Here is a 72,089-nt window from a genome sequence, read left to right on the forward strand (position 1 = left end):
AATACTATTTCCACTGCTTTTTGAAAACCATCACAAAATTGTATGAATGGATACTGGAAATTCAAATGGTTCTGAATACAACTATCAACATAACCTAGAATTTTCTGGGAAGAGAATATCATATGGAATTGCCTAGGACACAGTGGTCTGTGGATGTGTTTGGGGGAGATTTTTTTATTGTTAATTGGTGTAGAAGGGCCCAGTTCAAAGCAGGTAGAACCATTCCTTATCCAGGCAGTCCTAAATTTTATAAGAAAGCTAGATGAGTCCAGCCTGCTGGGTAACAGGAAGCATCTTCACGGCTCCTGGCCCAGTTCTTCAGATACAAAGTGAGTCCTTTTGTCAAACAGGGTGCTGCCTTCAACTCATGCTTTGGCTTCCTGAAACAATGGACTCCAATCTGGAATTGTAAGCCAATTGAACCCTTCCCTCCCTTAAGTTGATTTTTGGTCAGAGTATTTTATCAGAGCAACTAAAGGAAACTAGAACACAAACTATCATGATCAGTCAAGGAAAAAAAGCAAGCAAAGAGACAAAGATATCAGCAGGGAAGGCTCTTGTTGCATGAATCCTAAATGGTCTTATAATAAAAACCTGGAGCCTGATATCGGGGTGAAAGCTGAAAGATCGGAGGAGCAGAGCAAGCCACAACACCACCTCTTCCCTCATCAACTCCTCAGCCTGAAGAAGAGACCACGTTCCTGTCTCCTCCCGCCTTATATTCCTCTCCCTGCCCAGCCATATCACTTCCTGTCTCAACCTTCCTAGTGCTGGGATTTAAAGGTGCATGATCCCAAGTGGTGGAATTAAAGGTGTGTGTCACCACTGCCTGTTTCTCTTTTAGACTAGATTAATCTCTAGTAGCCCAGTGTCGCCTTGAACTCACAGAAATCCAGACAGATCTCTACCTCTACCTCCCGAGTACTAGGATTAAAGCTGTGTGCCACCACTACCTGACCTCTGTGGCTAACTCTGTGGCTGGCTCTGTCCTCTGATCTTCAGACAAGTTTTATCTCTTAGATTACAAATATATCACCATAGGCTCTTATAATAATTGACAAAGATTCTTGATAAAGTCTAGTGTGGCTTGTAATAGCTAAAGTCATGATTTTAAAAGGACCATACTTTTGATGGGAAAAAAATCTCAGGCTATAAAAAGAACAGACTGTATATGACTTGCCTACAGTGTGAGATCGAGTCCTGTTTCTCCAGTTCCAAGAGAGGGAGCAAAAAACAACAGTGGATGTCCCACAGCTACAAAAACAGAAGGTGAGAGAGTAAGAAGGCAAGAGGGAAATTACACAGTTATATTAAAACCTCAAAATATAAAAAGTATTTTAAAACAATAGAAATGTGTGCACATAGCATAAATTCTAAGAATAAAGGAGCCTCAAAGAACAGTGAAAGGATCTACTGCATATAAAATTACTACACTAATAAATCAGTTCATTTCAAGGGTATTGATTCATACCAACATACCACCTTGACTCATCCTCAGCTGCAAAACAAGTTCAAGGTCAGCCACAGCCACATGATACCCTGTCTCCAAAGCCTAATGGGAAAGGACAAAACAGAAAGAAGACTCTGATGTCTATAATCTTACCCACTAGGAGGCAGAGACAGGAGGATTGCAAGTTCAAGGCTGAGTATGGGCTACATGATGTATTTATGGACTGAATACTGAAACTTACATCTCAATAAAAACGCAAAATGAAAACAGGGGAGATGGAGAATAATTGGGAGGCTAGCCTGGAGAATTCAGGAACATGTCATTATCTCCTTCTTCTCTACAAGGATGTTAATTCTTTCTACACACAGTCATGTTACACCAGATATCCTTCTCAGCTGCTTTCAATGTCCACTTCCTTTAAAGTCATTTTTGATTTTTCATTGTTGGACCAGCTCTTGTGATGTAGTCTAGGAATGTCTGGTGTTCACTATGCAGGATTTCTATGCTATTAAGATTCAAGAATATCATGCACAAAAATACCTACACAAAACATGTTTTCGAAAATTTTTGAGTCAGATGACCACATCACAAGACCACTTTGGAAGGTCACGTCAACCCTGGGATTAGCTCTGACTATTGATCTTTGTATTAATAATAGTCAATGTTTGAAATCAAAATACTAAAAGAAAATACTCTGTATTTGTTTGTAAAGTCACTCAATTTGGAGTTAAGTAGCTATTAATTAAATCCATCATTAAAAGGCATTGATATATTTCCTCTTCAAATAGATTCCAAGTTGCAAAGTATTTTCTTTCTACAGCCCACATGGGTTGTGTCCCAGAACTTTGGGTAAGGGCTGTGAGGGAATGAAGAAAGGACAGACACACAGACACAGCAAAACTGGGATTGGTGAAGTTCTCTAAAATGTACCAGTGCAACCTGGAACCTTGGAGTTTACCACAAACAGCACAGTGGAAGGGGTTGGCTAGTCTTTGTAGTATGTGTCTTCTACAGAGATGAGGGGCCTCATACTGTAAATGTCTGGTTGGGGGAAGCTGCAGTTGTTATGATTTGCACACATGGATCAATTGCTAAACACTCCTAGAAAATACATACTCTGAGAAAATCTTTTCCATCCCTCTTGAGCCCGAGCTATGTGTGTAATGGCTTTGTCAATTGCTTCATGGCTAAAAGGTCTTGGAAATCCTTGACAGGGCCATGCCCATGTCAAAATATACATTTACTTAGACTTCAGTCATTCAGAGCTTCCTTCCTACATTTTCTGTGGGTTTACAAAATGGGACGGCAGATTACTTAGCTTGTCAAAGCCGAATTCATATAAGTTGGTGTAGCAAATATCTGAAGGACTACATGTCCACAATGAGAGAAATACCAGAGAAATGCCCTAGTTTTTATGAAGGATGATTTGGGAGACTGTGTTTAGAAATAAATCTGTCTTAACTGCCCCTTTAAAATTTCAATCTAACTTACAATGCCTTGTGGAAAATTTAGAGCCAAGAAGTGTGATAATTTGAACGGCCCAATTCTAGCTCACACAATAAATATTTCTTTCATAAATCCAGTAGTGTCTTGACTTGTAACTGCTTAGCTATAATAGGGGTTACTTGCTGTGTCTGAAGTAACAGAGAGAGAAAGGAAGGAAATACTGATTCTAAGGGAGTTGGAATCAATGATAGAATTATATAACCCCCAGCTGTACAGGTTGTGAATCTCAAAAGTGCTCCAGTCTGAACACAGTAAGGCAGCTTGTTTCTGGCTATGTTGATTTCCTTCACGTGTGAAGCACAGGTTTGATTCTCATTGCATTTGCTCCCTTAGCTGTGCATCCCAACTAAGTTGTGCATCCTGTGTGTCTAAAACCACTAAAAATGTTAGTTTACAAAAGCTCCCAGCATCAGCAACAGGAATTATGCCTGTTGCAAATCATTATTATCAAATCTGCAGACATTGAATGTCACTAAAGACCTTCAAATAACTCATTTCATCACATTAAAGCAAGAGAGACTATTTCCTAGGAAATTCATCCATGAAGAAAAAATTTTAGTAGCAAATAAGAGTTTTACATATTTAAATGGACTTGGAAACCTAACCTATGACATTTGAGAAAGATGAGGCTTCATATGAAAATTGCCACACTGTGTTTTGTGGGCAGGTGTGTGTGGATGTGGGTGTGTGTTGGGGTTCCACAGGAAGTAGCAGGTGAAAAAGTATGGATAAAGATTATTCTCAAAGTCAGATAAAAGCCAGGGATGGTGGCTAAGAATATGAGCAAAGAATGCTCATGTATGCCATGGCCATTGTCTTTACAATAGCTCTGAGTAGCTATACTTCTTTCTTCATGTTACAAAACACTTCAAGCACATGATAACAACAATTGTCCCCTCCTTTTTTCCCCAAAGCCCTCCATCAGGATACCAAAGAAAAGATGAAAGCATTCTGAGAAGCTATTTTGAAATTTCTGTCAGTCTTTTGTTGTAGGAAGGTTATTAAAGTTTCTTCAAGTTCCCTGAAACAACATGAGTTCTTGGTTGTGAATGACCTTGCTTCCTGGTTTTAAATACCCGACATGCTTTTAAAGCATTGGCACTACCGACCTTTAGGATGAGATAACTTTGTAATGGGCAGATATCCTGTGCCCAGGAGGGTGTTTAGCCAGCCCCCTGGTTTTCTACCTTGTTGATGCCAACAGCCCTTCCCACCTCCAAATGTAAACATTGACAGGTCTGCAAATGTTGCCAGTTGCCCCACAGGGAGTAAAGCTGTTCTGACTTGAGAACCATACTTCTAGATGGATAAGAAGCATGGAGTTAATAAGGCAAAGGAATGCAACAGCTGTTTTTGCCAGCAAATTCCCATATAAGAAAAAGATCTATGTTGTTTAAGAACAATTTGAAATCATTGTTTAACACATCTCCTTTCTACCTAAATAGATGTTTTGCCGATGTTTTGACATTAAAATGCAAGTACATCCCGATACTCATTGTAGCTATGGGGCCAATGACCTTGCTTGGCATATTTTGAAGGCATTTTATCTATTCTTTTTGTGTTGTCATCCCTCTGCCCTGGGCAGTTCACATTGACATAAGTTCTTTCCCAAAGGCAAGGTTAGATTCTCTCCTTCTCTTCAAATATTCTTATAAGTATGAAAGACAGCAAATTCATGACATCCTATCAGACTATGGTGGCACTGTACAAGAGTCATGCTGAATATTATGAGTCACATGTTTTATGTCTTGCATTTCATGAAACCAGAAGTGGTGTTGGCTCAATTTCTTTCAAGCTAATCATAAAAGGTAGATGTCCTCTAGTCAATGTACCTTGGGAAATAGCTGGAAGCTTGTAAAAATTATTTCAATTGAAATAGAAACTCAGTGAAGACAATTGAGTATGAGATTCATAAAGTTAGATGTTCAATAGAATTTTTGAAGAGATTAATAACCTTGGAGAAATAAATGCTAACTGGGCAGATTTCAGAGAAATGAGGCTTCTTTTGTTGATCTTTGAAAAATATCTGAACTCAGAGGAAAAACAGAATGTCAACATGACCCTAACAGAAATTTGACAATACAGACAGATGCTCAGGACAGAGGATTCCAGACTCCAGAAGTCAGCTGAGTTGGAAAAAAAAAAGTGAAATTCAGCAAGGAGTTGGTCTAATTGAGAATGTAATGGGAATGTACCAGTGTTTAGTGTTTTGAACCTTTCTCCTCGACAATGGCTTTCATTACATGTATATTCCAAGCACATTCAAAGCAAAAGTTGTCAGGTTAAAAAGTCAAGCTACCACCAGGCGGTGGTGGCGCACACCTTTAATCCCAGCACTCAGGAGGCAGAGCCAGGTGGATCTCTGTGAGTTTGAGGCCAGCCTGGGCTACCAAGCGAGTTCCAGGAAAGGCGCAAAGCTATACAGAGAAACCTTGTCTCGAAAAAACCACACACACACACAAAAAGTCAAGCTACTGACCTCAGCACTTATTTATCTTGTCCCTTTTACAGTGGCTTTATAGCCCTTTACCCTTGCTTTTAGTTACACTTGAGGAAAATTTGCCCATGGAGTGCATATCCTCTATGTCTCTATAAATTTTATGTGATCTTAAATGCAAAGTCCTCATAGTTTTTAGGCAATTTTTTAAAGTTAATTGGAGGCCTAAATTGTAAATTTTTATTTTATTACTGTTCAGAACTAAGACTGGGACATTCTGGGTGTTCGATAAAGAACCAGAGAGACACAACCGCTTCAGGTTTAGAGTTGAAATATTATAAACCTGAAAGAGAAAATTATTTAACTTTGTCAGTCAGGACAGATATCAAGCTTGCTTCCTGTTTCAGGAGAGCCAAGTTGAGTTGGTAGACTATTTTATTGTACTTATTTATATGTATGGCAATTGTCATACATATCTGCCAGTAATGTTCTCAATAGATTCTCAACCTACTTTCTCCTCAAAACCATTCTATGATGTTTGCATTATTATAATCCCTTCTATAGACAAGGGAGACGGTTAGGCAAAGCCATTCTCCTCAGGACCTAAAACTAACTAATAGGAAGCCAGATTCTAAATCCCATATTGACTTTGTAGTGGAGAGCAATGTGGAAGGCTTCTACTCTTGGAATTGGAAGGAGACAGTCAACTTAGATAATTCAAACCTGGTGCCAGCCAGGATCCAGAGAATGAATGAAAGAATTCTAAGTTTAAAAGAGGAGAAAAACATAGGAAATCAATTTTATTGTGAGATCCAGGTCTCTGTCTAAAGCCTGAAAGTAAAAGAGGAACTGGGGATCAGAAAGGACTGAGAACACCATCAGTGAAGTACCAGAGCCAAGGGAGAGACCAAGGGAGGTTAGGCAACATCTACATATTTTGCCATCATTGCTCGTGACTGAGGCACAGTTGGAGTGGGCTAGCTAAAGTAATGGAGGCCATAGAAAACATTCCCCTATGGATTCATCTCTCTATTTCCAGTAAAGTTAGAAACTAGCTCTGTGCAGAGAGTGGGAACAAATATAATGGGCAGTCCAGACTGACAGCTTTATAACTGGGGAACCTACTCAATTTTACCAATCTCCTTGGGAAAATATAGATAAAATATCAGAAACTTAAAAAAACGTTTTTCCCCCATGTTGCCAAAGCTCTGGAACAACGGCCCTGTAAGAAAGAGGAGGAACACACCCAGGGCAAGCAATACAACTGGCTGCCCTGAAGAGCTGTCCATTCCTCCTCCAGCTAAGACTCCAAGAAAGCCTGAGGAAGTGCTACTCACATGAGATCTACCCTGTATCTGCAGATAACCAGCAACTCAAGATACGTAGTGGTCCCCATATTCCTCACATCTTCTCAGCACATTCTTCCATAAGTGTGCGGCCTCCCATAGAGCACATTACGAAAGTGCCTATACCTGCACTATAGAGGGGTCTGGTCACTGGAAAGAGACTCACCTCAAATGCAAATTCACACAAGTGAATCAAAGACTGAGAAATCAACACTCTCCTTTGAAATGATAAAAAGACCCAAGCAGAGGATGCTAGAGAAATTATCACTTGCATGACAATAATGAAACTAAAATAAGACCAACAAGTCACAAGTAACACTAAAGACCTATAGGAAAAATTATAAGGAAGCCTAGTACCGTAGTAACCTTCTAAAGTATAACATACCCACATATACAAAGAGTTAAGTGGAGTTACCCTAAAACCAGGCAACAATGCCTCTACTAGACACCACCGTTCACAGATAAAAAGCCCAGTTCCAAGAATGGGTTATATCTTTTGCAGTTGCTGGTCAGTGGGGTGCCATACACATGACAGGCTGCTGCCATTGCTTCTGGTTACCTTCCAGAACTAGCTGATAAGACCCTATTGCTGAATACACTACACACTCACCGGGACTTACCTGGAGGTCTTATCCCTACCAGCTAAGCTTCCATTGCCCTGAAAGGAGCAGTACAGGCTTCCACAGGAATGGGGGAGGAGGGGGAGAGCGTAAGGAAGTGGAGGTGGGGGAGGGTAGTCATTAATCTTACCCAGCTGTGAACTTCTCAATCAAAATCGACTGTGTAAAATACTCAATGAACTAACGCTTTTAAAAGACAGCAAATGAGGAGAAACAGTGCCATCGGGGAAGATGTGTGGAGGGATGAGGCCTGATAGTCTGCAAATTAAGAAGGCAATGGAGGCAGCTGCATAAACGAATGCCCTGGAAGGAAACAGAGTCGCAACCTAGGGACTGTGGTGCACAGGAAAGGACAGGGGCATGGGAATAATAACAAAAAATAAAAGGATGGAGGAAATGATGATTCCTTACTTGATCACCCACTTAATAAATTTCTTGTACATCTACTACTTGTGGGGAACTTAAAAGAACAAAAGATGGACTATTCTAGGTTATTTGTTTGTTTGTTTGTTTGTTTTTGGTTTTTTGAGACAGGGTTTCTCTGTGTAGTTTTGGAGTCTGTCCTAGATCTCACTCTATAGACCAGGCTGGTCTCCACCTCACAGAGATCCTCCTGGCTCTGCCTCCCCAGTGCTGGGATTAAAGGCATACACCACCACCACCCAGCCATCTTAGACTTTTTACATTGTCTTCTAAAATCAGTGACGGGTAGAATGTGAGCTAATATACACACATATAAATTTAAAATTTATCTCTGACTCTACTTCCCTGATTCCTAGTCCCTGCCTTTACCACTGCATGAGCTTTGTTTCTGAATGTGGCCCAATTGAGATTCTCTAATCCTGTCTGCCTCCTGGGCCATGACTCAGTCAAAAGGAAGGAAAAAAAAATAACCCTTCATTTTTGAAAATTCAAGATTTTTCCTCCATGATGGCTGTTTTTCGTGTCCACTTGCTGTACATCAAAGTCACCTGAGTTGGGAGCCTCATCTGAGGAACTGTCCTGATTTCCTTTACTTACGAGTGAAGACCCTCCCCAAGTGTGGGCTGCACTCCCTATTAACAGTCCAGATGGAAAGGGCATAGCCACCCGGTGGATCAGTCAACTTCTACTTGTTCTGCCTTCCATCTAGCCAGAAATTTAATCTATCCTGTGGCTGTGGCTACAGGTTCCTTCTCTGATGTCAGAACCAGGGTCCTCATATTTCCATCACTGGCTCAGAACCAGGGATTCTCCAGGTCTTCTGTATCAGATGGGGACTGCAGCGGCAACCCAGTCACAAGGACCGAACATCTACCAGTGTGAGACACCTGTTATCACTATTTCAACACGTACGTGTGGCTTTTGTTTTCATTTTATTAGTCCTGTTCCTCTTAGAACCCTGACTATTGCATGCCCTAAGGCTTCCCTGGCATGGTGTGTTTTTCTTCCTACAGGTAGCTTCAGATAGTCCTGATTGGTCACCATCACCTGAAAGTCTGGCCAGAGGGAAGCTAGGGGATTCAAACAGTAAAGCCACTTCTGGACCTAGAACACCACAGTAAGGATGTCTGTGGAGGCATCATCTTTGCTCTCTGCATGCCCCATCTCCTGAGAGCACAGGGGTAGGGGAGGGAGGCTGGGGAACTCAAATGTCTGCTGATGCTCACACACCCTCTGGCTGCACTGTGAATATTAACACCTTGGCACACAACCTTGGAGTCTCCTACTAATACCCAGGCCAATTTTTTGGATTCCAAAAAAAGGCAAACACAGTTCCTAGAGTGTCACAAACATTAACCTGCTACTTCCAGATGCTGAAAAATGCAGAGTTTGATTGAGAAACGAAAGAGGATAGTGGTCCCCTCCTTGCTCATGAGACCCCAATGGATGCCTGAAACTAGACAGTAACAAGCCTTGTATCTGTGATATTTTTCTTAAACTATTCATACCTACCCATGATAAAGTTTAATTTACAAATTAGGAATGGTAATGGATTTAACATAACTACTAATAAAACAGAAGTTATAGTGATATACTAAATAATTATAGGAAACACAATCTTTCCTTATAATATCCTGCTGAATGAATACACCCTCTTTTGATGGTGTAAGATGATGGGGAGCCTATGAAATGGGGCAAGATGAGGCGCTCAATAGAAGCATAGTGATGTCCTGTCAAGCTATTAAGTGAAGGACTATGGTAAATATTTCCTGAAAACACAGACCATACCCTTTCATTTTTTGGTCCACTCAAGGGCATGTGACTTACTCTACTTTAGCCCAGACACTTCCATGCACGAAGTCAACCCGACAGCTGGTATAGCTTCTAAGTAACTAGTGGGGAGATAGATTCCATGGTGTACAGAGCCATGGATAATTTCAAAGTAGTTTTTTTATGGACTATCGCACTTACTATTTTCTGATCTCCACCTTGAATAACGTTCAGAGAGATTCTCCAAAGATTATTGAGTTTAGCTACGCACAGCAGAGCAGTGCAGTGGAAATAACCGTACAGTAGTAAGCTGAGTGCATAGTCAGCGGTCAGGCAGAGCGAGGGTTTTCGAGACACGAGACAGAGAATAACATAAAACACACTGAAATAAGCCGGGCGGTGGTGGCGCACACCTTTAATCCCAGCACTCAGGAGGCAGAGACAGGCGGATCTCTGTGAGTTTGAGGCCAGCCTGGGCTACCAAGCGAGTTCCAGGAGAGGTGCAAAACTACACGGAGAAACCCTGTCTCGAAACACACACACACACACACACACACACACACACACACACACACACACACACACACCAACAACAACAACAACAACAACAACAAAAAAAAAAAAAAACACTGAAACAGCTATCCTTGTCTGGAAAGACCAATAGCAGAGTGGCATCAGCCAAAGGCTAGAGAGCTGCTGTTGGGCTGGCATCCTTGCCAGAACATCTGCTGTGTGAAGCTGAAGTGGACTTTATACAAAGTTGTGGATCTGACATAGTTTCTGACTATCTCTTGTAAAGAGGCACACAAAGGAAACTCGCTTCTCCATAAACATCCCAGCTTCTGAAGCGTGTTGGTGTACTCATTGAGTTAGGGCATGGCCAGAGCCATGTTGATGGGGCTAACACTCGCAGAACTGCAGCTAATGAGCACAACTAAAAACAGAGAGAGCAAAAGCAAGCAGGAGAGGTAAGGCTGCAGATAACCCCCCAAAACACACACCAAGCCTTTTCTATTCTTGAATCCCTTGAGGGGTGTGACTTCCTCTTTGAAGCTTGTGCTGCTTAAATGCCAATTAAATGATTCATACAAGTGAGTCACTATCTTCTAGCGATAAGATCACGGGTTCAGATATAATTATGAGTTATTCAAAATAAAAATAAGCATATCTGTGCAACGACTTCTTGAAGCCATTATGACTATAGTTAGAACTATTTTAGGTTTAATTTTAATTGCAATGAGATTGCTAATTATATTTAATCACATCATTTTCTTTGATTCAAGAAAATATTATTTTAAGTGTTTTATAAATTGGCCTTTAAGTGGTGCACATTATTTTTATATCATATATCTGTTTAATAAAAAATTCGTTCTAGTGAAACGCCTCTATTAAAATTAAAAGTAGTAATGAATTTTCTCAGCAGATTCAAAGATAGATACAACGAAACTCTTTATATTTTACCCTTTATATTTGACCTTTTTTTGCCCCTAGTTAGGTGTATGTAAGTACAGTGAGATTCAAAAATGTCAACTTACCGCTTATTTGCAAGAGTAAATATTATATCCTAATACTGCAATGAATTTTCTCCCTGTCGATGGAATTTCTTCGCCCTATTGAAAAACAGAGACAAAGAAAGTGCAGTACAAATTGCAGCTCTTCTGTGTATGACGAGAAAGTAATATTGGACAGTATCCATTAAGACTGTCCTTGGTGGCACACGTTATCAACTTCAACATGCGTCTCCCAGTAAGCATTAATCTAGTTACAGTGCATGCGTGTGTGCCTATGTGTATGTAGGTAGAGGGAAACCCCCAGTCTGGGAAACGCTAATGACAGTCAAGCGATGGATTTCCTTTAATAACTTCACTCTTCAAACAAAGAAGAGTTTCGTCTCCATATTTTGGCGCTACCACCATGCTTAAATATCATGCTTAAATATAGGATGTTACGTGTCAGAGCCACATATATTTTTACCTATTTTAATGGAAATCTTATTATATTATTTTCCCCCTTCCCTTTCCTTCTCCCAGCCTCTCCCAAGTTTCTTCCCTCCAACTCTTTCTATACATCCTCTTGCTCTGAAATTCATAACTTCTTCCTCTGGATTACTATCCTTACATATATATGTATATGTATGAAAAATACATAAAGACAAACTATGTGGTCCATTTTTTGTGACTTATGTGTTTCAGGGCTGATCCATTTCACTGGACAACCAATTATGGACTCATCCCTGAGGGAGGCTAATTCACCCTCTCCCAGAAGTCATCAGTTGCCCTTGCTTTCTTGGCCAGGAGTGTGACCCCACAAGGTCTTTCTCCTTCTTTGTTAACATGTCTATTAATATTGCCATTGCTTAGGTCTTGTTTATGCAGATCTGTTTCTATGAAAGACTATTTCACAGGAGACTCTGTGGTATTCTGACTCATAATACAGCCCCTTCTTCTAGATTTCCTCAACCACAGATGTAGGAGTTGCTATGGAGATGCAGCCATTGGAGCCAGGCTCCTCAGGATCTGTTGATCTCTCCATTGTGCCTAGTTAAGGTTTTTTGTTTGTTTGGTGTGTGTGTGTGTGTGTGTGTGTGTGTGTGTGATATCCCTCTTTGCTGTAAAGAGATGCTTCTTTGAAGATGAGTGGTAGCTATACTCAAATGTGGGTATAAGGCAAAGATTGAAAATGTAATTAGGAATTATGCTGGCCTAGTGAAATGGCAGTAGTTGGATCCTCTCCCTTAGAGCCATGATTTCACCAGCCCCAGGAAGCTGGCTTAGGTTCCTAGTACCAGGCATGATTTCCCTCCTGCTGGGTGGGCCTTAAGACCAATTAACAAGCTGTCAGTTACAGTGACCACTTGAGTGCCAGCTACTGAGCCTTTGCAGCTCTCATGTCCTGCTGGTCATTGTGACTCCTAGGTGTTTCGTCTGAGTAGGACTGTTAATTGCTTCCGTCCTTCAGCAGCTTGCAGGGGTTTCCAGTACTGTGAAAGCTAGATTGCATGAAGGAGGCTTTCAGGTTAGATCCAGATCAAATGTGCAGTGTCTTCAGCACCAGGGGGCTTACCTTTGACCTCTGAGGGACAACAAGGGCAATAGTCCCAGTCTTAGTGTTGTGAGAAATCACTTGGACAACCCTAACCAACCACTCTTAAGGAAACTGGGATAGCCTGGTATTGAGGCTTTTGCAAGACTCTGTTCCTTTGGGAAGGATTGCCAACCCTAGTGGGGCTTTAAGATTATAGACAGATATTATCTGAAATTATATATCATAATTATATAGAATTATATCATTATATATAAACTTAAATTATATATACAATATACATATAGATGTATATATATATATTATGATTTAAGGTAAATATAAAAGAATAAACTTCCTTGAGGCTTTATCAAATTATTTTTGTAAGTTCTCCATCCTTTCCCTTCTGTATTAGCCTCCCACCCTCCTCCGCAACTAGACCTTCCTCCTGCTTTTATTCGTTTCCAGATTCAAAATGCCTGTATTCTACCTCTCCCCCTCTCAAGTCACCACTTATTTATTTTTTCTTGGTTTTGATGTCTACATCTGAAGATGCGGAGTAAGGAATTGCAGATGAAATGGAAAATGTGGCATTTGTCTTTCTGAGTCTGGGTTACTTCACTCAATGTAGTATTTTCTATGTCCATCCGATTATTTGCAATTTTTATTCCACTTTTTTTCTTTACAAACGAATAGTATCCCACAGTCTGTATGTACCACGTTTTCATTATCCACTCATTTGTTGAAGGACATTTAGGTTGTTTCCATTTCCCAGGTATTGTGAGTAGAGGAGGCATGAGCAGGGTCGAGCAAGTGCTGTGCAGTAGGTTATCCACTTCTCTGGGTGTGTACCAGGGAATGGAGTAGCTGGGTCACATGGCAGATTTTTTCTTGTTCAGATTCTCCATACTGACTTCCAAAGTAGCTGGACCAATTTGCATTCCTGCCAACAGTGAATGAGTGTTTCTCTTCCCTACAACCTCACCAGCATCTGCTGTTATCAGGATTTGTTGTTGTTGATGATGATCTTAGACATTCTTACTGGGGTAAGATGAAGTCTCAAAGTTGTTTTAATTGGCATTTTTCAAAATCTTAAGGTGATGAGCACTTTTTGAGGGTTTTTTTTTGTTTATGTTTTTGTTTTTGTTTTTTTTTTTTTTTTTTTTTTTTTATTTTTTTTTTTTTAGCTGAGGATCGAACCCAGGGCCTTGCGCTTGCTAGGTAAGCGCTCTACCATGGAGCTAAATCCCCAACCCCTTTGAGTTATTTCTTAGCTATTTTTATGTCATCTGTTGAAAACTTTCCATTTAGACCCCTAGCTCACTTTTTAAATGGGTCAATTGTTTCGTATACTTTTTTCTTAGTTCTTTTTAGATTCTGGATATTAATATTTTCTGAGATGTATTGCTGGTAGATTCTCTCCCATTCTGTGGGTTCTTTTTCATTCAACTGATCATTTCCTTAGCTGTATAGATGCTTTTTAGTTTTATGAGATCCTACTTGTTAAAGATTGGCTTTAATTCCTGGGCAAATGGAGTCCTATTCAGAAACAGCTTTCCTGCGCTTATGTCTGGTGGGAACTACTGACATTTTCTTCTAGCAGTTTCAGTGTTTCAGGCTTCACATATAGGTCTTTGATCAACTCGGAGCCCATTTTTATACAGGATGATAGATACAGGTCTAATTTCATTCTTCTTCACGTGGACATCATTTTCCCAGGATCACTTATCAAAGACGCTTTTCAATAAAAAATCCTTTTCCCCAGTGTGGGATTTGCCTCTTCGCTAAACATCAGCTGGTTATTGTTGTGTTTGGGTACTCACGTTTGGGTCTTCTCTTTGTTCCATTGTGTTAGTGCCATATAACTTTAACATAACCCTATAATATGTAAGTACACTTATATCTTAACTTTTAAATTAATTTTAAATGACTGTAGTTTATTTATTTTATGGAAGATATCCTCATATATCCAACACAGCTTGAGTTAGAATGTTGAGCTCATAGGGAGATTACTTGTATAATTTCCATAGCATGCTACTTTCCACTGATGTAAACTCAATTGTCCCCAAAGAAACATAAGATTCATACGTTGATCAAAAGTAGCCACTATAATAATAATTAAGAAAAAGTGCCTAAGTCTGTGAGTTACTTTCTTTGTTTATGAGACAAGACAGTCAACAAAAGGCACTTAAGGGGAAGGGTGCTCACCGTGGCTTACTGTGCTAGTGCACATTTAATAATCACTATTAACCATCACACCAATCTTGTATGATTCCACCTATGCCTTCCTTAGTCCTTCTATGTAGTTGCTGTTTGGAATAAACCTGTTGTCAGGTTCGGTATTTTTTTCTTTCTTTCTTTCTTTGGTCTTAACCTTGAAAGCACTACAGGAAGTCCAACCTCTCCAGTCAATTTCATATCCCTGTACTGAATCTCTTACATACATAAAAAAGGTCATTTTCACTGTAAATATCATGTCTGTCATTGGAACAAGGCATTGCTTAGCTACTGGCAGGTGTAGTTATTCAACTATTGGCTACCTGGGGTCATTTGTAGCCTTAAATTCTAGCAGTCTTCAAGAACTCTGATTCACTAGCTACAGATCTATGTGCGTAAGAAACCAGCCTTTGCTACCAAGAAGCCGTGTGGCCATCAGCAAATAATCCTAAACTCTTGTTTCCCCATCAACACAGAAAAACTTTAAGGGGATTATGAGAATGACACAAAATGATGTATACAAATTATATACACACAGTAAATGACTTTTAATGGTCTATCATTTCTATATAGTTCCTTCAATTCTTTTTATATTACTACCTAAAATAAAAATAAAAATTTAAAAAAACCTTACCTTTCATATAGTCTATCTCAAATTCAACATTTCTTTGAATTTTTCAAATGTTTTATTGCACTGGCTTACCCACCCTCAGAAGTGTTTCAATTGCTCCTGCAAGTAAAAGTAATAAAATGAAAACTTCTGTTTTGTTAAAGCATATACATGCATTATTTAGTTCGCTGTGTACTTGATAAAACTAACTCGTTCATTCATCCGCAAGGAGAACACAGAGGGTCGTGCTCAGCACTCAAGAAACAGTTCACAGGAAGATATTTTTAGTCCAAACAACAGTCATGTTTCAAAACAACAGTGGGCACCTGAATGGACATGGGACTAAGAGAACCCTCATCTGGGAACCTCACCAAATGCTGGAGTTTTGAAAATTCTTCCAGCCTGGATCAGGGTGAAAGCTCTCCCCCAGTAGGGGGAAGGTGATCCTCACAGGCAAAGGTCTCTGTTTCCAATGGTGTTAATATGATTTGTCTTCCAATGGTACAGTATAATTATATATCCTTCACATGCAGAATCTTAACCCTCATATGTAGTCCATTTAGTTAGAAGTAAGAAGTAAGCCTGAAAATGTATGTGAACTGAGCAGGAAGGAAAACAAGAGAATGGTCTTGTTTTATTATATTAGTATTAACATTACTTAATCTTCAGAACCACAACTCTAAACTGTCATAAGGAAAACACTGTAAATGCCTTTCTAAAGCATTGGATGTCCTTGTGCATCTTGTAGTAACATAAAAGCAGGCTCTAGCTTGGGCAGTATTCACACTGTATATATTAAGAATTATTTTAGAGAGGTGCTCTTTACCAGAAAAAGGCAGGGAAAGGTAATTTCTTGGTATGTGTTCACTTTTATCACAGCCCTACAGATAGTTTCTCAACCTTTTAAAGGCATTTTTGCAATTGGAGCAATTACCCCGTGACTTTCACCCTCATATTTAGTCTGTCTAGACATCCATGTTTTTTTTTCTTTTTTCATGCTTGCTTCTTTCAAATAATCATCTAAACAATTGCTTTATTCCTTGAAGTAAATCCAAATTTTGTTCAATAACTTCATTTGCCCACAAACTTTTAGACAAACTCCATTGAACAAATATTTCAAAGGCTATAGGATAACATGCTATGTAGTAACTATTGGTCAAGGAGGTCCTGGGCTCTGAAAACCATGGGGTACTGCCACTGCTCTCATTGGTCCCCAGTAATGAGACAGCAAAACCTAGTGCTGAAGACACCACACACATTTGTTGCTGGACATAGAAAAATCAGCTCTGGGCTGAACTACCTGGCATTTATGGTCCTGGAAGGTGCTCTACAGGCTGCTAGAAATGAAAAGACATAAATGAACTGACCCAGCACTGGACCAGGAATGCTGTAATACCAGTGTGCCAGACAAGATGTACCACTGGTGCAATAGTGACTATTTGGGGGTAACTTACTGCTTTGATAGTAGATGTGAGGCCTGTTCCGCAACAGAGAATTCATGCTGTTACTGTAAACCTGGTCAAATGTCCAGAGCTGGGGAGGTCATAGTCCTCAGGGTGGGAGAAATTGACTATTGTGATTTTGCTAAGTGGCTGTGTTGTCAAATTGCCTTCCAACTATATGTTTAGAGCTGTAGATATGGGCTTCTCCCATCTGTTCCTAGAGAAGCTTCTTATATTGGGCAGCAGCTAATGCAGACCCACAACTGGCCAATGTGTATAGAATAAGAGACTGAGGAGTGCCCAGCTCTAAAATGGGACACCTACATCACATCTCTTCTCTGTGAGCTGAAGAATCATCCAGGAATAGGGGGCAGAAACAAATTAAGAGCCAGGGGTGATATACATCGGGATCAAAACAGGGCTGTTGTCCACATGAGCCTGCAGCCACTGTCACCACATGCTTAAGATTTGTATAAGTCTAAAAGTCAGCTGAAATCGCAGCATGGGTGAAGGGGGACTCATGAAGTCCCACCCTTTGCTGATGAGCCATCTGCAGTGGATGGCTGCTTTAGAGGGTTCCCTGCTCTAGTCCTACACCCATGGGCTCTCTACCTATGCATATACAGGAAGCACAAAGTGGACTCAGTGGGTATAAAAATAAAGCACGTGATGTAGGGAGAGGACAGTAGTGGGCAGATAGGGCAGGAATTGGTGGGGAGTTAGGGTGGTTCTGATCAAAACATACTAAGTATGTGTTTAAACTTCTAGAAGCAATATAATGTTTTTTTCCTAATTCCTGGGTGGATAGATGAGGGTTTCTTCACCCTACCCCCAGCTGAGTAAATGGTAGATTATGGTAACTAGAATAGGGATATAATTTTCCTTTGTGACCAGTAATAAGTTGACTCTGCTCTAGTGAATGGTCCCATATCTGCGGGCATATAGGAAGTGCTCACTAAATGCACTGTGGTTTAAAAAATAAAAGAAAATATGATTTGGGAGGGGGCATGTTGGAGGTCTGAAGTTGTGAGGGAAGAGGGGGGTTATGATCATGATACACTGTATTCATTCGTGAAATTTTAAAACAGTAAATTTTAAATGTCTGTAAACAGAAGAACACAGATGATGTACATGGGATGAGGGAAAGGCCAAGAATAGGACCATTCAGCATGGTAAGTTCTAGAACTAGAGCATAGCTCACACAGTACCATTACAATAGATGCAGTGTTTTAAGATAAATTCTAGAATGAATGGAATAGATTTGTCTTTCTTTGAAGGATATTTTTTTCCATTCAAGAGTACTACACACGATGCGTAGAAATCCCCTTCATATTTTTATCTAGGGATAATAGAGGAAACTTCATTAACTTAGAACCAGTCTGATGCTTTTGCCCCAGAGGAAACAGGGCACACACTTTCTTTTTTAAATCTTTGTCTCAGACATTCATGTGAGACATTTCTGAATTTGTTTCCTGCAGTGGGTAAGATTATCATACAGAGGTATTTAAAATGTCTTATTTCCTAGGAACATTTTCATATCCTTTGTCTTGTAGAAAAATCTGTTCACGGTTGGGGAGTGGAGGAGGGGAGATCAGCAAGAAAACATCACAGACAGAGCAACAAAGGGAAGAAGGGAGGATACATGAGTAGTCCAGATGGAGGAGCCTCTGGGCGCTGTGAAGGGCAAGTGTGTGTTTCAGGAACATGGACCTCTGAGGATCTTCAGGAATCTGGTCTCCTAAGAGTCGGTAGACTAACCAATTTGCTAGTATAGAAAACTTAGCCTTAGTTTTATTCCTGTTCATACTTGAAAGGGCTTATCTTTTTACAGAACGTTTGCCAAGAAAGCACACATTTCAAAAATGAAATTATTTCTCAAGAGATCTCTGGGAAGATGTTCACAATCACATCACCAGTGACAGGTGGTCATTCAGACTTAAGCAACACTGCCCTCTAGTGGAATTGAAGAGGCTGCAGGTGTTCAACACCCCATAACATAATGGAAGAAATAGGTTTTTCTATCTCTGAGTTCCGCCCTAAAAGTTGTGTGAGAAAGTATGCCACAGCCATAGCTTTGTCTTCTATCATGAGCAGATCTATTTATGGTGCTATATGTTCAAGAGAATTCCAACAGGTGTTAAAAAAAAAAAAAAAAGCAACTGATCCCTGAGGTACTCAAGAGTTGGCTGACATTTCTGCCTTTAAGCACCATGTTAACCCAGGGGTCAATTGCTTTTTCACCTGAAGCCCGAAAAGTAAAGTGTTTAAAAAAAAACAGTCATGTCAGTCAATGCTCTAAAAACATTGACAGAGTCCACAAAACTCCCGTGGGGAGTATTTTCTACAAGAACAAAAGGGAAAGACAGAGCAGTGCACTGTAGTGATCCTAGAAGAGCTGAGCAGTATGGAGAGAGCTGTCATCCAATTTCCTAGTTCAGAAGTCATAACACGCAACTGAGTCTGTGACCCAGACAGCTCTGGTGTACTGTAGCACTACTTATATATAGTATATAGTACTGTAGGACTATGGCACACAATAGCATGATAAAAGAGAAACATGGTGATGGGAAATGTGGCCTTCAGAACATCTCAACTGTAGCACCCTTTTACCATCATCTTAGGGACTTCTCAAAGTCACACTTAGAAATATTTGAATCAATAACTTTCTCTTTGTTCACCTTCAGAAGTCATTGATAAAGTTAGCTCCTGTTGATTGAGTATTCCTTCTTCCGTTGCTGGCCAAGAGTCTCTGGAGGTTTGATATTCCTGATAAAATTGACCAAGAACAGTACTATCTTAGTTAGTGCTCTGTTACTGTGAAGAGACACCATGACCACAGGAACCCTTAGAAGGCAAAGCATTGTGATTGAGGCTGGCTCACAGTTTCGGGGATTTAGTTCATTATCAGCATGGAGGGAAGCACGACAGCATGCAGAGCTGAGAGTTCTACATCCACATCAGGAGGCAGCAGGAACAGAGAGAAGCCGCGGGGCCTGACTTTGGCATCTAAAAAACCTCTAAGCCCACCCCCAGTGACACACTTCCTACTCCAACAAAGCCACACCTCCTAATCCTTCTAAATAGTACAATCACTTGTGAGCCTAATGGGGACCATTTTCATTCAGACCACAGTAGGTACCTAGGCTTAAATTGTCATTATGGGAATATTTTAAATTACTAATTAAATGATTTGTGTTGTTGTTGTTGTTTTGAATTTATTTATATTTTATTGTTTTCTTGACTCAATTTTGAAAACTATCTTTCTAGGATTTTGTCCTTTTGCTTCAAAGTTGTCTAATAACACAGGATTTTTATATTTTCTTTTAATTCCTTTTCTTTCTGTTGGGTCAGTACTGGTATTTCATTTCTGGTTTGTTTGGTTTTTTTTCCTCTATTTTATTCGCTTTTGTGGGAGAGGCTTTCTCTTTCTTTCTCTCTTTCTTTCTCTCTTTCTTTCTCTCTTTCTTTCTTTCTTTTTCTTTCTTTCTTTCTTTCTTTCTTTCTTTCTTTCTTTCTTTCTTTCTTTCTTAAGCTACATTTTCTTGTTTGTTGGTTGGTTGGTTGGTTTTTTGAGACAGGGTTTCTCTGTGTAGCTTTGCGCCTTTCCTGGAACTCACTTGGTAGCCCAGGCTGGCCTCGAACTCACAGAGATCCGCCTGGCTCTGCCTCCCGAATGCTGGGATTAAAGGCGTGCGCCACCACCGCCCGGCTCTAAGCTACATTTTCTATAAGCCCAGAAGTACTGCTGTTTATTTCGCTGTTATTTTCAGGCAACATGACCATTTTATCTGGTGAAGGAAAACTATTCAAATATACGGTCACTAAGTTAATACTGGATATCATGCAAATAGGACCAAAGGAGCCACCAAAAATGCTTTGCTCTGTTATGGGAAGGTGTAAGCTGACAATGGCTGACACAAAATATTTAAAATAAAACATAAGCAAAAAATAAACTCTAACAGCTGCCATAAGCAAACATGCACATCCCATTTCCCTGTGATCTACATGTAGACTCTTTGAAGCAGTGTCTGCTACCACAAGCTGCTCACTAGTTAGAACATAAGTCCTCCACATAACCCTGGTTAAAAACAAGCAACAAGAAAAAAGATGAGGAAGAGGATGGAGGGACTGTAAGGCTTATTTTTACTCTCTTGTACCAAAGGTAAAAATGGAGAGGGTCAGGATGGTGCTGTGACTTCACCTAACCCAGCCAGTTTCCACTCCTTGGACTTCATCTCTCAAAAAACATTCTCCTCAGTGACTACATGATAGCAACAGCATCTTTTGTGTAGAGGTGATGACACCTTTGTGTCAAGTACCAAGTCCCTAGCACAGAATGACACATGGACAGCTTAGCAGTGATCACTGAGACATTCAACAGTGGCGGAAGGTTTCTATTTATATTGCTCAGTAGAAGAGCTGTTTCTGCTAAGCATATCAGATGACAGTAGTTTGATACCATGAACTAGAGGCTTCATTATTGGGCAGTATAGTCTTGGCTTTCAGAAATAGTTGCTTAATGAATTAACAACTAATGAAAGCATTCTGTAGCTAATTTCTAGACACCTTGACCTTTGTCATCATAACTTCAGTGTCTGTATTTGTTGACTTATATTTTAAAATTTCCACTCCTACCTTGTCTTCAGAAAAAAAAAAAGACAAGATTTCACAAGAAGATGTAGTCTTCCCTCTGCTTTTTCTTCAAACCCTGTGTTCAATACGTTTATTTAATGCAGATAATGTTTGAACCTGCATCATCCTACCTGCATAATACAGGATAATCATTTCAATCACTTCTCTTTCCATCAAGTGACAACGTATGAAAGACTTAGAAGGACTGACTGTGTCAAAAGATTAGTTTTTGACATGGTAAAACCAGTGACCCATTGGAATCCTGCATCCTTAAATCTTTGTGATGCTGTGAAAATCAGTTCTGTGGTTTATAAACTCGACCTCTGAGATACCAACTTGCCTTTGAAACACAGTTTTCCATTGGTATTTGTACATCAAGGCTAGTGGGTTTTTTAAATTATTATATTATATTTTATTGTTTGTTTTTAAGCATTACAGATCGGTGTCCTGAAATAAGACTTTTTTTTTCTCCTCTTGTGTGCCCTCTCGGTGTTCAAGCTCTAACTTACCCCTAGCTTTCAGAAGGATAGATACAAATTCTATGCCAGAGAGGAAAACATTGCAAAGCCCTTTCTGGAGGATACAGAAGACATAAGACATTTGTACCCCACCCTGCTGTCACATATGTTGAACCCTAAAGAGAAGGTTATAAGTGATGACAAGGGAAAGCCAAGGGACTGGTACTCCAGTCACTGTCTGAAATCCCACAAGACACTCACCCTGTAAAGTGCTTCTTTGGCAAACTCTGTATTCAGCAAATCTGAGTGGGGAGACTGTAAATCCAGGCTCATGTACAGTTCTGTTGGATAAAATTTATGTAGCTTGGATTATGCTCCCATCATCCTGAGTGCCCGAAAGACAGCAATTAATAAATGTGTCAAAAAGGATTGGTATTAGTTAGATGTACTAAAATACATTATTAAAAATAAACTATCTTTCTAATTCTGATCATGATACAGGTTAATGAGACAGATTTTCACTCCCTGATAATAGAGGAAATATTCATCAAACTTGATTGGTTTTTTTGTTTGGTTGTTTAGTTGGGTGTGTGTGTGTGTGTGTGTGTGTGTGTGTGAGTGAGAGAGAGAGAGAGAGAGAGAGAGAGAGAGCGAGCCAATGAGTTTTATTGGGGTTACTTAGAGGGAAAAAGATGAGGGGTTACTTGCAGGGACAGAAAGGACTCAAAGATGGCTGCATCACCAAGGCTCACCCCAGCGTGGTGACAGCTCATGGTAGATGGAAACATGGAACACACTGCATAATAATCTATAGCCCCCTCAATGGGTTGGAAAGTATCCTTTCTGGGTGGCTCAGGTAGTGTGAGCTTCTTCTAGGCTGTTTTTCTTGCCTGAGGGTGATTCTAAGCACTCTTTTCTGTTTGGGGTAGGAGAGAGGTAGTGAATTTTATCAATTTCATGGATTTCCTGAAGCTCTTTTGAGTGAAAATTTAAAAAACAAAATCATAACATTCTATGGCAGTGGTGCTCCACCTTCCTAATGCTGCAGCCTTTTAGTACGGCTCCTCATGTGGTGATCCTCAACCAAAAATTATTTTTGTTGCTACTTCATAACTGTAATTTTGCTGCTGTTACAAATGGCAGTGTAAACCTCTGATAAGCAGGATATCTGATATGCAGCCCCTGTGAAAGGGTAGTTCCACACCCACCCACCCCCACCGCCAAAAAAAGAAAGGGCTTGCAACTCCTAGGTTAAGAACCACTCTTCTATAGGAACAGCGAAAGTGGTGGCTACAAATAAACACAAACTCCAAGAGAAATGAGCTTTCATCGGAAAGGAGATTGCTGTGAGCATAGGCTGTGCACAGAGTGGCTGGCTGCTCAGTCTGAGTGACGACGTAGTGATATTCACATATGAAGAATGGTGGAAAACCATCCATGTATTGGATTATAACTGAGCTCACGGAGTTAACTGTAATCTAGAAAAGCTCCATATAGACAAACAAATTACTCAAGAATTCTTCCGATCATAATGAACTACATCACCTTTGCCATCTCACTCTAGATGAATGTACACAGAACTATTTCATACACTGGAGAGTGGAGACGATCAACAGGGAAGGTGAGTGGATGAATGAGCCCAGAAACACACATTTTCCTGCCTGGAAGAACACCCCAGAAGGTGGTATAAAATGACCTCTGGCAATTGGAGGAATGCTGATAAGTGAATAAGACAGACTTGCAGAGCAGGGAGCTAAAGGCAGCTGGAATGAGAGAAAAATTGTCAGTTCAAATTTTTCCAGAAATGTACATAGGAGTTTCCCAGGGTGTGTTACTAAAATTAGGGTAAATATCTGGAAGTGAACGCAAGGAGGAGAAAATGAACTAAATGAGCCTTAGAGCTAGCACAGAGTGAGAATGTTCCACCTCAGGTTACTAGAGTTGAGAAAACTTGCGGAAACCTGGGGCATTCAGGACATACTGCAGATGTGCCATGCCCTCATAGCACAGCTATAAGAAAGCTACCTGTAAACAAGTGATACATTGTAACTAACATAAGAATACTTAGAAATAAGCCTGGCGCTAAAAATTCATATTAGTCTTTGAATGACTGAGCCTCTTTCCAACCAATGCTGCAATATCTTGAAGAAGAAGAAGCACAAATTGAGTATTGACCCATATCCAACATTCAATTGAAATTATTAAAAATGTGTGACAGCAGGGAAAAAAATGTCTTGTTGACCAGGGAAAAGTTGTTAGCAGAAAGAGACATAGAAATGATGGAAGAGTTAAGGCAAAGGCCATATCACAAATCTTAAAAACATGATCAAGGATCATGTAAGTAATGAAAGAACAGACGATGTGCATTTTTAAAGGCAAATGCACATCACCATGTCTATATCTAAAATGCGGGGCAGATGTAGCCGTAGATTGCGGAGTACAATGATGATGGATGACCAACAAGCTCCTTGAAACTACAGAAGGAACCATGAAGCCAAGATATACAGAGGCGAAAACAAACAAACAAACAAACAAACCCACCCTAAAAGAGTAGTCAGAAACAGAGGGGCTGATAGGCCAAAATCAAGTAGTTTCATCACATCTGTCCAGAGGGATAGAACCAACATCGTAATTAAAACAAAAAAAGAATCCAAATTTTAGGAAAACTAGACTCCCAGACCCAGGAAAAGGAACAAAGCCCAGAAAAAGGGCACCTGTAGCACAGATGCTAAAATAGCACAAAGGAGAGAAGCGGCATCCTGTGAACACACAGAGGCCAGAGAAAGAAAAGCCATAGACTCCTTACACCAAAGCACACAAGACAGAAAGGAACACAACACAATTTTTAATAGATTTTTATAAAAAGCTGTCACCATTCACTCTTTATCCAGGAAAAAAAATAGGAGTCTTTTAAAATGGAAGCAGACTTCCATCTTCTGCTTAGGGGATATAAAGTCGGCAAGAGCTTAATCTTAAACCAACAGCAAGAAAACGTCAGGTGATCTATGAAAGCATAACTTTGAAAAGTCTGTTGAAAAGCAAAGATCACAGGCCATTGAGTAAGCATGAAATCTAAAACCAACAATCAGATGTCAGCACCGACTGCTGGCTTCCGGAGGGAGAGCACGGAAGGGGAAGGTTAACTATATCACCTAGCAAGAAAGATTCAGCCTCAGTGTTTAATCACCAGTGATGGGCTAAGCATGGATTACTGTTGAACTCTGCAGCTACTCAACAGCTTTTCTGTGTGCACCTCATCAGATGTTTGTGAAATATATGGAGAAGGGGAAAATCATCTTCAGGAGCAGGTTTGAGGGAGGTGTGTGTGTGTGTGTGTGTGTGTGTGTGTGTGTGTGTGTGTCTACACAAGCCAACTCTAGGAACGTGAGAAAACCCATTTTGCTAGAAACAAAAAGAAAATGTCTCTACTTTGGCTAAAAACGAAATCTTTTCTTGGGCCACTAATATCTTATTCCTGAGTAAATAATACTTGAGATCATTGAAAGAAACACCACCCCCTCGTCCAGAGATGTGGAGCTTAGCTAAAAGAGGCTGAGCTGCAATAATAGAAGACACGTACTCCTCTGCACATAACCAAGATGCAGTAACAAGCAACAGCAGAGTAGCGAGTGGGGGCTGGGCAGAAGAACAGAGAAAATCTGTTTGGAGGCACAGGCCACTAGAACACACTTCAAACGGAAGGTGGAACAGGAGCCCTGGGAAAGTGCTCTTCACATATCTCTACACTAAGCATAAGAGCCACTAGAAGAATTCTGAGCATGTGATGCATTGGGGATAACAATGAAGAAAAAAAAAAAGCCTTCAGATGAACTGAAACAACAAAATCTAAACAGCTTAACTGAACCAGAGACAGAGTCAGCACACTTCAGATGCAGTAGACAGAGGAGGTCATCTCTGCGGGTGGAGGGGGGGTGGTGGGAACATTATCTACTTTAGTCAGTTCTAAAGATGAGGAAACATATAAAAGGAGGAAAAAGGAAGAACTGGCTATCGAGAAACGAGGCAAAATACGAACATGATTGGAAGTGAACGTAAGCAACAGAATCAAGCAGGGAGTTTAAAATGAAAACAATGAACAAGATAAAGGTCCCAGTGGGGATGCTGGCATGAGCACAGGGGACTCAGAGAAAGGATGAAGTGGAAATGCAAGGTAAAATCATGGCACACTTGATAATAAACTTACCACAGAAAGGAGATACAATCTGTGGCTGTGATAAGGGCAACCAATAGGGAAGATATGTGGCATAAGACAAAATGTGTGTGTGTGTGTGTGTGTGTGTGTGTGTGAAAGGGAGAGAGAAAGAAAGAGACAGAGAAAGGAGGAGAAGGAAGAGGAACAGGAGCAGAAGCACGAGGAGGAGGAGGAGGAGGAGGAGGAGGAGGAGGAGGAGGAGGAGGAGGAGTTAGAGGAAAACAGATCTTTCCATGGAGCCTAATAAAATGCAATAACAAATATGTATGGTTAGAATTCCAGGTAGCTAGCTTAAGACACAGGAAAGAATATATGAAGAATTAATGGTGGAGTTTTTAAAAATCATAGAGCTGCATATCCAAGGAATACAGTGAAACCTAAAGATATATCAGGTAGGGAGGAGAAACACCAAACTGTAACCAAATAAAATCACACACACACACACACACACACACACACACACACACACACACACAAAGAAAAGCAAACAACTGGACATGAGCCTGTCCTGGAGTGGTGGATATACACAGTGTCACTCTATTGGAGAAAACTGATTTTCTCTCCCAGCAGGTGTAAGTGACTGTTCAGTTGTTAACCTTTACTCTCTTTTTTCTTTTCTTTTTTTTTTTTTTTTCTGGGAGGGGATTTTGGGATTTTGTTTAGTTGGGTGGGAAGGAAGGGGGAGAAGATCTGGAAGGACTTGGGAAAGGGGAAGAATATGATCAAAAATACATTTAAATTTAAAAATTATTTGAAATAATAATATAATAAAAAGGAGAAAAATAAAACAAAGATATAAAATTCATATCTAAGCTCATTATATTCAAACTGCTGGCAATTGGTAATAAAAATATTGAAGGCACACACAGGGAAAAATAATAATAATTTGTGTCCAGACCAATGAAAGTACGAAACTACAGAGGTGCGGTTGACAAAGTCTGAAATATCTCCCTGAGTAAAAGCCTAGAAGAAACTAGGAATAGAAAGGATGTATCACAAAGTAACCATGGCCAGCGGTGGTGGTGTGGAGAGGAGACCAGGTACTGAAGCTTTTGCCTTCATAAAATGTATGCATCCCTTGATGGACCCCATGATGATACTCTTAGGAGTCAGCACCACGTGGGACATAGGACCTACCTGGAGGAGGTGTGTTCCTGGGGATGTGACCCAGAAACAGAAGCCATATCTTCCAGGTCCCTTCTTATTTCCCTGCTCTCCTGTTGCCGTCAGGTGAGTAGTTTCACCCCACAGAGCCCTTCTCCATGATGTTCTGTTTTACCATGCAGGACCCAGCCAGAATCAATCCGGTCAGACAGCCATGGACTGGAACCTCTGAAGACACAATGTCCCTGAAGTTGTTTCTCAGATAGGTATTTTGGGCAGCAACAAAAGTCTAAGAGCAACAACTGTCTGATAAAAATGATAATCGAAAATGCTTTGTAGTTCGTTTAAAAATAAAGCATTTGGTTAGAGGAGCTTGAAGAATAGCTAAGAAGAAAAAGAGCACATGGGGCTGAAGAGAAAATTCAAAACTTTTACTGCAGTTATCAATACAAAAAATAAAATAAAATAAAATAGCGCTGTGCCTATCAGCTTGAGCAAATACCCCAAATCATTAGTGGAACAGATTAACAATCCATACATAAAAGAATCCATAGCATGTGAGTCCAGTCGGAATAAATGCCTTTTATACTGATAGGAATATAAAGTATTTGTGTTAGGAATTGTACTCTTAGCAGATACATAGAAATTTTCTGAATTTTTATAGCCAAATACGGATCCACTAATTGTATCACAGTTATCCAACTATGCATTTAATAGTTATCTCAATGTATTAATAACATTTAACTTAATAAAAAAGAATCAACAATATGCTGTCTATAAAACAGCCATTTATATTTCTATTAAGAATTTTATGTATTCCTCTGAGTCCAACAACCATATTTAGCACAGAAATATTATTTAAAGGCAAAAGTGCTTACAGAGTGAAGACTTGAGAATAAGTCTAAGATTACATTTGCCCAAAGTATAGTGCAAGAAAAATAAGTTGTTTCCTCACTATATTTTACTCAAAGTTGTATCCCTTTTCTCAATAAGACAACAATTTGCTTTAAATTTACTTTAACGCTTAAATGCATTATGCAAGCAAAGTCAGTGAGTATTTGGGTAATAGAAAATGCCTTTGTATCCCAGTGTCACCTCTTGGCAAAAACCATTCAATGAACAATTTATGGGGTGATAACTGTCAAAGACAATATACTCTGTCAGGTGATAATAGAATCCTTTTCCAGCATAGCCTTTGGATGAACAGTTAGAGAACCAGAGAGCTGGGAGTATATAATTTTGTCCTTCCCAGAGCCATAGAACACAGGCTACGTTCTGACCACCACTTGAATGGGAATAACCTCCCTATAAGAAAAGAGAAAATACTAAGATTTTTTTCTTCCATTTACATCTTTCTCAGTAACATATAAAATTTAAACTATTTCAAAAATGTGAACTTATTGCACTCATAATTCCCAGCAAGTGATTTGCCTTAAGGAAATAGAATAAGTAAGCACCAATTATTCTGTTGTTAGTTCAAAATATTAAAGAGAAACCGGGAAATTGGGAGCAGCCTGACACCGGTGCTGTTTCAGCGTTACCCCCTTTCAAATCAGCTCATCTATTTCTACAGATCAAGTTTCTCAGTTTTTGTGGTCCTTGGGGAGGTTTGCTTTACAATTGAAGAGTGAACTGGGAAACCCCTCGGCAGGATGCTTCAGGACCTGGCTTCTGTGTTCAAAGCCACCCACAATTTGATGGCATGCCAATCATCAGTAGTTAAAGCATTTCTCTTACAAAAGGCCCTCACTGAACAATGCCACCTTTGAGAGTGAGAAACACTACATCTGCCTCAGGTAGATTTAGATAAAGCAGAGTGTGTAGTTAACACAGGCAGCTAAGTATGAGCACTCCAGTGAAGGGTTTGGATGAGTAAACTTCAAGGGGCCATCTTAGGCCATCTCGTTTCATGTAAAATTATGCTAGGCATGATACTGAGGGCCAGAATTACTTCTGTAACCATTGGTGTGTGCACTGAAATGGTGTGCCTGCCCTACCCTCAAAGGGCCAAGCATTGACTAGATAGTGGAAAGTCAGCATCAACATAGAAAAAGCCCTGCTTTCCATTCTCCAAGTCTCCCAGGAGTTCATGTCTCTGGACTAAGTCAGATTTCGCCATAGCTTTAGCTGTAAAGAAAGAAAAGGATAAGGATAGCGACAGATGCCAAGTCCAATAAGCAGTCGGTGGTTGAGGTGTCCTTTCTTTAGTGTTTATTCTGTGTTTCTGTGAGCAAGGAACTCTCCATCCTTGTGCACTATGTTTGATAAAGACAACAAAGCAACAAAGAAGCATTCACTCCTTCTGATCTTCTTCACTAGATACCTGCTCTACTATAAAACAGATGTCTATGAATTACACATTTTCCCTCTTGGTCACTAATAGTCGGTCCTTTAAAGGTTAAGACGGAAACTATAATTGGGCACGTTAGAGCTGTGTTCCTTTTGAAGTGACAAGTCTACTTTGTGAGTTTAGAATGCTTGCGACTCAGCTGTTTTCAAAGAAATGATAAAATGAACAGCTTCCTTCGATTTTGCAGGGGGATGTGAATAAGACGGGCTCCTAGGAACCCATGCTAGACAAAAATCGGGGATTAAGAATCCTTGTTTTTGACAAAAAGCAGCCACAGATTTCCAGCAGCTATTAAAAAATAATCAAAGACAGTGAAATATAGCCCAATCAAGAGAAAATAACTCGGTGGCCAGAAGGTTATATACAGGCTTTCTGCATTTCTAACTAAGGTGAAACAAGTGTAGAAAGCTGATGCTTCTGCAATGTGAGGGTAGAAGAAGAGACCCAGGCTCGAATTTATCAGAACAAAACTTTCTGCTTAATGATTCACCCTCTTGTCTCCAGAGTAATGGACTTCTTCCAAAGAAACACACTTCACTTATCTTTAAGAGGTAAAATTCCTCTAGAGCAGCAGCTAACGCTGCGACCCTTTAATACAGGTCCTCATGCCGTGCTGACCCCCAACCATGGTTATTTCCGTTGCTACGTCATAAGTATAATTTTGCTACTGTTATGAACCCCAATGTAAATATCTGTATTTTCTGATGGTCTTGGGTGACCCCCGTGAAAGGGTTGTTTGACACACACACACACACACACACACACACACACACACACACACAGAGGTTGAGGGTGAGAACCAATGCTCTACAGGCTACTGTAGCTTCTGTTTGTTGAAGAGGACAGTCATAGCATGTTAGGTGCTGCCTCCACGTTTATGTGAGCAACCAGATTATTTCTAATCCAATTCAGCTTCCTCCCTCACCTTCTGTTGGCCAAAGAAAATACTAGAATATCTTCTTAAGTGGTTAGCACTTGTCGTAATGAATGAAAGGCAGGAGAGAGATGGGCTTAAGAAAAACTGAGAACCCTCCGTAAGAAGAAAGGCAGCCATGTTTCTGAGAAGGTGACACTTTGTATAGAAACAGGAATGGAAGAAAGGTATGGTTGATAAAACAAAGAGAGTAAAAATAATGTTTCCTCCCAGAAGCAGCGGCCAATGAAAGGGGCCTGCGGTTATGACGGGCTCATCCAGCTGTGGGAGCAGCAGAGTGCAAATGTCTGAATGAAAACAAGTGTGGGGACAGATGTGGGGAAGGGGAGCAGGAAAGACAGAAGGCAGGCTTGAAATGTGAGGTTAGACCACTGGAGGATTATGAGCAATGGAGTGCTGTGGACCAATTTATCTTCAACAAACATAGACATAACACCTCATTCTGACCAGAGAAAAACTCCAGGGCCTCAGTAGAAATAGTCAAATCATCTATCAAGTATTATTCCCCAAACAGGCCCAAAGCCTGGAGCAGTGAAAAAGAAATCATGATGAATCTAGCCTTTGTGGACAGAGAACTTATTAAAAGAATGAGCGGTCAGTTGAGACCTTAGATGAAATTGAAAAAGTACAGGTGAACATGGATCTGAGAGAAATGCGGATGAGGGCAACGTGAAGCCAAGCTAGACAGTAGAATTGAGCAGTGGTGAAAGGTGGAGGGGTGTGGATAGATATACATATAGATCCCATATCCATATGAAGTTCTTAACTGGATAGGAGCCTGGTTATATAGTTGTAGTTGGAGACCTTCTCTCCAGCCCCCGCCAAGCCTTGTTAGTCCAACAACCCACTTATAAAATAAACATACAGACATTTATATTATTTAAACTGCTTGGCCACTAGCTTAGGCCTACCTCTTACTCTTATATTTAGCCCATTTCTATTAACTTATACTTTGCCATGTGGCTCATGGCTTACCAGTACCTTACATCTTTCTTGTCATGGTGGCAGCTGGTGATGTCTTCCCCCCACCAGCCTTCCACCTCCCAGAATTCTCCTCCTCCTTGTCCTGCCTACCCTATCCTTCCTGCCTGGCTACTGGCCAATTAGCACTTTATTTATTTTAACCAATCAGAGCAACACATTTGACATACAGAACATCATCCCACAGCATATAGTATCTGGTATGCTATGTTCTAGACTTTGTAATTTAATTCTTTACCAACAGAGCCCAATTTAAACAATAGGTTACATTTATTTATTTATTTGTCTGTTTGTTTGTTTATGTATTTATTTATTGGCAACATTTTCAAAGTTCCTCAGGTTACTCGGTAACCTACACATAGTGGTAAATAAGGCAGGGTTATAAATATCCTTTCTCTCTGCACATTCTTTTCCTGTTAAAAAGTCTCAAACTTTGCATGCACATCTCCAAGGACCTGATTAGCAGTTAACATTTTTTTCAAATGACCTTTGTGTTAATAAAATAATTACTATGCTTTTGTTATTGGACTTTGCAGGCACACACATTTAACTCTCAGTCACCTAGCTAATGACCATGAACATGAACTGGATAGCAAAAACAACAACAACAACAAAAAAAACCTCAGTAACAAAATAATGGAAAAACATGATAACCGGTTCTACTTTATGATGCCTGGAGCTTTTGTTTGCTACTAGCATGTTTTTCTTAATCCAGAAAGATTCCCTGGTTCATACCCATCTTTGCAGACTATTCTTGGTTTCTGGCCAGCCCAGCTGCAGCCCTATCTATCACCCTGCTATGTTCTGTAATGCCATTCCTTTGATTCAACTGGCCTTAGCATTTCTTCAAGGAAGAGTTAAATATCTAAGGGTCATATTTGTACAGGTAAAGACAATCCTGCCTCGGAACAACTAAAAGGTGAAAATCACTTAATTTCATTATTTTTCCTGACTGTAGAGTTCAGGGAAGTAAAAATGAGGTGGTGCTGATATCTTTGCATATATGAAATGGTTCTTCAGATTTGACACATGCATTTACAAAAAGATGGACACTGCTATTTAAGAGTTATGAAACAGCATACTGATACAAAAATGCTACCAAACTGGCAACTCAGCACTTTCCCCCGAAGATTCACTTATTTCTGTATTTATTTATTTTGCATATATGTGTTTATGTCTTAGTAAATGTATGTGCACCAAATGGGTGCAGTGCCAGAGAGACCAGAAGAGGGAGCCAGATCCCAGGAACTAGGATCTGAAGCTGCTTGAGTGCTGGAAACCTGAACCAGGCCCCCTGGGAGAGCAGCAAGTGCTCTTAACTGCCAAGACATTTCTGCAGCCCTATCCAACTCAGAGTGCTCTTAATTGGCCATTTATTTTTTCAGAAACAACGTTCTGATTATGACATATTTCTGGAGAAAGTTCAACAGTGATGCTCTTTTTCTATTAGTAAAACTTAAATCCTGGAGCCAGAGAGATCACTCAGTGGTTAAGAGGACCCAGGTTTGGTTCCCATACTTACATAATGGTCAATGGTTATCTGTACTTTCAGCTCCAGGGGATCCTGACACATTTTTCTGAACTCTGGGGGTACTGAATGTATCTGGTGCACAGTCATCCACACAGGCAAAACACCTATACATATAAAATAAAAATAAATTAACATAAAAACTTAAATCCCTCTTGTATAACATAATAGGCATAATAGCCATCCAGTCTCATGACTAACTTTCTGCGTTGTACCCCTCTGCATGGAAAAGGTGTTGCACTTCCGGCAGACAAACTCTTTAAGCACTTGATTTAACTCTCAGTCCTCTGTCACCCCAGACAGAGTGCCAGTCATCAACAAAACAAATGGCCACACATTCTGGAGAGGATGCAAATAAAAGGGAACCACAGTTCCTGCTGGTGGGAATGTATAGAGGTACCTCACAAAACAGAAGAGAGATCTACCTATGACCCTGGTGTACCACTTCCTGGTGGACGCATCACCATTGTGTAATATTTTGTTTGTGTTCTGCAAGCAAAGCTCTTAGAGTTAAAGGGCGGAGCTAGCCACTAGTTAACCTTAGAGGTCTGGAGGTTCCTATAGAGAAGAAACAGGAAGTGATAAGGCAGGGCAGAGACAGGATCTAGACCCTTTGGGTTGGAGGAACAGAAGACATAGGAAGTCACTGGTGGCTGCTCCCCTGCTTCTCTGATCTTTCAGGTTTTTATCCCGAAATCTGATTCCTGGTTTTTAGTGATAAGATTAATTAGATTTACACTTCACATCACAGGTAAAGGTGGACATTTATATTATTGTAACAGTATTCATAAAAGCCTGATTATGGAGTAGACCATGTGTCCAACAAGAGAGATGGGTAAAAATTATGTATATACGCAAGGGAAATTTTAAGCAAAAAGAATGAAGTTATTTCAGTTGCTGAAAAGTACATGTAACTAGACATCACCATGTTAAGTGAATTAAGTCAGTCTAAGACAGACATGAAATTTCTCTCAGTTGTGGGCACTAGATGGTTCATATACATAATGTCATATACATTCTGATGATATAAAACTAGAAGTGAATCTATCTAGGATCCCAGGGGAATAATGGGAAGGGGGAAGGCAGATGGAAATAGAAAATATTGGCACTACTTAAAATGTATTCTATACGTGCATGAAAATGGCCTTGTATAACCATGTATAGGAAGGAATAAAGGGACCAATTGAAGGAGGGAGGGAGGAGAGAGGGATGGATGGAGGAAGTAGAACCCAAATAAAAGAGATTTTTTTTTAAAACTTTCTAAATGGTAGAGCCTATTTAATAAGTCAAGACATGATAGACGGATATAGGCTATGGAATAGAAAGTAGGAAAGCTTCTGTTCATGTGTTCTTTCTTGGAACCGAGCTTGATCAGCTAATTAAGTCTGACACTTCAGTCAAGAGAAAGAACTTTGAGTCCTTTCAGTGAATACATGACTATAAAAGTGAATAATTTTTCCCTGGTAACTGTATATATATATATATATATATATATATATATATATATATATACATACATACATACATACATACATATTTGGGTCATTCTGTACCTGCTGCTTAGATATTGACATTTTGGAAATAGTCTGGGGTACAAATGCCCCCCTAGAGACAGAGATGAGGTCAAAAACAAAAGCTCTACTTCCAGAAAGACTTGGTCTCATTGAAGCCTGGTTTGTGTCTTGACATCACCTTGACCTCACAAGGAATTGCAATAAAGGAACTTCATTTTGAGACCGGGAGAGAGAGAGACAGACAGAGAACAGAGATTTACCAGATATCAGCATGCCACAATGGTCTTATATATTTAATGTTGTATTATTTATATAATACACACTATTTGGATTTCAGAAGTATCTGAATAATACTTGTATTTTACCTCAAATTTCACTTCATGCTGGATGTGATACAATTATAGTATGTTAAACATGTCTTCCTTCTGTCAGGACTGCTTTCCTCATTTATTTATTTTTCTATCATTATCCTGGTAAGATTAAAACTATGCTTACATTTTGAAATGTTATCTGTATGATTGTTTAGGAGGCCAGCACACAGGGTTGACTCCACAATGGATACAGAAGTATCAATGTTCCTGGGGCAAATGTCATCAGCCACAAAGCTACACACTGATGATATCATCAGCCCCAAAGTTACAGGCTGATGTCAACAGCCACAAAGTTACACACTGATGATATCATCAGCCCCAAAGTTACAGGCTGATGTCAACAGCCACAAAGTTACATGCTGATATCATCAGCTCCAAAGCTACATGCTGATGTCATCAGCCACAAAGTTATACACTGGAATTAGAAGACGCCAATGGATTCACAAGAAGCAGAGATAGTTTTAGGATTCATCTCAGTTTCATTATCTTCAACACAGTGAAAAGTAATTGCCAGTAAAAGAGAAAAAAATGTATTAGTCTCATCTCTGAACTCCATCAGATACTGAGAACGTAAATGTTAATTTACCTTTGTGACAACAAGAAAACCTCTATCTCCCTGAATTGTGGATTTCTTGCACAAAAATCAGTGTTGTTTTTTTTTCTCAATTTACATAAGCTCTAAAGTGTGTCTGCCTCTAGTAGCTAGTAAATTAAAGGGCTTTTATTGTACCCTGCCATCTTCACTAACTCAATGTGTCTTTCATTTGAGCATTTAAATTTTAGTAAGACTTTATATATTGTCGGTTATATTCAGGGTACTAGGTTTGCAATAATACTAGTTGAAAAAAAAAGTTATAAAATGCTTAACCATATGGATTCCCCCCACTCCCCATGCACAGCACTTAATACAAAACCAAAAGCAAACATTTCAAAAGTATTTTTAGAATCATTACCAAATGTTGATGCGACATTATGAAGGCTGTGTGACAACATTCCAACTGTTAAGCATTCTTTAATTGAGAATCATTTTCATAATAAAAGGAAGAAAGAGTTGTCAAGAAAAAGAACACACTTAGGTATTTCTAACTCCCTCTGCAGTGAACTGATCTTAGGTGTGGCCACTCTAATTTGAGAAAGCCATGGCATTAAGCCTCAGGACCAGGGAGGAACGATTATTCCTAGTAAAACAACATAAAAATTTTTTTCATTATAAATCTGCCAAAAGTGACTGTGGTTTGGAACATAAAGAACTAATTCTATAATATTAAGCTTTTACCAAATCATTGGCTACATCAAGCCTTTTCTACTTACCTAAATTTCTTCTGTAAGTTTAAACGGTCATTTGAATGTTCTACCTTGGCAGCTGCAGTATGTTAAACAGCTAATAGCCATGCATGGGAAGCACAGTATCAAAAGTAATTCACCTTTAACTGTCAGAGCAGAAATTAAACCTTCTCAACATTCACTGTTTGGGGAGATAGCCACTATATCTTCCGTATATGGGTTTTTGTTAGGTTCATTTTTTTTTAATATAATACATATTAATATAATTCATATACACACAAAAATCTAAGTTTCCAGTTACAGGGGTTCCTTTTACACATACTTCCATGTAGCTGCCACCACAGGCAGAACAGAGAGTATGCCCATCACCCTAAAAACACCCTCACACATGCCTGCCGAGTGGGGTCTTCTTGTTTCAACTCCTGAAAAACCACTAATCTTTTTCTCATTATATTTTTCTCATTCCTAAAATTCCTTATGAATAGAATTTTAAAATATAAGTCATTTGTCTTTGTTGATTTTGCCTTGGTGCTGGCTTTGGGGGTTCATATATGTTGTTGCATGTATTGATATTTTTAAGTGATTGAATAGTGTTTCTTTTTGTGAATATGCCACAGTTGTCTGCACACTCAAGTTTGATGGGCATTTAAACATGTTTTCAGTTTATGGCTTTGCTTTGTATCCCCAAAGGTATTTCACAAACTTATCTATAAATATTATATGATCTTTATCAAAACTGAGCATTTTTAGAAGAATTAAAAAGCTAATTTTAGAATATATGTGAAATACAAAGGATCTTTAGGAACCAATTCAACTTTGAAAATATTAAAGGAGGGGACATTTAACCTGACTTTAAGTGTGATAAAATTTTGGTTAACAAAATACCAGTGTGGTCAAGGCAGACTCTTAGATAAATAGAACTAGACAGGATCCCAAACTAGATCTACAAAAATATCCTCACCTTAATTTGACAAATGTTCCAAGACAATTCAAATAAGAATAATTTAACTGTTCAACAATAAGTTATATATTAGTATTCTTATGCAAAACTTAAATATCTATTTTGATTATACTTTATTCAAACAAAAAAAATCTCACTATGAGTCATAGATATAAGAATCCAGTTTTTGAAACATCTTGAGCAGAACAGGGGAAAACTTTGATATGACAAACACAGCTTACATTACATATCAAAAGCAAAACCACTTTAAAATACCAGCAGCCTTCACCAAACTTCATTTCTATTCATAATATATTATACCAAAAATTAGAGTGAAGCCACCAGTTGGAAGTTATGAAATATTTATCCAATAGTGGGTGTGTATTTTGAACTTGTAAGCAAGACATCATTCAGTAATAAGAAAACGAACAACTAGATTAACCATAGGCAAAACTGTCTAAGACATATACAGAAAGAGAAGACGTATTTGGCAAGGAGGTACATAAAGAGATGTTCAAAGACATTGGTTATTGGGAAACTGTTCATAAAAGTTATGAAATATTACATAGCATAGCCACTAGGGAATGGTAATAGTTCAGTGGCTGGATCCTATGTCATGGTTCAACCAAATAAATACCATTCAAAGGGCTACCCAAGAGGAAAGGGAGCATTTGTCCCTACAAGAAAAGGAGGGAAGAGCTTGCATTTGAATTTTTCCAGAAATTTTATATAACAAAAATATCCAACATATGAATATACAAAAGATAAAACCAGATAACAAATTATTATCAGCCACAAAAGAATTAACTATTGTCACTATTAAAAGATAACAACACCCTAAGAAAAAAGGGAAGGAAGGCCCTGCTTTGGGAATTCATTTGTGATTCTCCTCTAGGGAAGTGTGACATGTGACTGTAGAATGAAGATCAGTGGTTGAGGTGAGGGGTACTACGAAGGGTACTCCAAGGACTATGCATCAACATTGAGGGTTGATCGAAATGTTTACTATCTTGGATGTATTACTGTCCAAAGTTATCAATATACTCTTCAAATACGTGCAGTTTAATGAATATCAATTTTATTTTGATAAAAATTAAATGACCTTTAAAAATTCTTTACTTGAATTTTTAGGATTACAGAAGAATATACTTTATAGTTGAGGTTAACAACATCCACAAAGATATTTCAGTACTTTAAATGCTGGTGGATATGTGTGTATAAACTGACATGTGATTAGTTAAACTGTTAAGAACATTGGTACCTTATTTGTTTGTGTGCTTGATACTGTGATCCTTGAACGGATGTCTTCCAAAGAACACAGGTGCCTCCTTGCTTCTCTAAAACTGAGAGACCAAGATGGAGGAGATGGGAATGGGGGTGGGCTGGGGGAGAGTCAGGGGCGGGAGGGGGGAGGACAGGGGATCCCATGGCTGATATGTAAAATTAAATTATAAAATAAAATTTTGTTTAAAAAAAGGAACCAGAAAAAAAAAAAGGATAGAGCAAGGGGCAGGAGAGATGACTCAGCAGAGAAGAGAACTGGCTGCTTTTCCAGGGGACTTGGGTTCAGTTCCCAGCATCCACAGGGTGGCTCATGGCATCCTATAACCTCAATTCCAGGGGAAGCTGACACCTTTCGATTTCTGCTGGCACTGTACACATACACAGACACACATGCATGCAGAACTGTCCTGTACATAAAATAAAAACAGGAAGAAGACAGAAGACAAGGAAGAGGAGGAAGAGGAGGAGGAGGAAGAGAAGGAGGAGGACACATTGTCTCTTGTATCAGACAGTTGATGCGCACCAAGGTGGCTTAAAGTCAATGATATATACATGTAAACCATAGTAACCATCATTCACTTTGCCACACCTCCTTTCTGTAAGGTATTTCCAAACAGTGGCCATGCTGTAAACCTTCTCCACTGCATAGATTATCTTAGTTTGCTTGAAAATTTTAAACAGCACAACTTCTCTCACAAAAAAAGTAATTATGGAATTATAGTAAGCAGATTATTAGTGCAAATTCTACATGTGAACTTTTCCTACCGACTTGCATTTTATTTAGGAAATCAGGTTTGGAGATATCCAGCCTTACTGAGAGGTACTGGTAGAATTAATAAATCTCCCAATATCCCCTGCAGCAGCTGTTCTCCTTTGAAATAATGAGCATATGGTTTCATCATATTTTATTGATTTGATCCCCTTCAGCTAAAAACATATTTCAGGGAAATGCAAACAACACTCACAATTTCTGCATATTTTTCAAGCCTTTTATTTTCTTGGCCAAACAGGAAGCTGATGGGCATGCCGATGAAAATCCAAAGGCAGTGTTTGGATTTCTTAACCATGAACAAGATGAAGGGGGAGATAGGAGACCTATAAATTCACCTTTATACCTGAATATTAATCAGATTTTAAATGCAAAGTGTAGTGGACTAATTAAAAGTACCAAAGAGACTCCACATTTTGCACAGATTCAGGAATGTTGGGGTTTGAGCTAAAGATTCATACTCTAGGAAAAATGAGAGACACTAGAATTTTCTAGTCAAGTATGGCCAGGTTTGATTCAAGTGAGTGATTCCAAATAATATAAGGACTCTTGGAGAGCTGTGCTGAGGAGATGGGAAGGTGCTCATTAGGAAAAAAAAAAAGCCTATCCACAAAGACAAAATAAAGAGAGGGCATAGAATGCAAAAATAAAAGAGTGAGCTGATCACCCTAAAATCCAGTAGAAAGCAAGAGTGAACAAAGAATTAGACAGATTTCCTGAGGAGGCAGGCAGTCTCTGGGTTGCCTGACATTCATGGAAAAGGTGGTCAGTTAACCAGAGGCTTACCCAACCGCTATCTAATACCCACTTTTAGGACAGGCTAACTGTCTAAGTTTGTATTACTTTAGGGAACGGGGGTTATCCTGTGTTGGCATTTGTTGCCAGAACTTTTCCCCCTGGGAGACATGAGCAAATGTCCACCACCTCCTTACAGGGTACTAGTGACAGCAAGTAGAACTCTACAAAGTCCAAGCTGGGCAACCAATGAGTCTATCAGGCTTCCTTACAGAGTACAGGTGAGAAGTTACTTACAGGAACACAGGAGAGCCCAAAGCAGCTGCAGCTACAAGAAAGTCTCAGCCCCATCTAAATGATGACCTCTCTGTGGCTACATGGATGGGGTTCTCAGATAATTTAACCTTCCATCGTCATTGAATTCCACCACCTTCCAAAGCAAAAAGGGCACTCACAAGTTGGGAAAGAATTACGTAATGTGCACTGGAAGGTGTAACAGAAAGCAGCTGGGATCTCAGGCAGGGGCCCAATGACATTCTCCACCCCTCCTTCTGTGCAGGAATATTAATGGGCCTGATCATGAAGGTCTCCTGCGAGGAGTCCCATGTTCTCCAACTAAAACAATGCCTATTATGTTCAGAGATGAGTGCTCTGTCATATAATTTGTTCAGAATGGACTCTCCTGTATTTTAACCATTATGGTGTTGATTTGAAATGTAGATTACTGGATCTGACATTAAAGAATAAAACAAACTAGATGAAGAGCTGAGTGAGAACTGCATATCATTTAAATTATTGGGTATGAATTGTGTAAGCAATGGACTCAGTCATGGCATTTTCATGCATGCAGAGGATATGTCTTCACCATGTTTACCAAATAGCCTTCTCTTTCTCCTTCCCCTGCTTTTTCTCTTTCCATACGCCTGGTAGTCTCCCTTTCAGATTCTTGTTCTTCTTTTCCCACTAGGTTCCACACATTCGAGAAAGCATGACACCTGTGTTTGTGGGTCTGGTTTATTTCACTGACAGGATGATTCTGGTTTCCGGTTGATCTGTATATTAAGGAGGTGTCCAAAGCATTCTTAAACAGCAGCCTTCTTTCTTCTCCCTGCTGTGCATGCCTCTAGAAAACCAAAGTTCACCAGGAGGTATGTTGTGACTATGGCAGGGTAATTAACAAAAAACACAGCAAAATAAGCATGGAAATTAATTATGTCCATGTGCACAATGTCAGAAGAAGCAGGGAGTCTATCTTAATTTGTTATTATGATAGGGTATGACAATAAAACATTTTAAAATAGGACTGTAAGAGAATGCTGTTAAACACTGTGTTCTTCAGCCAGAGAATTCCACTAATCCTAGTTAAGCAAGTATTATTTCTGTGGAACTTTCCAGATTTTCCTTTGCATTTTCAAAGAAGAAAGTTTGCAGACTGACATTTCTAAAACAATTTGATCACGGTAGTCCTCACAAGAGTTGCCCATTAATGTCCTTCCAATGCTGACGATCAGGAGAACACTATCGAAAATGCTATTTTACTGACTTAAACCTGTGCATATTGTTTTTATAGAAGAGGTTGTTGAAGAGTAATGACATGCAAAGACATCCCTGCCAACTTGTCACAGCAGCTGGAATGAAAACACGGTCAAGCCCTATGTGACTGGAGAGTGACAGACAGCTCAAGCAAGGTCTCTAATCCACCGCAGCGCTGGAGCAGTGGGTTTGTAGAAGGATCATGGTCGTGATCACCAAGTTATGTACGGGGAGCTGGAGTATAAAGGACAGAAATCATCAAGGAAAAGAAACGGGTATCATGGCAGCTAGAACAAACTTCCATGAAGGAAGAGGACTCCAGATTAGACACCCATGTCTGCAAATGTTGCCTGTTAATTAAGGCCTTAGGAGGAGCATGAGGACCACATATCCCAGATACTAAGCTACTAGACACCTCTACTCTCTATGAACCTGCTATTTGGTTTTCTTTTAAGTTTTTTCTTCACCAGGTTATTAAGGGAAACTTGCATCCTCTAAATATCCCATCACTTACCCAGTGTTTCTTATGCTGTCAACTCACACTGAGCACAGGGAAGACGTAATCCCATATCACAAAATATCGCCGAATACAATCTTCACTACACATCCTTACGATGTGATGCAGTAGGTGATAAATTGTCTAATGGCAGTTCTCACAAGCTTGTACGATGAGGGCAAGGCCCCCTGTCCACTGACATGGTCCTCTAAGCAAGGAAGGTGGAACAGACTCAGAGCGATTTCTTTATGGTTATTTCACTTAGTCGTTTTTGTTTTTAGATTTTACTTAGAATTTGCATGAGTGTGATTATCCTTTCTAAACTTATTTCACTGTCTTTTGCTCTTCTTTAAAAAAAAATACTGATGCTATAATCGTGACAGGCAATCTTTACTAAATTGTTACCGTTTTAGCCTACAAGGATCTTATACATATATTCTTTATTTCCTTCTCTTCCTTTCTCTTCCTTCCTTCCTGCCTTCCTTCTTTCTTTCTCTCTTTCCATACCTCAGAAAGTCAACAAATTGTTAGGAGTGTGATATAAATTATTCTATTATTGTCCAGAAGAGTAACAAATGATTCCAGATTACACTTTCATTTTCCCTCTTCTATGAGACAATAAAAATGCCCAGAATGGATCTCTGGGAACACAAGTTAATAATTACTCTAAATCAGAGGCGTGGCCAATGCTTGCTCCAATTTCCCATCATTACTCCCCCTCTTTATCTCCTGTAGGTCACAACTCCTCCACAGTGGATGGAAGAACGCTGTGTCTTTTCTGTTGGAAGGCGCCTTCCCTTATCTCTCTCGGTTGTTTGGCATTAACACACCACCTGGATCATGACCCTGATGTTCTGATCTTAAACATGTTAGATCTAAGGCTTCCCTTGCCACCATGGTTTCAGATAGCTGCTGCTTTCATTGACGTTTCCGGCCCGGCTCTCCATAGGGTCAATACTATTTTCCTGCTTTTCAAGTGAGGAGACTGGCAGAAGTTCCAAGTATCAGGATCAAAGCAGGTCACTCAAAAAAAAACTAAATTTTGAACCTAAAGCACCTTAAGTACAGATTTACCATCAGAATGAGCAAAATAAAGCGCATTTCCTGATCTCTAAAGCCTTTTCTTCTTCAAAACAAATTACTGTTGGTAACATTTGTTTCTCGAAGTGTAGATTACTTCAGATTTCCCTATGAATTACAATAAACAAGAATGTAAACATTAATAATTTAGGTGAAGAAAGATATCTGTAGAATATTATGAGATGATATTTATATTCTATTATACAATATGAATTTTGTAATAGACCCCAATTTTATTTTAAATAGGCTCCAATTTTTTCTAAAAAAAAAACTTTCACATTACATGTTAATTTAGAGGAACAAAAACAGAATCAAGATTGAAGTGTGTAATTTATGCTGTTAATACTAAGTATATAATTTTAATATTATATTTATTATGTAATTATATTTAATATAATAATATTAAATATATAATTTATGCTATTAAGATCCCAGTATTCTTAATTTCTTCATTTAATAGTCAACAGAAGTGGATCTCATTACAGGAGAGGATGGCTCTTGAAATAATACCTTGGGTTGTCAGCATTTACAATCACCAGGAAGTCAAGATTATTTGAAATATTTCAAGATGAGATTGGATTTAGGCCATGCTCCTGCTCTAATTACTACATATTGTAGATGGAATGATTTTTTTTTTCAACTGTGCCTTGCCATGGGAGACTACATTTCATTAGCAGCTTCTGACTCTGAGAATGGAGGGTGCCTCTTCCTGGGTGGACAAGTGAGCGACACCACCTGTCCTGAACCACCCAGGCAGTGACAAATTAGTTTATTCCTGGAGGTAGGAAGGGGGGCACCCTATCAACTTACCAGGATAAATCAATATGGTAGATGGGCACAATGTATTGGAATCCTATCAGAGAATCAAGGCTCAAGGACTGACCAGAAACACCAGGGTGAGTAAATGGTGGATTTCTGTTACTTGGATCCACAAAGAGAGGGTGACCGGAACCGAGATGGCAGCAGTTTCTACCACGTGGTCTTGTGACCACGCAGTATGTAGACTGAGGACCTACAGATTTTCAGGGACCTTTCACCCATCCTAGGGAACCCCAGCTCACTTCCCCACTGCTGATGTGGCCTGCTCAACTGCCACCTGCTCACTTTCCAGTCTGTTATTCTAGGTTTGCTGTCCATCTGTCTTCCCATTCCCTTGCCGAACTTGGTCCTGGTCCTTTTGCTCTGCATCTGAATTCAACTCTGCAGCTTATCCCAATGATACAGTGATGCCTACATCCCTAATTCATTTCCTAACTTTGACTTCTCAGGACTCTGAAAATTCTTGCATCATTAATCCTTTGTAGTCACTTTGCAACACACACACACACACATATACACACACAGACACACAGACACACAGACACATACAGACACACACACACATGGGCTGGGGGATATTTATTCACTGTGTGGTGTGTAACATACCTAAGAATTAGTATTAATAATCAAAATATTAAAACAGAGGAACTCATGTTTGACTTGGCAAGACTTCCCAAGAGAAGCAGAAATATCTGACCAATTACTACCATTGAAAGCACCTTGCCATGTTCATTAATGTGATTCAATACATTTGGACATCATGCAAAGACACACATGCATTTGTCTCTGTCTCTCATGCAGCACACTCACGATGGGTATGGAACACAAGTGCCAGATTTTAATGAATTGGTTCTGGGGTAATAACCAAAGATTATTTCACTGAGCAATCCCAGCTGGATCAGGCCCTCTGGATAAGTAAGACCATTGAATAGCTTGATCTGTTTGGGAGGCATCCAGGCTGTGGGACCGGGACCTGTCCTTAATGCATGAGGTGGCTGTTTGGAGCCTTGGGCTTACACAGGGACACTTTGCTCAGTCTGGAAGGAGGGGACTGGACCTGCCTGTACTGAGTCCACCAGGTTTAAATGAATCCCCAGGGGTGCCTTGATCCTGGAGGACATGGGAATGGAGGGGAGGGCCTGGGAAGAAAGTGGGGGTAGGAGCTGGAGGGGGGAGGACAGGGGAACCCATGGCTGATGTATAAAATTTAAAACACATAATAATAAAGAAAAAATATTTAAAAAAAAATAAAGACAGGAAGTGCATGCAAGCAGCTTCCAAAAAAATAAATGTGAGTTGACAGAAACAGCCAGCTGCCTGGACAGTCACCTGAGGTTTCTCCACAGTGTTGGGGCATCATCTTCAGCCTGTAGGCTTAGTGTTTCTGACAGACCCATTTGTGAACTAGGATGTACACAAGGTCAACAGTTCATCCTCATATTTAGTGAAAGCAGTCCATGTACCAGAAACACCTGAATTTCATTAGTGTCATGTCATGATTCAGGATTTTAAATTCTGGAAATTGTTCATTTTTTTTTTTAAATTCAGCTGTCCATTCTTCTTAGCTGTGTGTGTGTGTGTGTGTGTGTGTGTGTGTGTGTGTGTGTGTGTGGCTTCATCTTGGCACCCCTTCTTCTCCACATCCCTCTATTAAATGCCAGTCTACTATTGAGAGGGGTGAGCTTAGTTATTCTTCAAGAATAACTGTTTCATCTGCTATTCCACTGAACCTCAGAAGCCATTAGCCCACTGCCTGTTCAGCTGCCTTCGAAGAAAGGGCATTGCTTTTTCCAGGGGATACATGAATGATCATCTAGTGACCCAGGTAAGGCACCAAAGACAAACCGAAGAAACTATTCTACCAAAGTCCCAGGTGGCAAGCCTGGGCTAATGGGCTAACTTACAGGGACATGGGCGAGGGGTTGTTGACAGGTGTACTAATGACACCAGAACAGCTGCGTCCCCACCATGTCTTACCTTATGAGGGATGCGGACATTAGAAATTCATATTAAGGAATGTCAGTTTTACTTAACGTCCCTCTTCTTGTATGCTCTAACATTGCCCATGATCACTTGCCACTGAAATACCACAGGGAAGCCACATCCCAGTAATACTCAGTTATGGTGTCAACAGCTCCATGTGATCGCCATAGGTAGCTGTGGTAAAATATTAGTTTACGATGTGTTACTTTCATTTATGCTGTAGACCATTTGTTTAATGATGCAAAGATGTCACATTCTTTCCTATTGCATTTGTTTAACTCTAGGAAGCTGTGTTACTGTGTTACACCAGATTGGGCTAATAAAGAGCTGAACAGCCAATAGCAAGGCAGGAGAAAGGATAGGCAGGGCTGACAGGCAGAGGGAATACATAGGAAGAGAAATCTGGGAAGGGAAAGATCAAGGAGTGAGAAAAGAAGAGGCCAGCCACCCAGCCAGACACAAAATAAAAAGGAAAGAAAAGATATACAGTTGTCTTTTTTTTTTTTAAATTATTGGCACTGCCTTTTCAGCCACGGCTGTCCACGTCAGCAACTGCAACTCCACTGCTACAAGCAGAGGTTAGGCTGCAAGGGCCATAGCCAGAGAGAAATCTTTTCTCTCAGGCCCAACTCTTTCAAAACTAGGAAGGGAACTTAATTAAATCTCTGTTCCTCTAAATACTCAAGATTCAAAGGTTAAGGCATAATTCTGCTCCTCAGAGAGGCTGAATAGCAAATAGCTCACCTCCTCTTCTCGCTGCTGTCTCCCAAAAAGCCTTCACGCTTCTCCTGGCCCCTCCTTATAAACCCTTCTCCACCTGGATCCTCCTTACCACTTCCTGTCAGCTAAATGCTGGTGCAGCCTCCTGACCCCAGGTGAATTTTATTTAATCAAACATATCTTGGCATCATTAAATAAATGGTCCGGAGTATAAACAAAAGTATCACACCTTAAAATAATATTCTACAACAATGTACAGAAATAGAGAAAGATAAAAGCCCAGAGGCAAAAGGTAGATGAGATAATTTAAGAAAAGCTGGCAATAAACAAGCCAAGCTAAGTCCGGGCATTCATTAGGAAGAATAAGTCTCTGTGTGTGATTTATTTGGAGGCTGGGTGGTGGTCCCCCCAAAAGAGTAAAGAGCCAAATAGAAAAAGAGTCAAAACAAGCAACAACAAGAAGCTCTCACTGTATGTCTTTGGCTCAGTTAGTTGCCATGGCTCTCAGTCCAATGTAATTTTTACTCCAAAGGGCATAGGTTAACCCTGACATACCCACAGATAAAATCACCCACACAATACCCCAGCACAAAAATGGACAAATAAAACATATTAAAAAGATGGATCATACATCTTTTTCATTTGATTAAGATAGATAGATAGATAGATAGATTTGTAGCATATCACAGATAGTGTATATAACTAAAGTAATTTTACAAGTTATCATGCTCATAAATACATAGCAATCTAATAAGTAGCAAACCTACATAGCTCAATATGAAGGGTAATTGTGAATCCATCTATCTCACTTCTATTAACAACTGAATATAACCTATTTAGCTCTGTCAACACCTAGGGTTTACAGAAGTTTCTATTTGGCCAAACTAGCTCAGGTCCCAGGAAACACACCCACGCTAACAATGAAGTGATAAAAATAAATGAAATCCATCTTGATTTAAAGTCGATTCTCCCAATGGTTTGAGCTGAAGTGTCGCTCAGGGATACTGCACAAGGACCTAGTGTTGTGTCTTTTCACAATGTCAATTTGCATCATAATCAAATCATAATGTGTGTTTCATTAGCAGTGTTCTGTCAGGTAGATCCAATTTCACTGATAGCCAACCTAGGCAAACGTGAAGGTTTTTCTACTGCAATCGTAAGTACTAATATTAACTCTCAGATCACACATTGACAGCACACTCTTACTACTATTATTAATTATTATTAACAGTTACTACTCTCTCATTCTCTGTCTTCTGCTCTGGTGTGTGTGTGTGTGTGTGTGTGTGTGTGTGTGTGTGTGTGTGTGTGTGTGTGTGTGTGTGTGTGTGTGTGTGTGTGTTACAGATGGTTAAAGAAACCTCAGTAGAGATCAGGGACTTTCTTTAAGAGTCCTGAGAAGCAGAAATTCGGAAGCTGGTAGAGTTGTAAAGAGTGAGCATCTCTGCAGGGGTCAGGTGGTTCACCCTGCTGACAGTCTGCCAGAGACATTGCTGTAGTGTCAGGACATGGCTGAGGAGTCAGGGGTCTACTGCTGGGTTACAGATTTGAGCTATGTGAGACTCAGCGTTGAGTTGAGCTGCAGAGAAGCAAGGTACAGATTGGTGGGCAGGTGGGTGCAATTTGGGTAACATAGTCAACAGTGAGAACTGAGTGGAGTTGAAGGCCCCTGAGTCAGTCAGGAGTCCTCTGCCTGTTGGTTCTGTACACCGCAGGTCAGATGACAGATCTGCAGGGCTTTTGCCATTGCAGGCTAGGGACTGTTCTCTTTATGGGGTCCAGGTGAGAGAGTTGAACACTTCTCCTAGGCTCTGGTGTCTGAGAAGCTGCTAGGCTTTGTTCTCTTGATATAATTTAATATTCCCCTGTGTTCCTATTGCCTCAATTTACTTTGATCAATTTGTAGGGCAGCACCCTGTCTACTCTCAGACAAAACATGATGTCTGTCTGTGGCTTACAACAGATGCCAGGTGCTCACGGAAATGCAGAGTCATTGTGCTCCTGCATTTGTGCTCAGAATGTAGTCTAGCCAAGCAAAATACAGGCTGGCAAAACAATCCCCATTTTACACACTATGGAGTAACTGAGGGCAGAGCACAGCTCAATCGCAACCCTTGGATTCAATTAGGAGCACAGCAATTTTTATAAATAAATCATTGCCGGGTGGTGGTAGTGCATGCCTTTAATCCCAGCACTTGGGAGGCAGAGCCAGGCAGATCTCTGTGGGTTCAAGGCCAGCCTGGTCTCCAAAGTGAGTTCCAGGAAAGGCGCAAAGCTACACAGAGAAACTCTGTCTCAAAATAAATAAATAAATAAATACATAAATAAATAAATTATTTAAAATACACATATCATGAATAAAATGCTCATAAAGATATCCATTATATGGAAAATGGAAAATCCATTTTTTATTTTTAGTATCAAGTGTAATTTTTAATTTTTAGTTTATTATCTTTTATTGGTAGAAAAGAAACTGATATCAGGCTATGCATGTTGTTTTGTTCAAACACATATTAAAGTAAATGAAACAATGAACCAAATTATGAAGAAAGTATTTTGTTCACATGTTTTCTGGTTATGATGGCCCTAGAAACATGGCCAGTTTGACATGTTTAAGTCTCCTTATATGGTTTATTATTTCCCCTATTAAGAGTGCTACAAACAGGATTACCAAGCACTGTGATGGCACACAACTTTAATCCCAGCACTTAGAAGGCAAAGGCAAAGGGATCTCTGTGAGTTCAAGGCCAGCCTGGTCAACAGAGCAAGTTTCAGAACAACCAGGTCAACACAGAGAAACCCTGACTCCAAAAAAAGCAAGAAGGAAAAAGAAAACTTGGAAGGAAATACGGTAATCAACTTATAAACTTGAACTCTACAGTGAATATAACCAATTTGATTCATTTAAATCGTATATGTATATTATGTTATCATATGCCCTTCTCTGCCGTTTCAAGTAATTCTAGTGGTCACTGGGGGTAACTGTTATGGCTTTAGAAGAGTAAAGAATGGGATTTGAATTGCTTACTAAATTATTTCATTATTTTGATTTATATATTTCAGTTATGATGAACATCTACATACAAATGTCTATTTTAAATATTTTGCTACATAAATAGTATCATCTAATCTTCCCAGTTCATGAGCATTCATCAGCTGAAGAGGTAAATGTCCATGGGGATGTTTTATGCCAAGTCCCTTGAATCGTGTTGAGGACAGACTCATCACAGCCTCTGTTATGTCTTCTTTAGTCCAAGTCCAGCTGTTAGCTCCTGCAGACTGTGCTGGTCTTCTTCCTTTGCTTCTTAACTTTTTCCTGGGCAGTAGTTCCTAGAGTCTGGCTGTCACTGGGCCTGACGCGGCAGACTCAAACCACACTGCTCAAATGGTGGTCTATAGGTACACCACAGTGTCTAGAAGATCCCATCCACTTTGACTTAGGAGGTGCTGGGGTCTACCCACAACACTCACCTCCCCAGAAGTCTTTCCTGATGGCTGAGGCTCAGACCTCACTATCCTTGGGAGTGAGATAAACAAATGCCTTCATGTCTCTTCCTACCACCTCTGCCTCTGCCAAGTCATCTCTTCTCTGTTAGGGAAATGAAGCCCCTCCAAGGTTGATGGAATGCTGTGCTCTCCCCCCGTGCCGCTCTCATTTCTGCCTCAAAGTTGGTAGAGAAATGACTGCTTGGATAGAGACTTCCTCTCACTTTTCCTGGACCTCCCACCTGTGGTCAGTTCACGCATCCCATTGGGATTTCATGCCTCATCATTTCACCGACTCCCTGCAAAAGTGAACTTGGTCTTAATTTTCAGTTGAACACATCTGCCCAAACCCTTACCCTGAATGGAAGAGCCACCTGTTTTCCCTAAGCCTGCACAGATTCTTCCTAGAACTGCTGTGTTTCACTAGATAGTGCATCCCTGACAATGAAGCTTGGGAAACAGCAGCTTCAAATAAGTCCTCCTTGTCTCCAACAGGTTGATTCTCTAACTCATCTTTACACTCTCCACAATGACTTCAAATTCCGTCTCTTGTTAAATTTTCAAACATTCAGCTAACTTCACCCTGCTTTCTCTCAACAAATTATCTCGGCCTCCATGTTCAAGAAAAAAAAAAAAAAAGAGTTAAATCCATCCGATGGCAAGGTTTCCTTCACATACAATTTTCCAGCCTGCCCATACCTGGCATGGGCACTTCCTGGTATGGACTCTGCCCCTCCCTTCTCAGGCCAACACCACCACCCATCTGGGACATGCGCTCCCTTTTCTTTAAGGAAATAATAAATACTTTTAAAACATCTTGTTCTATTATCAAACTTTTTCTCTCAATGCACCATTCCTACTTTATGTTAAAATGCATAATTTTTACAGTAACGAGAGAACAATTTCAAAGAACTGTTCCAGCTCCTCATCCCTTGCCAGATACTGCCACACACTTGCCCCCTTTCAGAGGTTTTACAAATAAGGAACAGTGACAAAGGCTCCTGATCTCAGCTATCCAGAAGCCTGGAGCAGGAGGATCCCCATGTTCAAAGCTTGTTTGGTAGATAATGGCAAGTCAAAGAGAGCCTGGGCAAAACCGTGGGGCCCTGGGTTTAATACTAAGTAACACACTCACACACCACCACACTACCACACCCATACACACACACCACAGTTAGTTAATTAATTAATAAAAGCTTGTGTCTCGTTCCTCCTCTCACATTCCTCCTGCCCCTCCTGCCTGGCTTCCATATGGTAATCTTCCATGAGTCTAGTAACCCTGTATGCCCTTAACAGTCTTCAGTTTCCACTTTGGTGCTACTGGATGCCTCCTTCTTGGTATGCTTCCCTTTCAATGTCTTGGACACATGATGCTTTAGATTTTCTCAAGTACAAGCACACTGAGCTCCTTGGTTTTACGTCTGCATTATGTTGAGGATTACATTTCTCAGGTTCTGGTCTTCTGTATCCACCTCTCTCTTCTTCACAGTGTCTCCTTCACACTGCCATTGGGTTTCCAGTTTACATCTTCATGTGGGAGACATTATTGGTTCTCTCCTATGAATTATATATTCTGCTGTGCATGTGATAAAAATCTACTTGACAGCTCTTCTTAAACCTTTCGGTGCCTTATCAGATATGTATGCAGAAACTAGGAGCTTTCTTGCATATTTTGTTAATCTGTCTGTGATCTCCATGTCTCTTTGTCTCATATATTCTTGCTCATCTTTCAGGTTTTAGTTCAAACTGTCCATGCCCCTTCTCTGAGCAGGTCAGTTTTCCTATTGTTGGTTATTATTATGCAATGGATGAATCTTACCTCTTTGCAGATCCAATATTACAGTCTATATTTGTTTGTGGTATAATTCCTGTATCCTTCACTAGAAGAGATGTTTCAAAGAAGAAGGAATCAAATCCTTCCAGTTAACCCTTAATGTCTAGAGTGATGCCCAGCTTATAATAGGCACTCAATGAGTATTTGTTAAACACATTTCAGTAACTGTGAGTTGGATTCCTGATTTTATCTTAATGCATTAGGACAGCACTTACTGTTTTTTGTATCTAATCTCGCTTCGCATCAGTGTGCAGATATCCCTTTCAGGCCATAGCACGTGATCTTGGCAACTTCCATCTTGTCTTTACCGGTGTGGTCAGTCATCCCAGTTTTTCCTATAGAGATGCCCTGTGAGCTCATCTAGCACAAGCAGCATGCAAAAAATACTTTTCCAACATATTAATGATAGATTAAGATGGTGGTAAAGCTGCAATAATGAAGTACAGAGGAATTGTGATAAAAAAGAAATAAGGAGCTTAGTCAAACTTTGGTGCATCAGTTTATTTACTGTGCCTGAGGAAGGGCTCTTTGTAAAGAGGTTTATTTGGCTTATGATATGGAAGGATGAGAGGGGCTGACACCTGCAGATGCCCACCCCTGCTTTATCATACCTTGATAATGATAGAGAGGAGGAGGCAGGGACAAGCTCTGAACAAAGACCCCTCAGTGAGGCAGAAAGCAGCACTCTGGTGATGGCAAGTCCAACTCCATCACACAATCTGCTCTCTGAAGAACCAACCTGCTACTATTAGAATCATCACATTCAGAGATCTGCTCTAATTCCGTCATAAAGATGCAGCCCTGTGACCTAATGGCTTTTCTCCAGGACCCACCTGAAAAGATCCACATCAAAGACTGAGTTTCCAGCACAGGAATGATTAGGAGACAAATGTCATCCAATCCAAAGCATTTTAGAACAATGTTTCTCAACCTGTGGGTCACAAGCCTTTTTTTTGGGGGGGTGATGCATATTAGATATCCTGAATCTCAGATATTCACATGATGACTCATAAGTAACTTTATGACTGGGGAGTCACCACAATGTGAGGAACTGTATTAAAGAGTCACAGCATTAGGAGGGCCGAGAACCACTGATGTAGAAGACTTAAAAAGGAGAACCAAAAGAGAAGACAGTAGAGAGAGCATGACAGAGACAGACAAAGGGGAGACACAAAGAGAAGAGGCATAGAGCAAGGGATATACATAGAGAAAGACACAGAAAATGAAAGATCATCTTGTCCTACCATAGTTTAGGTTGCATTTATCATAACATATCCAAAGATTTCTAAATGAAGATTCAGACTTTAAACACAGGCTCATCGAATTTGTTCCCGCTACCTCTTCCCCTTTCTGAGCTCCCTGGGGGTGAGGTGAGGCTCAGTTCACCCAGTCACTCATTTTCCAAATATCCTTTCATTCTTATCTAGGCCATTATACCTTGGCAAACGCCAGCTTGTTCCACCAGACTTCACTAATGAATGCAGACCCAATTGTATAAAAGAGGGAGCTAAGCTACGGGTTAATATTTTGTATTAAATCAAGGCCACAGAACCAATAATGGAGGAGTGAGTTTACAGCGCAGTCCTTCTGGTCACGAGTATCATGATTCCCTGCTCTCTGATGCTATTATGGTTGATCATGTCCAATAATGTGTTAAGTGAATTGCTGAGGTCAAAAGGGAAAGGGAAGCTAAGTCTATTAAAGCAGTTCCCAGCAAATTAATGGAATGTGTTCCTTTAGGGAAAGAGAGCAGAGCTCAAAGTAACTAATGCTATAACCCAAATAAGCTGAAGTTCTCTGGAGAGAGCCGACACATTTCCAGTAGAGTCTGCAGAAAATCAAGAGCTTCTCCTCCACAAAGGATACAGATGGCTACTTCACTAACAAGAGGAAAAAAAAGAAACTCGAGATTTTGTTAAATAAACGAAAGTATAGGTTTGCAATACATACTGGCTGGTTACAGTGACAGCTATTCAAGGTGAAAAATACCTTTGGACAAGAAGAATGCAGATTTATCGGGGGGAAGGGAACTGGGACTACAGGGTGTCTCTAGCTCCAAAGGGCCAAACAAAATACTTAAGTCTAGTAATTACATTAATTATATTGTTGCATAAGCCCTGTCAGCAAACCATTTAGCCCACTAAGGGAAGACCTGTAGTTGAAACATTAGACAAACATTGACCTGGGATTGGTTCAAATGCTACAATAATGTAAGTCAACTATCTGACATGGACAAATTAGCTCTCAATTCTTGCCTACATAATACACACACACACACACACACACACACATGCATATACACACACAAATACCTTAATACCAATAGGTGGTGCATTATGTAAACTTTATATATTTCAGCTCAGGTTTCCCCACGAAAGCATCAGCATAAACTAAATCAATTCATTGAGATACTTTTTCTTACTTTCCTAAGTTGTATTCTATGTAATGTCTCAGGATGTGTTAACTGAAACATCACCGCAGTCTCCCGCACACAAGTGTATGCATATGCATGGAAGAAAGAGAGCCATCCCATAACATGAGTGTGTGAAATAGCTCGTGTTACTCTTTGATATGCACAAGTGCTGTGATGCAAAGGCTCGGGAAAGGCTTATGCTGGAACACATGTCCCCTTTGTCAGGAATGTATAACTGCCATTTAAACGCTGCCGATACTTTTGGAAGTGATGAAACACAAATCTTTACACACCTGCCAGAAGTTTGAGCTCCAAGAAGATACAAAATTCTCATAAATGGCTATTTTCTAATTCCAAGATTTAATCAAGTAAATAATATAAATAACAAACAATACTTACATAACAGAGTTGCTGAGAGTATGTCGGCTCACTTCAAAAATTATTGATATATACCATAGGCAATAAGTAAATATGGAAACAGTAACATAGGCTCATTTTAATATTTTATTTTTGGTCACAGTTAATGTTTTAGTTAGAAAATTTTCATCGGCCTTTATTTAAAAGTAACTATTTGCTTAGCTCGTCAATCCCCTGTCCATAGGTAAAGCTGCTACACAAAAGCAAACCTGTTAAATCAGATACAATGTCTCTCTCCCTCATCTTGTTTCAGTGGAAACTGTAGGAAGATTAGCAGGAAAAAAGAGATAATCACATCATGTGCAGGGAAATGTTACCAGTTTGCAATTTTCTGTTAGAAAGTTTCCTTTTCAAAGTCCTAAATTGAACTAGTAAAAAAAAAAAAAAAAGTTTAATTTTAGGGAGTCAGTTTATTTAATAACTGGTGTCTTGAAAGAAAATGTCTCCAAAGGGAGTAGCACCATTAGAAATTGTGGCCCTATTGGAGTAGGTGTGGTCTTGTTGGAGGAAGTGTGTCACTATAGAGGCATGCTTTGAGGTCTCATAGATGCTCAAGGGACTCAGTGTCTCAGTCCACTTCCTGTTTCCTGCATATCAACATGTAGCAGCTCCTTCTCCAGCACCATATCTGCCTGCACACCTCCCTGCTCCCCGCCATGATGATAATGTACTAAATCTCTGAAACTGTAAGCCAGCTGCTACCTCCTTTAAGTGGTTTCCTTTATAAGAGTTGCTGTGTCCATGGTGTCCCTTCACAGCAATAGAAACCCTAACTAAGACAATAACTGATATGATGGATTACTTTTCGATAGAGGGATGCAATTCAACACAGCAACAGAAGCCATTACCTCTTGCCTTGTTTCTCTTCCAGAGAAACAACTTCAAGATTACTTAGTACGGTTTAAAAAATGGTAAATAAGAGAAAGATGTTTGTGTCTGGAATATCCAAATACAGGGAAAAGAAACAGGGAAGAGTATTGTGGCCAGTCATAAAATTCTGTACAAAAAAAAAAAAATTCTCACATATCTCAAGCTAAGAGCGACTTATTTACAAAATGTGCAAGCAAAAATACAGTTTGATAATTTCTCAAATATAAACAGCTGAGCAAACCTGTTTTTTTTTTAAAGTGTGAATGAAATAGGAAACTAGAATGTTCTGTATTTTAAATATATTCTATGGAAGGTAAAAATCTTTACATAGTAAAATTAGTGATCAATTTATCAGGGGAAGTATTCTAGAATTGATACAGTTGCTATATACTTGTTTTGAAAGCTTATGTTTAATAAGTTTTTATGTTTAAAATGAAATGTTTCCATTCATATATATGTGTGTGTGTATATACACTCAAAATAAGATTAGGACATAGAAATTAAAAGATGGAGATGGGGGAAATCAGGGAGGTGTTGGAGCTGTACCAGAGTATAAATACATTGTGTATGCATATATGAAATTCTCAGAGTTGTTAAAAGTTATATCAAAAATTAAATTGAGCAGCCACAATATAACATTTATCCTGGGATTCTAGTATCTATCTTCCTAGCAAAACAAAAGGAAAATAGGTCTCACACCCAAGAAATTTAGAATACAAAAAATTAAAAAAAAAAACAAAACAAAAAACAACTCTGTGATCAAATACATTTGAGGAAAATACGGGGAGATGAGAGGTGAAAATGGCCATGAGAATGTTCTCCGAGCAAGCACAGAAATAACAGCTTAAATCACCTCCGTGGGATTGTATTTGGAAATTTACTAATTCACTTAGAGAGACTGTCAGATACCATTACACTCAGGCAACAAGAACAGACAACGGCCTCGCCGTTAATTCAATGGCACTGTGAGTAAACGAGTCATTTGATTTATCCCTGTGTCTCTCCACAGAGTTCCTTGGACCAACCTGAAGCCCCAACTGTAACCCAGACATGACTGGAGATGCACTGTCCAAAGAGATGAACTTCCAAGACCAAGTGTTCCTCCAGGGACGCCCTTCCCACAGCTCCTCAGAACTCCACCTGCTACTGTGCTTCAAAGGGAGGAGCAAATGCCAAATAGACATTGCAGCCAGATCAAACAAGATGCGATTTACTCTCTGGGACAAGATATGAGTCAGATTCTGAAACTATGGGAAGGTGGAAACCTGGACAAAACCATGAGACCCCACTCCTCCCCCGCCCCAGAAGAAGCCTGATGTTGGAAGAGGTGAGTAGATGGTCATAGGCCACTTCAGGTCTGCAGTGTTGTGGACAGCCTTGATGTGAGTGTAAAAGTGGGTGTGGTGGACAGTGTGCTCACATGTGGGGGCTGGAGGAGGAGATAAGTTTCCACTCTGTCACTTTCCACTGCCTTCCTTTGAGACAAGGACAGTAAGGCTCTTGAGATCTCCCTTTCTCCACCTTCCAACACTGCACTTACAAGCAGGTACATCTGTGACTGGGTTTTGTTCTTTTTTTTATTTCTTTTATATTTGATATTATGATATAATTACATCATTTTCTCTCTCCTTTCCTCCCTCAACCTCCTCCCTCAACCTCCTCATTGCCTTCTTTGAAATCCATGACCTCTTCTTTTCATTAACTGTTGTTGTACATATATTCCTAATTGCATAAATGCAACCTACTAAGTCTATATAACATTACTTGTAATATTGTTTGTTTTTAGGGATGGCCATTTGCTATTCCTAACCAAGAGGCTCCCAAAACGTTACAATTTTTATTACCCTTGCTTACCAAAGTCAGAAGGTAAGTGTCTAATGCTGAAGATGCTATGTACTTCAGACACAGGACCCAGAGGCCCTTGAGCTGGAATTTAATTGAAAGCCTCCTTCCTGAGGACTGTGGTGATATTTTATCTGTGTCCCCCAATTAAGTTTATCTGAGATTCAAAAGAAGAAACCAGCCAGTATAATAAATATAGAGGTCAGGCAGTGGTAGCACACCCCTTTAATCCTAGCATTTGGGAGGCAGAGATCTGTCTGGATCTCCTGAGTTCAAGACCACACTGGGAACAGAGCCAGGTGAGGTGGTACATACCTTTAATTCCAGTACTAACCATAAACGTCTGGAGGTCTGTACAGACAGACAGGAAGTGACAGAACTGGGCAGGAAGAGGAAGTGATGTAGCCAGGCAGAGAGAGGAAATGAGATGGCAGAACAGAAAGGCATGGGTAGACAGGAAGTAGGTCTCTCTGGAGAGACTGAGGTATCAGTGAGGTGAGGTTGTCTATGGCTTTTCCTATTCCTCTGATCTCTCAGGTAAACTTTATTGGGGGACACAGATAACATATCACCACAGAGGACTAGCTTTCATGGAACCAGAAGGCACCATTCAGGTTCTCAAAGGAAGAAAACCACCATCAGTTCTACACAAATGTGTTGCCTATGAACCACAAAAACTAACATGGCATGGTAATTCCCATGACTCACATACTCTGGTGGTTTGGTTTTTAACGTAACAATTTATTAATTATTTGAGAATTTCATATGATGTACTTTGATCCTATCCACCCTCGCTCTTCTCTCTCAGCCCCTACAACTTCATTCTGTTCTGGTTTAATATAACCCATTGACTCCTGAATGTGGAGCCATCCACCGGAACCTGGTTGACCTGGTAGCCCACACATCGAAAGAAAACTGACTCTCCCTTCTACAGAAGCCCTCAACTGTCCATGGCTCCTCAATTAAAGATGTGAGTTCATGAACCCTCTCCCTCCACATGTTGGGATTTAAACCTCAATTTCTCATATCTGTATGACAAACATTCTCACTCACTAGGCCATCTTTCCAGTCTTTATCTTTAAATAATATAAGCTATTTCCTAGGACGTTTTGTATTTTAATTATAAAAATGACTGTTTGGATGAAATCAATAGAGTTAATAACTTTACTCTCACTGAAACGGTGGTTTCATTGTATTTCCATGGACTCTGCTAGAGGCTAGGAATAAAATGCTATTTCATTCTGAGCGATATAAACAGTGACAATATCATGAAAATGACTTAGTTTTACAGACACTAAATTATTTGGTTAATAGTTTATAGCCTGTGAGAATTAAATTTACAGAATCAAATCATCTCGGAAAAAGACTCTTCTCTTTCCTTGGGCCAGGGATGTAGGAAGGATTCACACACAGGACCTTTGGGCAGAAGGCATTACTAGTTGGGCGCTAAGATGCAGATTCACACCTGGCATTCTTTCAATCCAGAGACTGGGGTGGACGGATGGTAACTTGGGACCAAACAGGGCCATGTCTGGAGAAGATGTCAAAATGATAATGATAATAACCACTGAAAGAGACAATGCATGATTGTATGGGGCAGTGACAACAGAATGAACTCTAGTGTCTAAACTAGGAAACCCATAGAACCGTTTTGTAAATATTGTTCATGTATGGGGCAGTGACAACAGAATGAACTCTAGTGTCTAAACTAGGAAACCCATAGAACCGTTTTGTAAATACTGTTCAACTTGTACAATGGACACAATGGTAAATGAAAATTTGCCCAGACAGACACAGGTACACCCCAAACTCTGTAGAGCAGAAGACAGTGACGATATAGTCAGGCAGGGATGAGACATGGCAAAGAAATAGTTTTGCTTCCTGGATGAACAAAGAAGGGAGAGCAGGCTCCAGGAAGACCAGGAAATGCTGAGGTGAAATGACAGGAGGCAGATGTCTTTATTCATATACGTTTTAGTGAGTCTGATATGTTCACACGTGGTGACGGAAATTTCTACTATTAATTAAAATTTATGGAATGTCACATAATGGGGTAGAGTCCTTCAGATGAGCAGAATAGCTTGATGAGGTAGTATTAGTTGTGCTTACGTGGACAAGAACCATGCCCCGCCCCCTCCCCGCCACAGAACCCAAGCTGAGCTGGAGAAAAGGCCCATCAGGAAACAAGTGGGTTTTACATTCCATCAAGAGCCTGCTCCAGTGTCAGCAATCTTTCCACAGCCGATCAGAAGACTTTTCGCCATATAATTGATATTTGTTTCCAAAAGCCATTCTGGATCTGTTCTTCCATGTGTGACATGACCAAGATAATTGTCAACGAGAGCATGATTATGCAGATTGTCCCTTTTTGTTTTTATTTATTTTTAGTTTAAAATGTATTTTTTCATACAATATATTTGTCTGAGTATGTTTTCTCCTCCTCCAACTCCTCCCAGACCTCTAGCCTCTCCACCCACACAAGTCCACACCCTTTCTTGCTCTCTTATTAGAAAACAAACAAGCATCTATAATAATAATAATAATAATAATAATAATAATAATAATAATAAAAGATGAAATTAAAAACAAACCTGAATGGGACAAAATGACCAGAAAAGAAAAAGCCAAAGAAAAGTTACAAAAAGCACAATATGACACATAAATTCATAGACACAGAAATCCCATAAAGACACAAAATTGGAAATCATAATCTATAAGCAAAAAATATGTCAGTATCAGCTCAGTCATTATCAGAAAAGTGTCTTCCTGTAGTAGATAGGAACAAATATACAGACCCACAGCTGAAAATCTTGCAGAGAATGAGAGACCTTGGGACACTCAGTCCTAAATAGGATGGGGTGTCTCCATCAAATTTGTCTGCTTTGTGCTCAGGGAAGTATGTGAGGTAGGATGTAGTAAGATTAAAAGAGCTAGAGGGGATGGAGGACGCCAAAGAGAATAGGCCTTCCAGACACACCAAGACCAATGCATTTATGAACTCACAGAGACTATGGCAGTATGCACAGGCCCTGTACTGGTCTAAGCCAGATGGGGCCCCAGCACTCTGAGAGGAAGTGGACACAATCCCCCATCCCTAACCCAGAAGATATCTCCAATTATGTCACCCTGGACAGACAAAGCAAAAGTATAGAAAAAGTGATGAATTGCAACTTTGTTAAAACAAGCAGAATCAAAGAGCATCATTCCTCATATTGTGAAATTGTAACGAAATGCAAGTACCACTGTTTTATGGGACAGTTTACCGAAAGGAAGTTCTTATTACTATGGGAAAGACACTTGAGAAATAATGTCCCCATACTCCAAATGAAGTATTTCTGCTATTAAGGGACAACAGGGAAGAGTAAAGTTATGCAAATGGCATCTTGCAATTAAACAAGCATTGGTTTTCATAAGGGCTTTTTGAAAAACAAAAGCCAATTAAAAACATAAACACATAGCTGTATAGAGAATAGAAAAATTATATACAAATAATAAGTCTTTGATATCCCTCCCAGCTTTGTAAAAAGTTTCTAATATACTACTTTATAGAACTAAAACTTTCATACAAGCAACTGAGCTCATAAGCATTCACAACATTAATACTTATACTATTGAATTGCAAAGGAGGAGCAGGGGCTGTCCTCATGTAATTTAGAGCTCCCCAAGTTATCAATTAATGGAGATATATTTAAAGCAGAGTTTATGTTTTTAGTTATAATCTTCAAAATATCTATGAACTCCGTGCCTTGGAGCATTTAACAACATTTAATGTGTGAAAATGTGGCAAATGATAAATCTTTGTACAGCAGGGAAAGAAACATATGTTGTACAAGAGATAAGCGCAAATATGTGTGCTGCATCATATTTCATGTTTAATCTCGAGTTCTTTTGGGTGTGTAGCATTTTTAAATGTTAAGCATTTTGTTCAGCTTGCTGCAGTAAATTCTTATGCTTGCATAATTACTACTTCTCATGAGCATTCTTGTAGGCAGGAATAGAGCAGTCCTTGTTATCACATTAAACTCGGTTATGAGTACTTCTCAACTTTTATTGCTTCCTCTCTTTCCGCATCAGCTTCATATTTGCTCCCCCTCAGCCTGGTTCTTTGCAGGTGATTACACACTGGTGTTGGGTCTATTCATTAGAATACAGTGTCATCTTCAATGACTAGTGTAGTCAGACATTCCTTTGTGGGACTACCAGCTGCTGAGCACCAAATGTAGTCGGACTTTCCTATGTAGGACCTCTAGCTTGCAAATAATGACATGGAGACTTATTATTAATTATGAAGTCTTGGCCTTTAGCTTAGGCTTTTCCCCAACTAGCTCTTATAATTTAAATTAACCTGTCTCCATTAATCTATGTTCTGCCACATGACTCAGTTACCTCTCCTCTGTACCATATGTCTGACTTCCTCATAGTCTCTCTTGCATCTCTCCACCTCTCTTCTTCCCAGAGTTCTCTCTCCCCAGAAGTTCCATGTATTCTCTCCTGCCATTGGCCACTAGCTCTTTATTAAGCCAATCAGAAGCTGCCTTGGCAAAGACACATCTTCAAAGAATACACAAAGATGATCTCACAATGGGCTAGCGTATTCTATCAAGTTTGTTTTGATAAATGCCATGCTAGGATTGCAATGCTGATGATTCAATTCATATTAAGGTATTTCTGTCCCTGAGAATGTTTCCTAACAGGATTCTCATAGATATCTACAAACAATAATTTACATGGTTCCCCATATCAAATATTTACTGTACTACACTGAGAAATTTTATACTTTAAATGGTTTGTGGTTGTTGTTCTCTTATAGAATTAGTGGTAGCTACTCATTACTAAAACTGGGTCATCAATAGCAACCTATAGTTTGACATAATATATATTTCAAACCTGGTCAAAAGGCATTGTGTGGATCTACTATTGGTAAGAATCATTGAGAGTTTCAAACCTAAGTGTTTTCTTCCTGAGTATAACTGTCAAATAAATAATCATTTTGTAAGAAAATGTACACTTCTATTGCCATTGTGAATACATATGTATATAGAGAGATAGATTGATACAGGTGTGCTTTAGTCCAACAAACTGAAGAACAATTCTGTTGATGTTTTTGGCTTCACATAATGCCAACTTTTATTTTCATCATTTTTAAAGCATTGTACATATAAGTTTATTTCAGCTAGTACTGGAATAAAAAGTCTAATCTGGAACTTAAATATAATAAACTACATAACAATATCACTTTGAGTTTTATATAGAAAAAAAAACAACAACAACATGATGCCCCCAAGCCAACGTACAATAGAGACTAAGTTTGAGTGGTTGCCTGACACTTTACCTTCCGGCTCTAAACTTTGGCAAACATTATGTATTTTGTCTAGTTCCCCATCAAAGTTCAGTGCACAGATGGCCTAGGAAGTAAATTATACAATAACTTGATTAGGTTTGTGCAAAGGAGTCAAAGCTTCCATGATATGGGACGTTTCAATTATTCTTGATGAAGGAAAAAAAAATACATCTTTCTAATCCTGTCTCCCAGTATTTTAGAGCCTGAGGTAAGAGAATTGGATGAGATCAAGGCCAAACAGGGCTTCTAATGAGTTTCAGAACAGTCTGGGTGACAGAGTGATATTATATCCCTCAAACTCTTAGCTCCATTCATGCCTCTAATGCACTACTTTGGACTTGAATGCTTCATATATGTATTCCTAAACAACAGAGTATTTCATGATTTTCTGATTTACATAAACCGTTATAATTTACATATATATTGATTCTATTCTTCTTAAAGACACTTAATTCTACTTAGTACTTACACTTACTTCTACTTAGTATATTACATTTTAACAGATACACCAGCTGTTTTAGTCCATTTCCTGTCCATAAAAAATTTAGAAAAATCTCATACTGGGCAAATTAGAAAGAACATAGGATTACATGGGCTCTCACCTCCAGAAGAACAAGAATAGGCAGCTGCATTTAGTGATGAATTCCTTCTCTCTGAGTTCTGAGGAGGAGTGAGGATCACATGACAAGAGACAAGAATCATGATGTACCATCTCTAGCCCCTCCTTTCCTATAAAACCTAAAGGATTCAGTCTTGGGAGCCCACATTTAGGGGCCTTATTCCATCTTAACAACCACCTTAAAAACCAGAGCAAGATTAAATTTCCACCTCTTAACACTTCACCGTAGGGACTGAGTTTTAACCCAGGAAGTCTTTGAGGCACAGTCAAGCCAAATCCAGAACACAGCATCTAATTGACAGATGTACCTCCAGTGATTAACTGCTCTACATTATTCCACTATGTGGGAGATATTATTCTAGGTTAAAAAATTCCATGAATATCTAAGCAATTCAAATTCATTCTTGCACATTTCTTCTCCGTGTATGGGCAAGGTTTTCACTGGGTTTCCTCATTAGAAGTGCAATTTCTGGCTTTTAGGAATGTTATTACACACTTCACCATTGACCTTCCATGTAGTTTTACCCATTTACTCTTGAATGCTCATTAATCCTATCAAAATTCAGTATTTCCCAATGTTAAGAGTTTGTCTTTCAGGTGAATGGCAAATTAGAGCTCACCTTTACATTCCGCCCTGCTGTTCTTCTATCACAAACATGAGTGAGCAGCTTTCGATCATTGCACACACTGGTTTCCACCTCTATGGATCAGTGGTTAGCGTCTTTACCCCTTTTCTCTACTGTCTAATTAGAGAACATGTTTCTTCATGTTCTAGATTACTGCGTGTTTATCTGAAGCATTGCAAACAGCTTCTCTCGGTCTGTAATTAATCATACTGTGTCTTAGGGTGAAATTTATTGGAAATAAGTCTTACATTAAAATTTCAGGAAAAAAAATACTTTTACCCTTTATTTTACATATTTTTCTCTTTGCATCTTGCTGCATGTATCTACTTCTTTTCCATGATATTTCTATGATGATATTTTCTGTGGTCCCGGTATACATTTAAATGTGACTGAAATTTTACATAAACAATCTTGATTTATTTATTTTTCAATAGGTGAGGAGTTACAGATTGTACTAAAAAGTACTTGCCTATAGATAAACAGAGCCTAAAATATTTTTAGAGAATGTTCCAAAAACATCCCACTAGACCTTGTTCAGGCTACTGTGTATACATACTTATGGTTCTGAGGTCTCACTGTGTTATAACAATCTAGTCCTTCATTTCTGTACTCAGTTCAGACTGACTTTTAAATTCCAATGGCCCCTTTCAAGAGTCCCAAATCATCAAATATCCATATCTGACAGGTTTCTAGCAAAAAAAAAAATCACTTACTACATGCCTGTAAGAGCTAGAGTGAGTTTGTGAGTAAGGCAAATTGCCTTTTTAGAAGCTTATAGTTATGGATCAGATAGTAAGAAATAAATAAATAAATTCAGTTCTAGTATTATAGGTGATGTGTAGGAATATGGGCTAAATACAGCAAGACAGCACTGGTGAACTCATTTAAGCAGAATCAACAGAGTAAGACTTTCTTTACAAGGCACTCTTGTTGTGCTCGATTCTCTCAGGGAAGAAATAAATGGTGGGTAATTGTAGAAAGAGTATTTAGGAAGAGAGTAAGTCCAAAGGCCCTGAGGTGACAGTTGAAGATCTTGAAAAGAAGGAGGAGGAGGCCAGTTTCCTTTGGGTAGAATGACCAAGTGGGAAGAGGAAAAAGATCACAGAGCTAGCCTGGGCTGGAGCTGGAAGAATGGCACAGCAGTTAAGAGCACTAGCTGCTCATTCACAAGGCCGTGTTTCATTCCCGCAGCTATGGCAGATCACAACCATCTGTAACTCCAGAAGATCCAAGCCATCATCTGGCTTCCTTGGGTACCAGGCATGCAAGTGGTACGCATACATACATGTAACCAAAACACTAATATACATAAAAATATTTGTTTAGAAAAAGAAAGAAAAGGAGCCATGGAATCCCATAGGACTTTCATAGGTCATGCTAAGGATTTTGGATAATCTAAGGGTGTTAGGGAGATTTTAGAACAAGTTTTGATATATTCAGCTGTATACATTACTTACATTGCCTAACACCTGGCTGTTCCCTGAATTGCTAAGGAATAGCAAATGCAGAAGCAGCAGGAGATTTGGAAAGTATTTAGGCAATCTAGGCAAAAATGGCTAGGCTTATTCTTGTATGGAAGCAATGGAGATAGAGAGAAATTATTATAGTATATATTGAGAATATATATGTGTATGTATATATGAGAACACACACATATATACATACATACATACATGCATGCATACATACATATTGCATCTGACAGACTGATTATGTATGCCTGAAAAACTTGTCTTTATCTTCTGAGCAACAGTTCATTTCATGTGTGAGCTAAGAGAGATGGAGATGAGCATATATAAAGACAGTATAGTAGGAAATCTTGACTCCTTTTCAGCCCTCTCAGAATTACACTACCTACTGGAAAATCATGTGCAGACTTTTAGTGGGCAGGAGAATGAAGCCAGAGGAAGTTGGCAAGATTACAAAGATGTGGGCTGAAAGGACAAAAGAAATACCCACTGGACTCCTCGAGACCCCAGTGATCTGAGGCAGGGAAGTGGAAGCATCCACAAGGCTAAAGCAGCTGGTGAGGTCAAGGAAGGACTAGGTATGTAGTTGTCTCAAAATTACCCAGAAAAAAATCACTTAGAACAGGATGCAGTAAATCCATCAGACCAGAAGTACTTCCACCATGGATTGCTTAGGCAGAGATGAAATTCACTCATTGAAAGCAGAAATGAGCAGCATTGGGTAAAGACGGGGGGGGGGGGGGTGTCTGACATTAGGCAGCAAATCCAATAGGTGTTTGCCAGGAAAACATTCACTTAGTAGATTGCCTGTAACACGGAGAATTCCACCAGGGAACTCTATCCGGTTCTCTCATTTTTGTCTGATTCACTTCAGGACAGAAACAAACAAGTGTTTTTAACAAACCAGCCCATTTGGAAGAATGGATCTCTTGACTTAGAGGATATTTGCACAGAGGCACTCAGTTGAAGAATGTGACATATTATGAAAACACCCTCAAAAGCCTTCACATTCAGTGAGTGTTGCAGTCAAGTTGATCATGTTTCTTTCAACTTCTGAAACATATTTTAAAATATTTTTATTTCCCTCTGAGAGTAGTCTACACTCCATCTCCGAAGATTTTTAAATATCACCATCTTATAGCAGCAATGGGCATTTTTTAAATTTTTTTCATACCCATATTCCTTTCAGATTTTGTTTCTTCAATGCTGGGGTTGAAGCAGGGCCCTTTGCAGGCTAGACAAGTGCCCAACCACTGAGCTATATCTCTGAGCCTCCATTCAGAATTGATCTCATAATTCTGTTTTCAAATATCATCATCTCCCCAATTTTTCATGACACAAGGCTGACTATAATCAGCTCTCCAGTTGTCATGTTTTCTCTTGCCTCCTAATACTTTCCAATATAAATGTAATTAGAATAATAAAATTCACAAAGCTTCCTAGACTAAAGAAAGCCAAGCAGGTCTGTCTGGATGCAAATGTCCCTCTTTCTCCAGCATGGGATGTGAATTTCTCCTGTTAACTCACATTACCTACTCTTCAATCTATGTGTTGTTTTCTGGTGCTGTTTCTAGAGAAAAAGAAGCCCTGTCACTCAGAAATATGAATCCTGATTTATCATCAGCCCTCCCTGAAATGAGTGAATGGCCAAAGGCATGAAAATTCTGAAAGTTATACATTTTGACAATTTGCTTTCACAAGAAAAAGAATAATACTAGGGAGAGGGAAAAAAAATCACACTGACTAGCTGCAGTTTCCCTAGAAAGTTTAGTAACTTTCGACTGTTGGGAAATGATGTAAGTTTTAAAGAAACTAAAAGTTCTTGTGGGCAACTTGACACAACCTGGGAAGAGGGACCCTCATTTGAAGAACTGCCTACATCAGCTTGGCCTGTGAACATGTCTGCAAGAGATAGTCCTGATTGATGATTGATGTATGAGCACCCTGCCCACTGTGAGCAGCACCATCCCTAGGCAGGTAGGTCTGGGCTGTATGAGAAAGCTAGCTGAGGATCAAACAGTGAACGAGGCAGTCAGTAGCATTTCTTTACGGTTTCTGCCTCCAGATCCCTGCCCTGGTTTCCCTCAATGATGGATTGTGACCAGGAAATACATCTGACATAACCCCCTTTCCTCTTCTACATTGCTTTTGGCCATCATATTCATCAAAACAAAAAGAAGCAAACTCAGACACTAGGTTTTTATTTGAATACAAGAAGAGAAATGATTGGAGAGGCCTTCATAATCCAGATTACCAAAATAGCCTCAGAAAAACAGCTTAAGAGCTAATTTCAGACAATTTTACCAATCAAAAACAGGGTCAAAAACATGATACAAACAAATGATAATACACCTAATCTAATAGGGTTTATACATGTGTCCCAGGAATAGAAAGCTAAGCAGGCTGTCAGGATTGACTTACATTAGTCAATAAATTTATGAAACTTTGACCTTAATGTCTGTTGTTTATTTCTTCTGTATTACCAGTGTGCTATGTTTTGTATATACCATCTAGCCATTTCACATTTTTTTAATTAAGTATTATAATTAATGTTAACATTTAAAATTTATCTTACATAACCAACTAGGGCCAGACTTTTGCAATATGTCAGCATACATTTTCTTTATCTATTCATTCAATCGTGTGTGTGTGTGTGTGTGTGTGTGTGTGTGTGTGTGTGTGTGTATGTAGGCACTTGGAATTGAACTCATATAGCCAACGAGGCAGCTCTCATTGGACACTCTAGTAACCCAAAAACAAAGTCAGATTTTTTGCCTGATCACTTTGGCTATCTATAAAAGCCAACAGATTGCTTTCTGTTTACTTCTATTTAATAAACTGACAAGTTACTTATTGTTGTGACTAAGAGATCTAGATATTGCATTTCATCTATTACCTTTTGTCTGTTCTTAAAATAACAGTAGATAGGTAAAATGAACAACCCAAAAATTATAATAGTAACTAGTAAAGATAACTTGTGTCTCATGAGGTGAGAAGCAGAGTAGTTTTCAGCTAAATCAGAAAATACATTTTGTTTCAGAGTGAGGTAAATTTAATGTTACGTTTAGTTGGTCCTTGAAGGCTGGGTAACTTGTAGAAGGAATGGGGGGGGGGGCGGTGTGCTTAATGGAAGTAAACTTTCATCACAAACATATATTCAGTTGTAAAGTTTTAATTATCTCTGGATAAATGACAAAGGTGATTTTATAAAACATTCCCACACATTCAGAGGAATAACGAAATCTATAGCCTAAAGGAATTATTTTCTTGGGTCGTTCAATTATGGAGATTTAATGCTTCTAACCACACAATTAACGTAATGGCATTCCAATCCCAAGACCCACCCACTTTCTCTCCATTTCTTGTCAACTCTTCAGTTCCTCGAAATGAAAACAGTTTGGAGACAAATGGAAAGATAATTTCGATGTTACCATTTTTTTTTTTCTGTTTATTAATTCTAGTAAGCGTTCTGTGCAGTAGGTGACAGGAAACGGCGCTCTTCAGTAACTGTCTAAAGAATGTAAGACAGTGGGATGCCTCCCTCTACTGCTGAAGGAACTCTGCATCTATGGCTTTTCATGGGACTTGGGGGCCATATTTCTACACCAAAAATAGCTGCATGTGAGTTCTGTGGATTAAGGAGTCTGGCTATACAAGAAGCAGTTTTATCATCCCTACTGCAGCGGTACTACTTTATAGTGGTAAATGGAAGCTGCTTTTTGTGTCTTTGTGCTTCCAAAACAGGCTCTCCTTAAAAGTATTGCCAGGAGAAGGTGGCGCACGCCTTTAATCCCAGCACTCGGGAGGCAGAGGCAGGTAGATTTCTATGAGTTCAAGGCCAGCCTGGACTACAGACTACAGAGTGAGATCCAGGAAAGGCACAAAACTACACAGAGAAACCCTGTCTTGAAAAAAAAAAAAAAAAAACACTTTAAAAAAATAAAAGGTGTAGGACTATTAGGTACACATCCATGATGGAATGTGTTTTATTTCAGTACGCCAAACCTTGAAACTTCCATGATTGTTTTAGTTTATACTCTGGCCATTTACAATTTGATCACCAAGATCAAAGTGTTTTTCAGCTGGCCCTGTATGAAGAACCTTCACTGCTTAGGCTGTGCTGAAATTCTTCACTGATGGATATCTCCTAAGGACCTAGCTCTCATTTATGCAGAAGAAGAAAGTTTTTTAAGGTGCTACTTTCCCCAAAATTATCTGTCCAAGTGACAAAATATTTACATAAATTCCAATTCTAACAAGGCTAAATTTGGAACTTGACAAGTTGCTTTCGAATTTATACTTATATTTATATCAAAGTATCAAAACTTGCTAAGAATTGAAAGAGCAGGAGGTAAAGGAGAAAGTCTTCCCCTTACAAGATAGAAAGAGTTGTTGTGAAGTAATAGCTCTTAAAAGTCTATGCCTTTGACAAAAGATAGACACACTAAAGGTGCAGTGGAAGAGAACAGAAACAGATCTAGCAGGTCCACAATTTGATAGTTGAAGGATGAGCCATGGTCCTGAATGATGGGGGACCCTACAGTTAGGCTTCAATTAGTGACCTTATACAGATGGAAGGAATGAAAAGTCAGCCCCTGCCTCACACCAACACAAAAGCCAAAGCCATAGAAATGAGTGTTTCACATTTCAAATACAGAAATTTAAAACTTCTAGAATGATTCTGTTAACATATTTTTCAGCATGTATGATTTCTTAAACATACACAACAGTGTCAGACATAACTAGAAATAACAAATTTTATCTCATAAAAATTAGGACAGTTGATTAATTGACTTATTGCTCTTCTAATGCAAAAAAGGAACTGCAAAAGACACTTGCAAAATCAGAAGTTTGACGTGCAGTTTTCTTACATGTCACTGAAAGGGCATGTGAAAATTTCCATTACAAGACCCAGAATAAAAGTCATACTTTGGGTACCCTCCATTGATTGGATGTTTCTAACAAACTGTTTTTGAAATTTGAGGTGCATGCATTGCCCCAACTTCATAATCGATTCGTTTGTGGAGGTAACTTGTTCCACTTGCATCTGCTTAATGTGTTCTATTTGTGTTTTCTGGAGCTAAAATGAAGACATTGTTTTAAGAAGATGGCATTTGAAAGCAGCCCAACATGTGAAGGTTTGAGCATTTGGCAAAGAAGTAGGTATCTTTTATCTAGACGGTAATTAGAATTCCCTAAAGACAGAAAATCAATGTATCCTAAAGGAGAATAATCTAGCTGTTACTGCACTGAGTGAGCTTTAAACCACCCAAAGACTTCCTCTAAGTATATATATTCTCATCACTCATTTCCAATAATGGTCATGGTGCTGTCAAATTGCAAATATGAAGTTATGATTAAAATGCTAATGAGACCAATGATGGCATATAGTCAATATGAGTAGAGTTGGGTGGCATCTTAGCATTCCTTATTATGGAGTAACAGCTCTATTTAAAATAGCATCTTACTTAATGCTCCATACATAACCATTGTTTTCATCTAACAACTCGATTTAAAATGAGTTAGCAATGTTATTTTAGATGGAGGCCCCCTTTTTCATCTAACATCCAATATAGCAACAGGATATTTTTTAATGTGAGGTTCTAAAAAATTAGCAATGGCTTGCATCGCACAGAGATTAATGGACATGATGGTCATGAGTTAGTGCTGCAAGGAGCTTCCGGAAACACACAGGAACAGTCTAGGACATTGTGACCAGAACATATGAAGGAAGGAAGACCTTCTTTACAACAAGGAAGAGTTCGAATATTAGTGTTCCAGTAGTGGGCCAATACACCATCTGTCGCAGCTTCTTCCATGTGTTTAACAACTGACAACAGATCCCTCATGACAAATACAGCTTATTACTTAAGATCAGATCCATCAAAAAGGCTTAGTCTTTAAGCATAGCAAGGATCTATTACAACTACACCGTGTATCATCTGTTCCTAGGATCTTTGCTCTTGTGAGTTTATTTATTCAACAAATGTTTCCCTAGAAAAGGTGTCGGTACCAGGGAAGCAATGAGGAGCATCACCTCTGCCTCAAGAAACTCAGCCTTTGGAGAGGAGAGGCAAAACTGTAGTAAGCTATTTAAAAGTGTAGCAAACGTCACAAGAAGAAAAGTGGAGGGATAAGTAAAACAGAAGTCAATGACTCGATCTTGGCCAAGTAGATGATCAGTATGGCTTGGAAATTATCCATCATTTCAATACTTGGAAGGCCAAGGCAGAAAGAAAGGAATTTAAACCCAACCTGAGTCCTTTTACATAGAGTTTCTTCATTTACAAAAAAATTAAAATAAAAATTAATTAACAGAAATGTGGATTGAGGGTAGAACAAGGGGTAGTTGAGGTGGTAAGTGGGTGGTCCGGGGGGGGGGGGGAATCACCAGGTATAAATAAGGCAAGATGGCTGCCAGTGATGGTTTCCATAGATACTGTAAATATGCCAAGGAAGCCTGGTGGCACTCACTGATAATTTTAATGGTAAACTATGTCATTGATAAACATTTTTAAGTAATAAAAGCCCTCTCAACATTTACACCTATGTGTGTGTGTGTGTGTGTGTGTGTGTGTGTGTGTGTGTGTGTGTGTTTATGA

Source organism: Onychomys torridus, chromosome 20, assembly GCF_903995425.1.
Source record: "Onychomys torridus chromosome 20, mOncTor1.1, whole genome shotgun sequence".
Lineage (NCBI taxonomy): Eukaryota > Metazoa > Chordata > Mammalia > Rodentia > Cricetidae > Onychomys > Onychomys torridus.